General features: G+C 41.3%; 1 protein-coding gene and 1 pseudogene across 3 annotated transcripts; one reads left to right on the top strand and one right to left on the bottom strand.

The window, feature by feature from the left end:
- Positions 1-18,133: 18,133 nt before the first annotated feature.
- LOC133005095 (nuclear factor 7, ovary-like) lies at positions 18,134-24,389 on the bottom strand (annotated as a pseudogene).
- A 14,014-nt stretch (positions 24,390-38,403) lies between these two features.
- slco4a1 (solute carrier organic anion transporter family, member 4A1) lies at positions 38,404-71,695 on the top strand. Of its 3 annotated transcripts, XM_061074328.1 has the most exons (13): positions 38,404-38,489; positions 42,956-43,180; positions 53,579-54,753; positions 56,263-56,353; positions 56,551-56,672; positions 57,315-57,426; positions 58,484-58,638; positions 62,589-62,859; positions 63,180-63,342; positions 64,624-64,799; positions 67,939-68,003; positions 68,831-68,979; positions 70,337-71,695. In XM_061074328.1, the coding sequence occupies exons 3-13, from the start codon at positions 53,916-53,918 to the stop codon at positions 70,505-70,507; spliced, it is 2,313 nt and encodes a 770-aa protein (XP_060930311.1). In that variant the 5' UTR covers positions 38,404-38,489; positions 42,956-43,180; positions 53,579-53,915; the 3' UTR covers positions 70,508-71,695. The 3 variants fall into 3 exon arrangements, with proteins under 3 accessions (XP_060930311.1, XP_060930310.1, XP_060930312.1); XM_061074327.1 differs by lacking the exon at positions 42,956-43,180; XM_061074329.1 differs by lacking the exons at positions 38,404-38,489; positions 42,956-43,180 and adding an exon at positions 47,797-47,997.
- The last annotated feature ends 394 nt before the right edge of the window (positions 71,696-72,089 follow it).

Below are 72,089 nucleotides of genomic sequence, written 5' to 3'. Positions count from 1 at the left end.
CACTGTAATTCAGACTGACATATCCCCAACCCGAATGACCAGATGATAAATTGTTTGTACACAACGACCTTAATGATCCACTGATTGTCCCTCTAGCGCCACCAGCAGGCTGATATTTATGTTTTAGAATGAGCTATATTGACTATTGTAAGATGGAACCCCATGCAAATGGTGAAAACATACATTTTTCATTTATTTTTATTGGTTTGCTAGCTTTTTCAACATTACATTATAGTGGTCCAGTCTTTTCTACTATGTAGAGAAACCCACTTCTATATTTTGGTTAGTGGTGATATTTATGTCATTAGGGACCACAATCAATAAAGCTGTGAGAGTTCTGAGATCATAAATGTGTCACCTGCGTTTGAAAGGGGAGGGGCGTCAGTGGACATGACCAAAACATCTGGCTTTACCAGTTTTTCCATCACAGGAAAGTTGTATAATCCTTTACCAACCCTACCAAACACAAATTTGTCGAGTGCAGCTGGACAGATGTGGCAGCTCCAGCGTCTTCATGGGAGAGATGCAAAAAGCTACCACGGATTTCATTATATCTTTAAACATTTGTGCCACTTATTTTCTTTTTTTTTCAATGGCGACAGCAGTTGGAGCCCAAGGTTTTCCTGTGGTGTCTCATATTAGAAACATAGACTCTGACTAAAGATGGATGATGCTTCTCCTTCTTCCCATTGTACAAAGTCAAAATATGAAGCCAGAGACTGTGCAGTAGTGGCGGTGGAGTGAAACTGAGGTATTAGGCAGACCAATCACGAATCAGTCTCAACTGGCCACTTGAGACTGAAAACTTTCCCAGATTTTATTGCATCAATCTAGAAGGGCAGTCTGAGAGTGCATACCTCCGCCAAGTCAAATGCCCTATCTTGCCACGTCAAAGCAGCGTTTCCAATTAATTATCTAGACCGTGGCAGCCTGCCATATTCTAATGTGTCCTGCCACAGTTTCATAATGAGCCAAAAAATTGTTTTATGTCTCATTACGACATAAGAGATAGCTGTGTGCAGTGCTATTTGCCATGTGCCCGCTTGCGCTATCGTCCATAACGTTTTTACCATCCACGCAGACAATCAGACCTTATACGTTTCAGCTGCAGTTGTGTGTTCTCTCTCGTCTAGAAACATGTCTTGCAAGCTTTAGTCTCTGTACTCTGTTGCACATGAGAGCTACATTCGTGTGCATGCACAAGCCACCCAGCAGAGACAGTTAAACAAAATACGTAGATCCACCCATTTTGGATCCACACCAAAATTGAAGGGGCTCTTTCCCGACCTGCATCCTTCCCATAATTCCACCAAGTTATGGGGTTATCCGTCCATAAGTTTTTGCGTTCATTGGACGTGTTCATACTTTTGATATATGTCCTTAATATTTCATACACAAACATTCTCTGGGTACATCCATGTGGAGACACAATATTACTGAAGTTTAAACCAGTGTCTACTACAGTCAGGACTCAGTGTTAACATGAGCGGAGCGATACGCAGACATCATCTGACACCATCGATCCATAACCAACTGTTCACTCTTATGATGATGCAGATGGTCCACAAGGTTGTGTTGAATAGTCTATGATCATTTCAGCTGGCTGTTGAACAGTTATTTTTTTTCCAAACCAAAATCAGCTCCAAGTTCTGAACATTGTCTACCCACCAATATCAAACATTCTGTGTAAGTCCAATTCTCTCCTGTCCATCATCACAGCTTGTTTGAAGTCTATGTCCACATTGACTGGTCATCAGACCTACGATAATTGTACGGACCTACGGAATACTGTAAAAACCCTGTCAGTCAATTTACCTTTCCTGTCTGTATGCCTGCCATTCGCGGTATGCATGCATTGAGTGTGATAGGCTCCTAGACCAGTCACAATCTCATCTTTAATCTTATTTTAAAAATATGTTTTATTTATCTTGGAGTTCACTTATGGTTTTAAGAAAGAACTCTGACTTCACTGTCAGAACCTTCTGTTTTTAAAATTGGGCTGAAAGCGATTTAATCTGTCTTATTCTCACTGTGATCTTACCTGATGATATATTAATATAAAATGTATAGAATGATATTGTACTGTGTACGGTAATAATAGCCAGTCAAGTGTCTCGTTAAACTTAATTTCTGAAACTTTACATCAGGAACCAAAACAGGTCACAGGCTCATTGCTGGCTGCTGGGTCCCTGGATGTCAGGAAAACCAATATATTTTAATGAGCCTGAGACCTGGGGCCAGACAATAATTTTCTTATTTGGGTCACAGTCTGAAGAGTTGAATAACCTCCGCTATAAAATACATGGTATTTAATGGTTTACTTACAGCATACAGTCTCCACTTATCACCTTGTGGAAAAAGCAGTGGGGGGTGAGTATGGGGTTGAATTTTACAAATCGGGGGTCACGCCGTGTTAAGAGGCCAGAGGAGATATGGTCGGTGATGAGTGTGGTCTATTTAAAGGCCCTCATGGTTGGACACTATCTTTAATTCCTGGACCACCAGTTGGGCTGTTATCTGCAGTGCACACCAGAGGGTGACTACAGGTCACACACACACACACAAAGCCAGTCCAGAGTCCATAAGCTATATACGAACATGGCATTGGTGAGTTACCTTGTTTGATCATGTGAGTGAGTTTCCTCCAGGGTTACTACAGGGTCGTCTTTCCTACCTCTGGCTGATCAGCCTGTGGCCACTTTGCCATAAGCCGAAAGCAAAGAAAAACTGGTGTCTTTAGACAAACTATTATAATGTACATATAATGGATGTCCCTGCCCCTTTTTCTTTAACAAGGTCATTAACAATTGTGATTTGACATATGATGCAGTGCCGTCAACCAATTCAAATTCTGTCTGTTGTTTATTGTGTCTCTGTGTTTGGTGCCACACATCACAGAAAACCGGATGTTTTCTATATATCACATGATTTGCAGAGTGCACTCTGAAGCAATAACAGTAAAATCCTCCGCATGTCTTTGAAGGACAACCATTGTCTTGACATCATCACTGTGTACTGTTAAAGCTGTGCGCTAACAAGGTACCAACGAGCCTGCATATATATGTCCGTGTGTGTGTCTCTTTGTGATGACAGGGTAATGAACCAGAGAAGACAGAGTAGTCTGAGGGAAAAAATGAGTGGCTCATTTCTAATCTTGGAAACACTTAAAGAGTCAGACTATTTGGCTCTGGTCCACATCACTGCCTCATCAGTCCCACTCTCTCTATTTGGTTTGTGTAAATTTGAGAAAAAGGTGCTTCATAATGTTCCCCCTCACCTCTTCATCACACTCAGTGCCATAGGTTGTCAGTTTATTACTCAAGACAACCACCACTAACCAAGTGAAGTCCATACTATGAGAGCATGTTAAGTACAAAAGGAGTCAAGAGCGATGGGTTTACACACAAGCGCACACATACACACACTTGTACTTCTACCTTAGTGAGACACTCACTACATTGGCATAATGCATCTCCTAGCTAGCCCCTTACCCTACCTTAATGCTTTGTTTAAACAAGGCTTTTAGTCTGTATGTAAGTCAACCAGAAGTGTATTATGGCAACCACTGTGATCTGCGATTTGTTATAAAACTTCTCCCTACTGGTATTTTTTAAGTCCAGAATTTATTTGATGTACCTTGTGAAAAATAAAAGGAATTTATCCTACAAACTAATTAGCTACAGGTATTTCTTTCAATTCATCGGTTTGACATTATTGATAGTGAAACTGCTAAAAAAAACAACTATTAAAGTAAAATGAAAGTGAGTGGGTTTATTATAATATTCATAAAAATGTATGTTTTTGTTCATCAATAGATTTGGGCAATTGATAATTATATGATCAACATCAGCAATATGATTTAACCAGCAATGCTAAAGCAATGTTTTTTGTTACTGCAGGTGCATATTTTAAAAAACTGAGCGATGAAATACAGATAGAATAACATTTCTATCAGTAAACAAAGAGTATTTCCATACATTGAACACCAGGGGCCTGATTCTGTACATGAAACAGAATTACGAATTTATAAAAGAGGCTGTCCCACAGTGTGAGGCAGAGTGCCAGTCCATAGTCATAGCACGGCTGTTATGATGATACCATTACTGGTGTCATGTCTGAATGCCTTGTGAATACAGCACAGTTATTGGGGGTCCCATCTGTTTTGTTTACTACCATAGAAGAGAAATTAATCTCAGGTTTATGTCTGATGGCATCTTTCCACCAGCTCCAATGAAAGCTATGTTAGCTAGCCAAGAAGCTTATAAACAGAGGTCTCCCACCATGCTTCATAGCTGAAGGTCTGTCGAAGTATTGATGCAAACGCTACTCAAAAGAAATGAATTGCACATTGTAAAGAGAACTTATTAAATCTATATGTTGTAACTCATAGATTTTCTCGTCTCTTATCTTTATGGGATCATATTTGACTATATAATCTCTAAAGTGATTGGTCTTGGCCACACCTTCATCTTCTTATATACCGAGCATATCTTATTTTTTGATGAATGGATTTTACATATAAAGTATAGTATTAAATTAGAAGATTCCTGCTCAAACTCAGTGAAGACAAAGGCGTTGTACTAGACCATTGTGTTGGAAGACGACCCCTCAGCCACAGCCGCCCCTATTGTTGTTGGGTAAAACTTTAAATGTATTCGTCAATCTATGTTCCAACTCTCACCTGGTCATGAGTTTTCGGTAGTGAGTAAAACTAATGCTGTTGTGGATACATGTGAGAAAAATTAGCTTCCTCTATAGGGTCTATGGGCTCAACTTTAAAGATAAGGAATTTCGGACATCTGGACGGAGCTAGGACTCTCCCTGCTCCTTCCCATTAGAGGGAGTCAGTTAAAGTGGTTCGGGAAAAATCCCTTGCTGGAACTCGCTGAAGGGATTGTTTATAAAATCTGGCTGAGGAATGCCCCAGGAGGCGCTGGAAAGCGGTGCTAGGGAGAGGGAGACTGGAAGACCCTGCTTAGCCTGAAAATATATCCGGAAAGATGGATGGATTAATAAATTAATACACATGGAACCTCTGGTCTTTTTTAGAGGTAAAAGGCCACATGCCCTGCGTCGGAATGATGCAAGAAACTACATTGGTGCGGGTGTTTTGTTGAGAGTACTGCTCAGAAACACGATACTGGAACATGGAGGAACAGGCTTACATACTGCAAGCATTAAGTACCTTGTCAGATTACATCAAATTGCTCTGCTATGACATACGACAGTGTAATTTGCCTCAAACTTTAGCATCACAGCTGGGTTTAGAAAGGTGGGTCTCTTCTATGTGTAACTATACAAAGCATCATTGTATAAACGAAAATGAAAAGTCAAAATATATGAAAGCTTGAAAAAAAAAATCAAGATATTATATATAGGAATGGACACAAGATAAGCTTAAAACTGAAACTCTGCTTTTGCATCAGATATAGCTATCTCACATTACAGTACGAGTTATCTTTGACTGCTCACAATTGGCCAACACTTTTTTTGCAATTATAAGAGCAGACCCTAAGAGTGACATTGCAGAAAAAGCGAGCAGGCAAAGGATTAAATATATCATCAAACTCATCACAGAAGCGCACAAAGTGGGGTCAGAGGTAGTGAGCATATTCAGAAAAACTTCCATTGCACCATTATCACTTTCAATAGGCAAGAAAAACTTTGAGGGAAGGCAGAGGGTTGGCTGTTTAAACATTCATTATCCCCACTGTAGTTAGCGCCCTGCCTAAAGTAAAAGCTGCAATTCAATTTCACAGTAAAAACCCACTGAGAGAATCTATGACAACAATATGTGAGATTAAAATATCTGTGTTGACAGCTGAGCACTGTATTTAATTACAGGTACAGCAGCGGGATGGGCCCTACGCAGTGAGCTGAAAGCCTGACTGCATCGGACGTAGCAGAAGCTGTATATTATGGGAAGCAAGTGATGCTGAGGGAGACAGCGTCAAAGTCTTTTTTAGATGCTGCAACCTGCAAGAGTGGCTACATTCTGTAATTGAGTGCAATTACAGGGTAAACTGAGAGGGGGTGACTGTACATAATACAGAACATACAGTACATCTGGGCCGGCTCCTGCACAGAAGCTATTGCACGGGAATCACTGTCATCCAAAGTAGCCTATATATATATCAAATGATGATGAGGAGGAGGACGGGAGGAGGAACCGTCATGGAAGGACAAGCCCCAGCACGGCATGTACCACCAAAAAATAGAGGAAGTGGCTGTTATTTAGAGATCCTACCAGTGGCTGGAAAAAGGCTGGTCTGACAGACAGCACAGAGGCACTAATCATGGCAGCACAAGAACAGGCCTTAAGCACAAGCTCCATAGAGGCTAGCATCTACCACAGCAGATAAGACCCAATGTGTAGGCTGTGTAAGATGCCCCTGAGACAGTCCAGCACATAGTAAGTAGCAGGGTATAAGATGCAGGCTGGGACTGTACACTGAGAGGAATTACCAAGTGACTCGGATAGTGTACAGGAACATTTGTGCCGAGCATGGATTAGAGGTGCCCAAATCCCGATGGGACATACGATACCACCAAAGGTGGTTGAGAAGATCCTGTGGGACTTTGGCTAAAACTTCCAGACTGACAAACAGCTGCTGGCAAACCAACCAACTAACATCCTGGTGGTGGACAAAGAAAAGAAACTGGCATTAGTGATAAATGTGGCAATACCAGTGGACAGTAACAGGAGTAATCAGGTAAAAGGGGAATGAGAATATTAAGAAGTACCAAAGACTGAAGGAACAGCTAGAACAGATGTGAAAGGTAAAATGCAATGTGTTCCTGTGGTAGTAGGAGCATTAGGGGTTGTAACCACCAAATTGGGAGAGTAGCTCCAGAAGAAGAAGCTTGTGAACGACATATCATATTCTTTAATATTTATGTTCTCCATGCCTAAAAATTCTAGAATATTGTAAACCAAATTAGAATAAAAAGAAAAACAATATTATTAATTAGAATGACTAACTCTTGATTACAACACTCAACTCATTCCTCTTCATATTTTCATAAATAAAAGTATAAATCAGAATTTTAAGAACCTGCTGGTAAAAGATAACCTTAACCCACACAAAGACAACAATCACAATCTTATATAGTTTGAATCATATATAAGGATATTTGTGAGAGAATATTAATGTATTTATAACTTTTGCAATGAAGCAGCAATAACTGGTGTATACATATTTAAGGACTGATCTAGAGTACAATTTAATGATATGTGATTACACACATGAACAAAGCTTTACATTAAGCTCTAAACTGTTTATTAATATACATTCAAAAATGAAGCAATGCTGATGTGGAAAATTGGGTCTGGATGTTGACTTTGTGAATGAAAATGTTGAATGTGCACCCTCAAACTCTCAGCAGCTAAAACTCTTACTACATTAAATGTTATAATGCAATAACTATTGTGAACTGTGCAATAATTACAATGAACTGTGGAATAACTACTGTGGCCAGTACAATCTGCTGACTATATCACTTCATTTAAAAAAAATAATGTGTATATATATAGCATCAACTGCGACTGCAGATGAAAATTAGTCTAAGAAACTAACTCTGGTACATTTATATGAACCATTGTGCTGATATCAATTAATTTACACTGTCCCTTTTAAACACAGAAATTAAAAAAATAAAAAGGTTTGGTTGTATTTAACTGTGTGATACAAGTGTACAAGGTCTTATTTTTCAATTAAAAGTATTATTTTTATGCACTAACCAGGATTAGTTTCATTGTATTTTGTACAATGAAAGAAATAAAAGCTTCCTATACTATTCTACTTCGGTTTAATAGACACTTCGTTGGACATCAAATTCACAATGTGAACTGACATGTGAGCTGAAGACTGAGGCCTTTATTGTCAGAAATCAATAACAAAATTATAATAATAGTAAAGGATGACACAACATTTTCGTCAACTTTAAATAACCCAAAGATATATAATGGATGCAAAATAAGCATTTCAAAATAGTTCAATTACAGATGTGTCTAATGTATCCAGCATATGGCCGATATAAGTAAAAAGCCTAACTAAACCAAATATGAGGCAAAATGTCATGCAGGGTTCAATCAATCAAAACATGAAAGATGCAGAATGGGTCTAGTTTTCACTCATGACTGAAGATAACAACAATTCCATTCTTGGAGTTCACTGTTGTTTTGTATTAATGAATAAATAATTGACTAAATTTTTACTTTAAGCATATGTGAGCTATATAACCCCTAGCTGTATGTATTTATGAGAACATTTCAGATGATTGATGATATAATTCACAGTAAATGTTTGCTAATAAAGGTTCTATTATGAATAAACTAAATAAATTAATAGATGCCATGTTATAACCATAATAATAAGCATTTATTATTATTCATAAAATTAGTGAGTAAATTTACAGAGGTAGTGTTAGATTTAAATTTATAGACAAACTGTTATATGGATTTAGTTGAGGGTGACTTATTTTGAGGTACGTAGTTTCATTTTATGCCACTTAATAGTATTCAAAGAAGATGAGATAAGATCAAATAAAATAAGACAAGATAATATGGGAAGATACTTCATTCATTCCCTGAACAAAATGTTAGCAGCCTCTCCAGTAGCTCATACATAAAACAATAAACCAACAAATAAAGTGTTACAAATAACTATTCTGATGCAGTTTACACTGACTGAGAATATAGAACTCAACAGCACTTGAGATTAAGAATATCCTTCTCTCTCTCTCTCTCTCTCTCTCTCTCTCTCTCTCTCTCTCTCTCTCTCTCTCTCTCTCTCTCTCTCTCTCTCTCTCTCTCTCTCTCTCTCTCTCTCTCTCTCTCTCTCTCTCTCTCTCTCTCTCTCTCTCTCTCTCTCTCTCTCTCTCTCTCTCTCTCTCTCTCTCTCTGTCTCTCTGTCTCTCTGTCTCTCTCCCCCCTCTCTCCTCATCTATCTCTCTGTCTCTCATACATAGCATGATGGGAATACAAAAAAAGCACAGGTAGTTAAAATCTGACACCGGCATAAATGAATATGAAGGGATGAAATAGGATTAGCCTCTTTGCTATTGATTAGCTGGCCGTGTAATAATTAAAGCAGGCTGAGCCGCAGGGCTACTGCAGTGTATGTATAAGTGTGAGAATGTGATGAATGCCGTGGTCCCCAAACTCAAGATTGTTCCACTCAGCACAATTACAACCACCTCTCCTCCTCCTGCCAGCTTGACTACAGAGCAACCACCGCATGGTCATGCAAGACAGGGTTTACTGTGGCTCTGTGTGTGTGTGTGTGTGTGTGTGTGTGTGTGTGTGTGTGTGTGTGTGTGTGTGTGTGTGTGTGTGTGTGTGTGTGTGTGTGTGTGTGTGTGTGTGTGTGTGTGTGTGTGTGTGTGTGTGTGCCTGCGTGTGTGTTGCAGGGAGTTTAAAACCAGTGAATGAGAAGATTTTGAAAAAGTCAGGACATGTTGGCCGTTCAGCTTGAGGTTAGAAAGGTTCGGTTAAGGCTAAGGGTTGGGGTTATGCACACAAGTACCTCACAAGTACAAGTGTGTGTATGTGTGTGTGTGTGTGTTGAGTGTTTGTGTTGAACATACACCACTAGGCAGTTAGTCCTCTATCTCCCTGCAGTGTAATCTCTTGATTTGTAGGATTGACCCCTCCTAATTCAATGGAGGAGAATCGCTGTGACAGCAACACTGAATGGATTTTCAATGCACTGCACCTGCTCTAATAAGTTTAAGGATAACCTCCTCCTTCCTGCCACACTCACAGGGGCCGACACAGGGGGGAGGGACAGATCACACAGGCAGATATTGTACAAACTGAATGAAGCCATTGGACTGTACAAACCGATTTTATTCTTCTATCTTCTTACCTCTCCCAGTCTCTGTAAACGTGTCTCTTCTCTCTGGTGGCTCAGATCAATGTCCACTCTAAAGCCTCTCTGTCAGTGGACTCATCCCAGAATGTCTCCATTAGGATTCTGTTGCCAGATCTCACACTGGCCAACAATAAAGCCTGTTACGCCTCTGATCTGTCCGTCTGAAACTTGGATTACATTTTTTATCAAGAAAGATGGCCGACTCTCATATCCACACTTAGAATGAGTGAGTATTTTTAACATGGTTGTCAGACCAGAGTCGCTGACAGTGGCTGAGGCTAAGGTGACTCGGAGCTTAGGCGACTTTGTGACCCCGTGGAGCATGTGTCGTGTGACTGACCGTCTGGTGGTGCAGTGTCTGCCGAGGCTGCCGGAGGTCAGGAGGAGTCCCAGCTCTACAGAGAGACCGGGGGAGGTCAGAGGAGGTGAAGGAGAAGTGAAGGAGAGTGGAGAGCGGCGGGGTTAATGAGCGAGGTGAGTGCTGATGAGGCCACATGTAGAGACAACACAAACTGAATTATAGGTGCCGTCAGTTCTGGAAAGTGACTGAATACATTTACTCACATTTTTTTTGGTATCTCTACTCCTCTACATTTATCTGACAACTTCAGTTAAAAATAACTTTTACTACAGTTTAAGACTTAAAAATATAAAATGACTTGTATTGTATACATGAATTGAAACTGTACAATGATCAGAAAGCCAAATACAATAAGCACAGCTCATTGGATTGCATTTTTATACTACCTTAAATTTAATTAATCTTTTAATTTGGATGAATTTATATTCAAATGTGTTTTCATCTGGTTTTATACATTGTTTCTGATATATGTTGTTGTATACGTTTGGTATCATTACTGACGTTGCAATCTAAAAGGTATTCATGCAAATATTCCAGTACTTTCATTACTTACCTCCTTTCTGTATTTTTCCATCACTTTTCTGACCGTTGATTGTCTCCTGGTGCTGCAACATGCTGTATGGAGCACAAGGTACTTTGCTATTTGCTCTTTTGTCCTATTCCAGTTGTATAAGCACAAAAAACGAAATCACTGAATAAAAACAATTTGAGTAAGATACACAACAGCATGGTAGTTTTACAGTGTGTGACTGTTCAACATTTTATATCAAATCAGAAATAGGCAGCAGCAAATCGTAAATGTCACATTTAAAGGCCTGACTCTATTTTGTTACTTCATGTTTTCTGAAGCCATAACCGGCTCAGGCAATTGTATTCAACTCCCTCCTCCACTTACATTTCTGCTGTGGTATAGCAGTTATCTGTCACCAAGATCAATGTAAAAGCAATAATACTTACCCCCGGTTAACGGTCAAGAAGTGTGCGTGGCAGTGATACAAACAGTCCGCTCAAATACAGGCTGGATATCCGCTGTCTCCTGTGAGTAATAACCTTTTAATTACAAAGACAGGGGGAAATCATTGGGAGTTTTCAGCAGGACGCCTAATATCTCATACTGGGAGTGACGGACTGTGGAGAAGGCAGTACAGAGATCAGAGTGGGCCCTCTAGTGCTCAACATGGAGAAGTACCTGAACCTTGGTGGCGTTCCTTCAAGTGCTGGACAGTTAAAGTGAAGAATGCCAAGACATCAAATGCAATCAGGACCAAGAGGAGAAGTCATCCTGTAAAGTCGATCTTCCTTCGTCTGTGTTGCCTCTAAAAATATGGCTCCTCTCATTCAATACTCTGAAGCCTTTCCCTCTGCTCCGCTGTACCAACAGAAAGCTCCCACTGTCCTATAAAGCAGGACCTGGGATGGATTCATGCTGCGATATTCATCAGGCCTAAATAGAATTATTTGTGGGGCATTACATCACTCAACTGTAAGCAATACTTCACTTTTACATGGCACATTATCCACACCATGTAATGCACATGAGTGCCTGCGTCTCATAAAGAAATATTGTAAAGTTTCCCCTGGCCTCCCCATTTCCTCTTTATACAGAGAGAGCAATAACCCGAGTGGACGTCCAACTGTTACAATAAAGCTGGAGCAGTGACAAGAGCTGTGTTTGATCCACAACTGTGATGACAGATTATTAGAACGTGTGTGTGTGTATATGTGTGTGTGTGTGTGTGTGTTTGTGTGTGTGTGTGTGTGTGTGTGTATATATATTAATTCCAAGGGGAAGTTCTATATTCACAATCTTTCTTTAGGAAAAATATTGACGAGTAGTAAAAGAAAGAGAAATCTTGTGAGTGTTATAGGAAAAATTTGATAGAGTCCAACTTGAAGGAGGTATTTGTACAAAGGAGATATTTGTAAGTTACTAAATGGGCAGGCCTCTATTCCAGAACTGTGAACTATTAAGAATTATGAAACATTATGAACATTTTAATACGACTTGGACTATATGGAGTTCCTATATCATGCAAGAACCTGAAATAATTATATTTTGAAAAGGTAACAATAATCCTACTCTGTTCCTGTACACATGCTGAGTGTTATTATAAGGAAACGTGATGGGTAGTAGCACTTTTTATTACCACTACATCTCTCTATTATGGCCCTAGGGCCGGGGGGTTGGTTTGTTTTGTAGAGTTGCTCTCCACTCCCCTGTGCTGCAGGCACTGCCTCTGCTCAAGTGGAGCAGAGGCAGTACACACAGTGGCCTCCACTCATTCATCAGCAGGTGTACAAAAGTGTTGAGAGACAGCCCAGCCAGTGAGCCACTGTGTTGGCAGCGTGTGAGCTACGTGTGGCTATTGCTCCGGGTGGAAGGCTTTATTGAGGCAATGTCGACACTTACTTTGACCAACCACCACAAGGTGGAACTGATACTAAGAGTTCACCACAACCGTAATTGGTTATTCACTTTGATTCAATTTAATTTGAATAACACCAAATCACAACATATATTATCTTAAGGCACTCTACAAGTAAAAAAAATAAAATTTTATGAAGAAATCTCCAGAACCAGACTATATGTCAGCAGCCATCTGCCTCGAGCGGTTTGGGTGAATAGGGTAAAAATGGAGCAGAGAGGAGAGGTGGGTGAAAAAGGGGGCAGAGAAGGACCAGGAACAGTTAAGCTCTGTCAGACCGGTTGTTATAATGAACACAAAGATATATTTTGCATATGTAGGAAGAAGGAGTTTTGTGATTGCACATCCTTACCCTGTCTATGTGTAGTCACATTTAGACACACTTGATGGTGTTGTTTTCATTAGGGGTAATGACAGAGCTGGAGGTAAAGCCTGCCCTGTACCTGAGGTTGTGAATGTTCCTATTTTTTTGTTGTGAGCCTGATGACATACGACAGAGCTTGAGAGGATTCCCAGCTTTTGAGTTGGCCTGTACTTGTGTACCATTGAGCTGTCCATCCAACCAACCTGAGAATGTATCAGACTGTTACTACTCCCGATGTGATTCTGCCACTGACCCATGATACACGTCTCTAAGCTACAGAGAACCTCTCACCTGCAGCCCCTCTGTGTCCCAATCCAGCTGCCTGTGCCCCTTGGAACATGTTACTGCAGACTGTGTGGGACTTTTACTCTTTTCCAGGTGGAGGGTACTACTTTAAGCAACTTGCCCTTCTTCTTTGATAAAACGTATAAGCTGGCTGATTTTGTCTATTGTTTAGATTTGTTTAAACCAATGTCTTCAGTAGTGTCTAATGATTTGATTTCTTAAGGTTAGATTTGGTTGAATAATAATTTTTGCACATTCTTCCTATTTTCCTGGAGCACTTTATTGCCCCCCTCATTCCCTGGTGTCATCACAAATAATATAACCCTATGAGGTTAATGAAGTGGAGTAAAAAGTCAAATAGAGATGTATCACTGTAGCTAAATAGGAGCTTGAAGTGGAATGAAAGGGAAATTGGAAAGTTGAAGTAACTAATTGGGCATTTTTGGGAAAACAACTAAGTAAAATCATAGAAAAACTTCAATACAGTATTAATTATTTGACCCCGCTACTGCAATTCATAGGTCACTAATGCACTTATGAATGTACATGTATTTACCTTTTAGCTTTCAGTATATGCTACTTTCAGATATCGGATACAGAATTGGACGGCCTTATAAAATGTTATGCATCTTCACATAGACAACATTAAGGAACAATATCCAATAATGAAATAATACAAATATTAACAATTAACAAGTTTTAGGTGTAATGAATCATTTTTTAGAGCATATCATTTCCACTTTTACTTCAGTAAATACTTCCTCAAGCATTTGTTTCATCTCTACAAGCCCGTGTTATGTGTGTTTGACTTTGACTGTCTTTTTCAGTCGTGTGTGTGCCGGTGTGTGTGGAGGCCGCTGCCTCATAGTCATCTGCCTCTTTTGTCTGACCTTCATCATCCCTTGTAGGTCCCGGGCCCTTACATCTCCATCTCCTCCGTTTGTTAGGCTGGTGTCGGGGTGGAAGTCGACAGATCGCCGCAGCACCGCCCGACATGAAAAGCCCTCTCATTAATTCTGCAGAAAAAGACTTGATTACTGAGCTCCGGACCTCTTACTGCTGAGAACAGCCTTTCCCCACATGCATTGATTTCTCCGGCCCGTTCATCCCTCGCTCCTGCCCTCTCTCTGTTCAGGCCAGCTCAGCACACACACTCCTCCTCACTGAATCATCTGAATATCATAATACAGCCCATGATGAATGCTTACTAGACAGCAGCTCTGCACTTTGATTAATGAAGATACTGCGCTGGTTCACACCAGTAGACCTGGCACCTCACAGCTCAAACCGCAGACACCTATTCAGTTGGTATTAATCATGGTTAACCAGGCAGCAGTATCTTATAGTACAAATGAAGTGGCTTAGTCTGGACTTTGAGGTACAATGAGACACACACACACAAGCACATGCACATGCACACACTAGCTGTATATCCTCATAAATTCACATAGCAGTGAGAGCACATAATACACAAAATGAAAGGTGAGCTTTAAAAAACGGTTTAATTACACTTTACACCAGCAGCCTGCTCTCACCTTGGTGGATGGTCACTATCTATGCTCTTCTTTTGTGGTGTATTTCTCCTGACTTTGCAGCTCCATGCATTTATTCATCTTTATTGCATTCATATTTTATGGCTGCTTAACGGTTAGTATTATATTTATGAAAAAATAAACATGCATTTACATTCACCAGAACCCCCCACAGTCTCAGAGGAGAAAGCTCTGCAACCGTCCAAAGCCCTGGACACACCAATGTTACCCACCGTGAAATCCTGCGACAAACTCAATTCACTCCAGTGGAATGGCTGTGATAAGAGGATCCTGCCAAAGGAGGAGAATTTATCCACATGAGTTGTAAGCGTAAAGCTCAACTTTGGGAGACAAGCATAAGACTCTTGTGCAGACCAACTTAATTATGGAAGATTTTGGTTTTTTTACTCATTGTGTGTGTTTTTGTCCCATATTATTGTCTCTATAAATGGTATTACTCTTTGTAAAGTCATAAAAACATTTAAATGAGGGCGAACCAATGATTTGATAATACACATAGAAATAATACCCATAAATAACAATACTGACAAAGAAACCTCAGATAGAGTCACATGTGAGGGATCCTTCTCCCAGGACAGTCTGTGAATGTAAAGATGCTTTCAGATATGCACTGTACTCCTGAGATGCTCCGGACTCTCTTTCGATTTTCTCCTGCCAGCCTCTCTGTAAAAACATTTCCGAATGAGCCAATATGAGAAAACAGCAGGAGATCCTCTGTGATTCACCACGAGTGAGTGGGTTTTTTTGTGATGTTAACATGAAAACGTAATTTTTTTTATATATAAACAAATATCTCAGGATGAAAAAGTGGTGTCGAAGATGTCAAGAAAGCTTTGGTGATAATAGCCGACACGAGGGTCGATATGTTGTAAATGAAAACATGTGATCTCTCTAGTGCGGACATCCTCTGGAGTTCATGTCTGAAAATGGTGTTAGAGAAGCAATTTATGAATGTATGTGTTTGAATGGTTTAATGTGACTCAGTGTGAAATCGCTTTGAGTCATGAAGATTAGAAAAGTGTTTCATAAATGCTGTTAGGATTCACATCCACAGTCGGACTCAAAGTGCAGAGGCAGAGACTGAGGCTCAGGGATTAAAGGAACAATAGGAAAATGGGCAGTACAAAAAGTACGAAATTAACTATCAAACCAGGTAACAGGGGGAAAGAGTCGTGGATTCCAGAGGGAAAGCAGGAATAGTGTGGCTGAGCATGACAGAAGACTGAGAACGTAGACGATCAGACAGACAACTGAGGTTAATAAATCAGGCGGGAAAGCATAGAAAAAACAAGACTCTGCATAAACAAGCTGAGTTTGCCAAAGCTTAAATACCATGAGGTATGAAGCCAACACTCTGTCGGGTAGTGGTGATCAAACCGGTCCTTGTATGCGGAAACAGTTGAGTGTGTGATGACTCATGAATTAGAGACATGTGTACTTGCATAGCATACTGGTAGGAGGTGCACACACAGCCAGCAGCACACACTGGACAGACCACAGAGTAGCACCAAGGCAAGCACACACACAGACACACAGACACACAGATACACACACACACACACACACACACACACACACACACACACACACACACACACACACACACACACACACACACACACACACACAAAGATACACACACACAACCACACACACACCAGCCAAAGAACCAGGAAGTAAACACAGAATAAAGCTGCCAGAAGATGTCTTTCATTTTTTATCCCCACATTTATTTCTTGCCACAACTAAATAGGCAAAGACAAGTACGAGAATTCTGATCGGTGCCTGACTCGCACGTCGGTGTGATTTGTGCTTTTTCAAATCACTGTAGTCACTCGGTCACCAATATTTTCATTTATATAAAAACAATTCTAGGTTCCTAGGAGTAAAGTGTAATGTGTCATAGTGCCTCAGAACAACCTTAATTCGATAAATACAAAAATAAACTAGTCATTTAGTCAGTTTACTCTGATAGGAATTTATTAAGATAAAGTACAAGAGGTCAAGGAAAAATTGGCTTTCATTGAATAAATAGTCTTAATATGACCCTTGGCTGGAGCTACAACCAGAGGATTATAGGTGAAAGCTTGATTGAATGCAATGTCTGTATTACAAGGTGTAAAAGCAACATTATGCAGCACTAAATCAAAATTAAGAGGTCTAACAATTATTGATTAAACATAATCACAGGGGAAACCCTAATGGAATAACAGTAAAAAGGTCAATTGGAAATAAAAATGAAAAAGGTCAGAATAGGCAACATCTCGAAATCACTTCATGTGAACCTCAGAAACAGAAGGATTTGTATTATAATGATTCTATTATTAAATCTGACATTACAGAATCATTCCCTGAGAAAGCCTTGATAGAACATAAATCTAATAAAACATATTTTAATTCATACAAATGTTAACATTTTCCTCCACTGTACGTGGATGTGCTTACAGGCTGAGCAGTTTGTGGGCAGAGTTGACTACTGCTGCCCCCTGCCTGCTGTCTGGAGTACCCACCAGCCCACCACAGAGTCCTTTTAAATTGTTAGAAAACTTAACAGCTGTTAATAGTTTTCTATTGTTGTTTAATTATCTGCACTACACAAATTCATAAAACATCTCCTACAATGTCTTTTCTGTGGAATACATCAACTTCAAGCTAAGTAGCTTCACACATTGAAACTTAAGCCTCTTCAGTACGACAGTAAACTCGCCCTACCACAGATGATGTAGTCATACAACATGGTTCAAAACTAATTTCTAATTCAGAAATAAAGATTCATTTAACTTGTATTCATAACTTTACAGAACATCATATACCACTGAAAGTAATTAAGATTCTCACTTTGATCTCACTCAAGTACATGAGATAGAAATGTTCCTCCTCTGGCTCCACCTCCAGCTTGTAATGCAACCTGGAAGAATCCAGTGCTCCCATTTCTGAACCACCAATCAGAGCCAGGAGGAGTGTCTGACTGAGTGTCAATCATCACTCATGCACAACAGCAGTCAGTGGTGGGCCGACAGAGTCAAAGTAGCAAATGGAAACAGTGAAACATCCGTCAAGTTTTCATAGTTTCTTCTGTAGTTAGCAACTATAATACCCCCTATTGGTTCTTGGAAATATTGTTGTAATTTACTGCAATATTACGGCTAGTTTCTTTTTGTTTGTTTTTTTGTTTACTTGGGAATTTGCTAGAGAATATCATACAACATTTTCCAACTGATACAATTTATCCTGACTGTGTTTTCCAAAGATTTCCGGTTGCCAACATTTCAGTACCAGCACACCGTCATGGGGTTCGGATCTGGTGTTCTGTATCGGATGTTAAAATGTGCTGACAGTGGCAAGGACATGACTTTACAGCTCAAAGTGTAAATATGTGACATGTTGTCTGCATTGTAGAAGGTGAGCTTCTTGGATGAGCAGTCTAGGTAAATCCCAATCTTCCGAGGTCTGCCTGTAAACGATAGCTCTGTGATAACATTCAGACAACTGGCGGAATATTTTCGGCCATCGCATTTTAGGAAATTATCTTTTATCCCTAGTTCCCAATAATGTCTGTGCCCAACATCTATCTCCCAGTAATACTGCCCTGAGGAGAACTCATTGACACTGGATGCATGGTTTGTTATTGCACACAAAGGACGAGTCAGGGTTTGGGCAAATTCTCTAATGGAGCCAAATGAAGGAGCAGTCGTGTTTTGGCCCTTCGCTCTGATGGTGTAAAAAGAAGAGGGAGTCTTGGGTTGATAAAGCCGGTTGATCGAGTCATGATCAAAGATAGGACTTGACTGTGTTGGTGTGCTTTTAGGAGTACAAATCAAACTTCGCCTATCATCAGATATGGTTATATCTGTGCTGTTTGTTTTGAGTGACAGAAGTTCCGCTCGGGGCTGAACGACCTGAAGCATCTCCTTCCACATGAAGAACTGTAGGTGACTTTCATACGGCCCCAAAGAGAGAGAGGTATTAACCACTTGTAACTCACTGGCTCTTGGTCTGAATAAATGTTCCAGAGTCACCATGCTGTTATTCTCAGTCCAGCTCTTTAAGAACCTCTCAGAGTCTGTGATTTCCAGAACAGATGCTGCCAATGCCTCCAGCACTCTGCTCTCAGACATAACAGTTTCAATGGTATTTAATGTGTCACTCATTTCCTCCAGATCATTTTCCTCTTTGTGTTTCAGGTCATTTTTTATCTCATCTTCTCTCCTTCTCAGAAAATGGTGCATCTCCCTAAACTGTCTGCTGATCTGGGTCCTCAGCTGCTGAGCCTTGTCGACAGTGTTTGCCATCCCCTGCATCTGTGTGTTGGCCAGCCTCTCGGTAGCATTGATATCATCAGCAATGCGTTGCCCAAATTTCTCCAACTTCTTCCTCAGAAGTGCAGCTGCTTCTTTGACTGGTGTAAACTTGTGCCCTTTGTGCTTCTCCCCAACACAGCATATGGTACAAACTAAGTGCTGATCAGTGACGCAGAACATTTTCAGCTTTTCTTTGTGTTCAGGGCACAACTCCGTCGCCTTTGAAAATAAAAAAAATCTATTAATACAGCAGCAGAGAGATGATGAAACTAGAGCCGACCGTTATCGATTTCTCGGGGTCAATGCTGATATTGGTACGTACGAAATTTAGGATACTGATATATCTGTCACTGAATATCTTTAAACATTATCACACAGATTTTTCTGAAAAGGCATAGTTTCCACACTGGTGCTTATCAACTAAAATAGACACTGATGTCAATGAAAGTCTTACATTGGCCAACCAATTCATTGTTGGAGCTCTCGATGGAACATTACAATTTTTCAAAAAATGTAAACACATGTTTGACCCATTCACAGACAGCTGTCTCACTCTCAGCAGAGACTCCAGTCTTCAGCGGAGCTCGAAACCTCTCAACACCTTTCTGGTACAGTCTTGATAAAACAGAACAGTATAAGGCCCCATTCAAACCCGGTGTTAACATCCATCCTGATGGAGGACAGATCTAAGATCTGAACACTCAGACAACAACTTGAGGCTGTCTGGGATACATGTGACCACATTCGTTTAGCCTTGTGTGTGCTACATTGAGCTACTCAGCTTCTCAGTGTTTCCAGACACTGAATTATTTGTGGCCACAATGTCATAATTGTCTTTTATAAATGTGTAAAATCTTCATGGTAGATCTTTACACAGCTTATTGATTGAAACTCAAGGTTTAACTCTCTCTCTCTGTCTTGTTTACGCCTACATCGTTTAGAGCCAGAGTCTGGCTACTGCTCATCTTATCTGCTTCAAACTTGGAATGTGTATTGTAAATTGCTCCCCCATTAACTGCTAACCTTAATCTTTATTGAATTGAACATATTACATGTCCAAATTTCACTAGACTCAGCAGTGCACTTTGTGTGACGCTGATAAGATGACCGGTTTGCGACATATGTGTTTCACAGACAAAAAGGCAAACAGAAGTTAGTGGAATTAGTAAGTAAATTGGAAAAAGGTGTGAGGTTGATGATAAAATGCATTAAAGACATAAATACAACACATTTGCTTACTTCTTCCAGCTTTTTCTGCTTTCTCAATTCATAGCATGTGAACACATCAAAGTCAAAACAATGACTTCACACCTATAGGGAATCTGGCCCTTTGTTGAAATGCCTGGTGCAGCAAACTATTTTTAATCCAGTTAAACTAACATAACTGGATTTGGACACACCCTGTGTGCAGGTACAGGTGCACTCAGGTTTACAGATCAGGTGCTTGAAATAAAGCTTGAAATCTAAATAGATGGCAAAATAACCACTTGTGCAATTGACTGAATACTGAACATGTGATATATGGCATTAAAAGATTAAATGTTATGTATGAATGTAATGTAACAAATGCATCTGTCTGTTGTGGCAACATACAATCACAGAAAATACATTTCATCATGAAACACACCTCTGCTTTCTCGTGCGTTCTTGTTTTCATCATCTTCTTTCCTTCTTTGGCCTTTTCAGAGAGGCCTTTCAGAATGTGGCTGGTTTGAAGACATGTTCCCTCCGCTGGAATAGCTTTCCAACACTGTGGACACTGTTGGCTTTTGTTCACACTGTGATCATCTGTGATCCAGTGCCGGTAGAAAGAGTGTCCGCAGATGAGTCACTGGGTCATTGAAGGTGCTTCAGCAGATAGAGCAAGTCAAATGTTTTCGGAGTAAAGATCTGACGACGCCATGGCTGATGTGCTTCTCTCTGCTCTGAATGACTGACTGACTGGTGTGGTTTTCAACTCTCAACTTCCCAGAAAAGACACACCCACATGTCTCACTCACTTCAGTCGTCACACCAACCCTACACAGGAAGATGAGCACCCAAAAAAATACTCTAGTACTTTCTTCAGATTTACAGGTCGTCTCTACAAAGATAGAAAAATACTGCTTTTATTCACCCATTTTCTTTCCTTTGACCATTAAGTAAATTAATGTAATGTCACACTCTAGTGGTAGGGTGTTGAAAGTGCAGGGTTTTTTCTTTATTTTAGTAATGTTTGTTAAGTCACATTTGTCTTTACTGACATCACTTTCTCCAGACTCCTCAAACAGCGCTCTCTGGTGACATGCAGCTCAGCAGGGCAGTTGAGCTCACACTGAAAATACACTAACACAACTACAACACCTCATAAGACAACACTTGCATCACAACACTTACATTCTCTCAGAGCAGGAGAAACTCAATCCACAGTCTCCTAAAGTATTTATATTATCAATAACATTTATTTTCTATATGCTTGTTTTTCTTTATATGTGACTCTTAACATGATCTCATAAAGAAATCTTACCATATATCTTTCAGAAGGCTATATTTTTTTTTTACAAGAAATTCAATGTAAGGTGAACGTGTATATTCTCTCTATATATGATGTACTTAGACATACAGAGTGGACATACAGCAGTGTTAACCTCATCCACATCATGTCCCTCTTATGTCCATATGTTGTGTCTAGTGCCCTTTCCCCTGCCATTCACAATACATTCATCTAAAGTAGTGGTAGATTGTATTTATTTCAGTATATGCGAGAGTATTTGCCACAAAAAAGGTTTTATTTGCATATACATCAGTTGCAAAAAATCAATTACAATCCTTTTGGATCAACACATGAGCACAAACTTTCACTCTTCGTAACCATTTAGTTTTAGACTCAAAAAAGTGTATTTACAGCTTTCTCCACAGTGAAGCACAAACCTCCCACTAAAGGAACAATACACAGCAACATACAAGTCGTAATGTTTTTATAAATCCTGTGCAGATTACACAACATAGTATCAATTATTTTTGCTTTGTGCTTTTTCTTTACTTTTTCTTCATTATTATTGTAAGTTACAGAGTGTCTACTGTTGTACACAGCCAAACTAATGGTCTATTCTGCCAAGACATGTTAAACGACAAAGAAATTGAAAAAAAGAAAGGAGCAAATCTGAGGAAGCAGAATCCAATGTAAGAAATAATAGGGCGAAGACTAATCAACTCCCCTATCTGGTGTTTGTTGGTATTTAGATTTAGCATCTGAGACTTCATCCTCCCTCCTTAATGAAATCATCATCTCGTGCTTATCTTGAGATATCTCAACAGTTTTGAGCATATTATAATGTTAGAAATCAACACAAACAGCAAAAGGATGAGAAAGCTAAGAACCAATCTGGGAAGTTTTGCCGCAGTTTGGGAATCCACTGTTGCCCCATGATCCCAGACTTTAGAACCAGCACACTCTGGGGGGGTTATAATCTGCTCCCTGACTAAATTTGTATTCAAAATATGCTTTTGAGGGCACAAACGTACTCATAGTGTGAATATGAGTCATGGTTTCTGCATCATAGAAAGACAGCTTCTTTGATAGGCAGTCTAGGTAAATCCCAATCTTCTGTGGTTTTCCTGTCAATGTTAACTCTGTGTGTTGATCTGATGTGCCATAATTTGTTTGATCATAGCTCAAGTAATATTTTTCTAATCCTACTTTCCAATAGTCCTGTTTTCCCACCTCTAATTCCCAGTAATGCTGCCCTGAGGTGAAGTCATTGGAGCTGAATGCAGAAGCAACTCGTACTGAGGTGTCCTCGCTGCAAGGGACATTTACTTTAGAACTGGCAGGTTTGTAACAGTATAGACATAATGAAGGGCTGAATCCAAAAGATGGTTGGCAACTCGGAGCTCTGATGATTATGGGACTATACATCAAATTCCTTCCGTCATCAGACACTATTATGTTTTTAATGCCACTTTTGAGTGTTAGAAGTTCTGCTCTGGGCTGAATGACCTGAAGCATCTCCTTCCACATGAAGAACTGCAGGTGACTTTCATACGGCCCCAAAGAGAGAGAGGTATTAACCACTTGTAACTCACTGGCTCTTGGTCTGAATGAATGTTCCAGAGTCACCTCGCCTTTCTTCTCAGTCCAGCTCTTTATGAACCTCTCAGAATCTCTGATTTCCAGGACACACGCTACACTTTCCTCTAAAACTCTGCTCTCAGTAAAAGCAGTTTTCATGGTTTGTAATGTGTCACTAATTTCCTCCAGAGCATTTTCCTCTCTGTGTTTCAGGTCATTTTTGATCTCATCTTCTCTCTTCATTAGAAACTGGTGCATCTCCTTAAACTGACTGCTGATCTGGGTCGTCAGCTGCTGAGCCTTGTCTTTTTCTATCTCCTCTCTCTGTGTGTTGGCCAGCTTCTCTGTAGCATTGATATCATCAGCAATGTGTTTCACATATGCCTCCAACTTCTCCCTCAAAGGTGTGGCTGCTTCTTTTAATGGCTTGAACTTGTGTCCTTGATGCTTCTCTCCGTCACGGCATATGATACAAACTAACTGCTGATCAGTGACGCAGAACAGCTTCAGCCTTTCTTCATGTTCATGGCACAACCAGTCATCAACCTTTTAAATCAATAGTCAAATAACAAAATATCATGTTACAATACAAAGACAGAGAGCAAAATCAATGACACAAATGTGGGGCTGCAATTAGCCCATTTTTTTTCATCATAATTTCACCAAATTATTTCAGCTTATCATTTGGTTAAAATAAAATATTTTGTGAGATCTTCAAAATGCTTGTTTTGAACTACATGCCCAGTTTCATCAAATGCGATAAAGAAAAGGAGTAAATCTTCATACTTGATCAGCTCAAAACCAGGAAATGGTTAATTTAAAAAATGACTGTAAAAGTGATTAAATGATCAAAATAATCGACTAATGGTTGCATCCCATTGCAATGATAACTGATTAAAAAGGTGACAGACTTACCTCTTAGACATTTCCATCCCCTCTCCTCTGCTTGTCGACTTCTTTTTCAACCAGACTTTTCAAACTGTGATTGGTTGGAAGACATTGCTCCTTTTCTGGAATATCAACTCGACACTGTGGACACTGGCGCTGTAAACTCAGAGAATGATTAATACATTCTCTGCAGAAAGAGTGGCCACACAGGAGCACTACAGGATCAGCGAAGAATGACAGACAAATGGAACAAGTCAGATCTTCTGTGTAAGAAGCAGACGCCATGGCTCCGTTTGCTCTTCCTCTCTCTGTGTTGCCAGCTCCTCATTAAGGAAAGTAGCTATTGGCTGTCCTAAAAGTCGCTAAATGACGTCATCGCCTAATTTGCATAATTGGAATGGACGCTGTAGGAGAGAGGAATAACGTTGTGGGAGAGACAAAAAGTAAGTAAAAAACACACTAAATATGTTTAGAACTACAAAAGAGCTTTCTTCTATTGAATCTTGTTCTTTTTATTTTTTATTTTGCCATTTGAATAGTGCCATCCCTTTTCAAATGACTACAATCTTTTGTAAAGACCCACATTACATAAATCAATTTTGTCCTGTATTGTTAAATGTAAGAATATCAAATTGAATCAAAAGACTGTTATATGGGGTGGAATTGCTAGCTCTACTTCCAACCCTCCTCCTTTATCCGGGCTTGGGATCGGCAAAGTGATCCAAAAGAAACACTCTGGCAGAGTAACTTCCTTTTATTTTGTTGTTTTTATTTTATTAATTTTTTGGGGGATTTTCTTGAGTTTGGTTTAGTTTCTAACCTTATGCTCCACCTAGAGCCTACAACAACTCCCAGTAAAACATGACATTTTTTTTCCATAACTATAACATTTAAAAAAAAAAAATTGTATAGACGTTTTTAACGTGACAAAAATAACAATCTGAATGGACCAAAAAGAGACATTAGAAAAAACTGTCAATGTCAATGTGAAAAAATTATGGTAACTAGTCGGGCACTAATCCAGGTTCATTGTTTGTTTGTTTTCAGACCCCCCTTCACACACACATTCTGTGCTGGCTCACAGAAAGAGTAGGTCATCTTCATTTTGCTCTAGGCTTTCTATGGCAGGTTCAACACCTGAGGCAGCTGACTTAAATGAGTAAGCTGCTGATGTGCTAAAAAGCTGCAAAACATTATCAGGCAGCTTGTGCTCATAACAAGCCTCACCAGACAGCGTTATACCATATCGGACATACAGGATGGATTTAGGGGTCTGCAAGGACATCCGATTTCTAAGTTTGCTTTTTACTATGCTCATCTGGCTCAATAATCTCTCGACTCCAGCATTCGAGTGTGGCAAGGACAACACAGACACAGCAGCCATGGCAAGTTCCTTAAATGTGTTGATATAAGCTGCATCCCTAAACTTCCAAATCTCACTCCAGAAGCCCACTGTGTTTTTAGTTTCATTTCGCTTTCTAATATGGATGGCACGCCATTGCTGGACAATCTTTTCTGTCTCTGCAGGAGCTTGGCGATTTTTTTCTATTTCTCCCAGATTCTTATTGTGCGTAAGAGTTTCCTCTACATTGAAAACTGACATGTACTGCAATGCTTCGATGTTGTCCTGCAGTCTCACCCTCAACTCGTTAGTGAGGGAGATGGTGAAGGCTACACACCGCTTTCGTACATAGTTCTTCTCCTCAGGCGCAAGGTGGAGCTCAGCTGCCTTTGACTCAAAAAGGTTACCAAGGTACGGTTCTGGATTGATGTATCCATCAACCGGCTCTTTCAGTACATCATTATTTGCCAGTGGATTCAGCACCCTGCTACTCACAGACTTTATCAGGCCACCCAAGCTGTCAAGACGTTTTAGAGGATCTACCATCACTCCCTCAAAAGCCTTCATGGCCAACTCTACCTCACCCAGCACTGACTTCAAAAAAGTCAGATACAAGATGTTTTGAGGATCACTATAGATGGAGTATAGAACCTCATCCATGTAGCAGTGTTCACTGGACTGTGTTACTGCAAAATGCAGTTTAAGTGCCACTGGTCCAAAATGCGTGAAACCGCTGTTTCAATGGCGAGCCAACGTGTGGCACACACACAATTTAACACATCCTTGAGCTGTGGAGGCAGAATAAAAGTCCAAGTCAGGTGGGGGTCCCGGGCCTTGTTGATAAGGCCAACTGCAGTCGGGAAAAAGCTGGTCTTGTGGCGGGCGGTTTTAGTTCTGATGGCCCGCAGCCTCCTGTCGGAGGGAAGGACCTCAAAGAGTTTGTGACCCGGGTGAGAAGGATCGGCCACAATCTTACCTGCACGCCTCAGGGTCCTAGAGGCAAACAGGTCCTGTAGAGATGGCAGATTGCAGCCAATCACCAGAACGGATGATACGCTGCAGCCTGCCTTTGTCATTTGCGGTGGCAGCAGCGAACCAGATGGAGATGGAGGAGGTGAGGATGGACTCGATGATGCAGGTGTAGAAGTGCACCATCATTGATCTGGCAGGTTGAACTTCTTCAGCTGCAGCAGGAAGTACATCCTCTGTTGAGCCTTTTTGGAGAGGGAGGTCCTGGGAGATGATGGTGCCCAGGAAGCGGAAGGACTACGCAGTGGCGACTGGGGCGTCTCTCAGGGTGATGGGGGTGGGTGGGGCTGGGTTCCTTCTAAAATCAACAACCATCTCCACTGTTTTCAGAGCATTGAGCTCCAGGTTGTTCTGATCACACCAAGTCACCAGATGGTCAATCTCTCACCTGTAGGCGGACTCATCCCCACCAGAGATGAGCCCAATGAGGGTGGTGTCGTCCGCAAACTTAAGGAGTTTGACGGACTGGTGACTGGAGGTGCAGCTGGTGGTATACAAGGAGAAGAGTAGAGGGGAAAGAACACAGCCTTGAGGGGAACCGGTGCTTATGGTCCTGGAGTCGGAGACGTGCTTCCCCAGCCTCACGTGTTGCCTCCTGTCAGACAGGAAGTCTGTGATCCACCTGCAGGTGGAGTCAGGCACACTCAGCAGGGAGAGCTAATGCCATGGTTGCTTCAGCCTTTTTTTGCAGAGTCAATTGTTTTACTCATTAATGACAGTTTGCTTGGGTGGAACTGTTATAAGGCTTTGCCTTTTAAGCATGTTTTTGAGTTGTCATGTGTTTTTTTATATCACAAGGTTTGGCCTAGAAATCAGCCTTACAATACAGGCAGAATGACCGTGTATCATCTCCAATAAACGGCGTTAACCAGCCTGTGAATTCAGGGTTTGATTCCCACTCCTTTCTGTATTTTTGAGCGTACTGTTTAGACTGAGACATGATGAGCTAGCTAACTAGATGATTAGCTTATGTCAAAGAGAGGCACACACACAGTGGTCGAGGGTGAGTAAGTGACTGAGGCTGTGTGAGTCAAATGCTGTGATTTATTTGAGTGTGACAGTGAAGAAACATTGTCATAATTGTTTTTTATAAATGTGTAAAATCTTCATGGTAGATCTTTACACAGCTTATTGATGGAACCTCGAGGTTCAACTCTCTCTCTGTCTTGTTTACATCTACATCGTTTAGAGCCAGAGTCTGGCTACTGAACGAATGCAGCCACTGCACATGCAGAGGTTTTTGTGTGGGCATAACCCAATTTGAAACTGTGTTTAAGTGAGTTCAGTGCCATGTAGCTCCCATTGGTCTTATTTTCAGCAGCTTCTTCCTAACAATTTAGACCATAGCAATAACAAATACAGTTTGACTTGGGCTGCAATTTTCTGTCCAAACCTGTCCAAGCCCAAAGAAAACGAATTGAAAGCAAAGGATCAAACCCTGAGTACAGGCAGGTGCAGTGTAAACAATTTTAAAAATCATTACAATTTTTTCTCCAAACCCAGCCCAGCCTGGTAGAGTGTGAGCCCTCTAATAACAAATACAAAAAGGTGACTTCACACCTATAGGGAATTTGGCCCTCCGTTGAACTGCCTGGTGCAGAAAACTATTTTTATTCCAGTTAAACTAACATAACTGGATTTGGACACACCCTGTGTGCAGGTACAAGTGCACTAAGGTTTACAGACCAAGTGCTTGAAATAAAGCTTGAATAGATGGCAAAATAACCACTTGTGCAATTGACTGCATACTGATGAGTGATATATGGTATTAAAAGATTACATGTTATGTATAAATGTAATGTAACAATTGCATCTTTCTGTTGTGGAACCATACAAGCACAGGAAATACATTTCCTCATGAAACACACCTCTGCTTTCTCGTGCGTTCTTATTTTCATCATCTTCTTTCCTTCTTTGGCCTTTTCAGAGAGGCTTTTCAAAATGTGGGTGGTTTGAAGATATTTCCCCTCAACTGGAATAACTGTCCGACACTGTGGACACTGTTGGCCTTTGTTCACACTGTGATCATCTGTGATCCAGTGCCAGCAGAAAGAGTGTCCGCAGATGAGTCACTGGGTCAGAGAAGATGCTTCAGCAGATAGAGCAAGTCAAATGTTCGGAGTAAAGATCTGACGTCGCCATGGCTGATGTGTTTCTCTCTGCTCTGAATGACTGACTGACTGGTGTGGTTTTAATCTATCAACTTCCCAGAAAAGACACACCCACATGTCTCACTCACTTCAGTGGTCACACCAACTATACACAGGGAGTACTTTCATCAGATTTACAAATCGTCTCTACAAAGAGAGAAAAATACTGCTTTTATTCACACATCTTCTCTTACCTTGGACTATTAAGTAAATTAATGTAATGTCACACTCTAGTGGTAGGGTGTTGAAAGTGCAGGGTTTTCTTTACCGAGATCACTTTCTCCAGACTCCTCAAACAGCGCTCTCTGGTGACATGCAGCTCAGCACGGCAGTTGAGCTCACACTGAAAATACACTAACACAACTACAACACTTCATAAGACAACTTTTGCATCACCATACTTATATTCTCTCAGAGCAAGAGAAACTCAATCCACAGTCTCATAAAAGTATTTATATTATCAATAACATTTATTTTCTATATGCTTGTTTTTCTTTATATGTGACTCTTAACATGATCTCATAAAGAAATCTTATCATATGTCTTTCAGAAGGCTGTATATTTTTTTTTACAAGAAATTCAATGAAAGGTGAACGTGTATATTCTCTCTATATATGATGTACTTACAATCATCCAATGGACATACAGCAGTGTTAACCTCATCCACATCATGTCCCTCTTATGTCCATATGTTGTGTCTAGTGCCCTTTCCCCTACCATTCTCAATACATTCATCTAAAGTAGTGGTAGATTGTATTTAATTCAGTATATGCGAGAGTATTTGCCATACATCAGTTGCAAAAAATCAATTACAATCCTTTTGGCACATGAGCACAAACTTTCACTCTTCGTAACCATTTAGTTTTAGACTCAAAAAAGTGTATTTACAACTTTCTCCACATTGAAGCACAAACGAACAATACACAGTGTCAGGGACCGAGCAGGAAAGACTAGAGAGCCACAGGGTTTCTTGAAAAAAGGTTGTTTTTTAATTTGGTTTTTCTTAACAAAGTGCCAAAAAAGATAAATTTCACAAATCGTCAATTTCTTATACTAGCCTCCTGTAAATGCTGGAGACCAGGTAACAGCATCACAAAAAAGAAAAGACCCCACTCAACTGAGATGGGGGAACATATATGGTGGCGGGTCAAGCCACTCAAAATCAAAGAGGGGGATAAACTTAACATACCAACATTGAAAACAAACTACAGCCACAACATAACCCCCAGTACAAGACCATATAATATTAACTAAGGGAAAATAACTAAATATAAATATCAAACAATAATCAAGGATTTAACAACTACAAATCAAGATAATGAAATGATGTCCTTCCCCATGACAACACGACACATGGTGCAGTCCAATTAGTATGCAACCCCATTTAAGGTTGCCTGCTGCAGCTGGGCCTCCTTTTGCTGAATGGCCAGATGACTCCAGCCACAACCCCCAGGAACTGGTAACTCAAAGAAAATGTAATTAATTATCACAGAAAGAAAATATTTAATAAATAAAAGTATGTTGTATGAAATCAAATTGTGTCCAGTTATTTAATAAATGAAGGGTGGGTGCGTGTGTAAAAAGAACTAAGCAAATTAGGAAGTTACCACCATGTTACTGAGTCTCAGCATGTGTGGTTGCTGGTGCGGCCATCACATACTCCCCCTCTTCAGAAATCTCGCTCTGACAGCGAGAGAGATAGTCTGCCGTCATATTGACTCTGCCCGGGATGTGATGGACTGTGAAGCGGAAGGGTTGCATGGCCAGGTACCATCGTGTGATGCGGCTATTGGTGTCCTTCATCCTCTGCAACCACTGGAGAGCCTTGTGATCAGTCTGCAGAGTGAACTCCCTCCCCAGGAGATAGTTCCTGAATGAGTCAATAGCCCACTTCATCGCCAGGGCTTCTTTCTCTACTGTAGAGTAGCGTACCTCCCTTGGGAACAGCTTACGGCTGATGAAAGCGACGGGGTGTTGGTCTTCTGGTGGTCCCTGCAGAAGGACAGCTCCAAGGCCCCTCTCTGAAGCATCCGTTTGAAGAAAAAAATGTTTCTCAAAGTCAGGACTGTAGAGAACTGGGTTCTTACCAAGAGACAGCTGAATGTCCCGGAATTATGCTTTGGCCACCTCTGTCCACTGGACCTGGTTGGGACACCTGGATCCAGTCATATCTGTAAGTGGAGCCGCTCTGGCGGAAAAATTGGGAATGAACCTGTGATAAAAGCCGGCCATCCCCAGGAAGGATCTCAACTGCTTCCTGGTCTGAGGCAGGGGACAGGACTCAAGGGCGTGAATCTTGTGGACCTGTGGTTTGATCACCCCATTTCCAATGATGAAACCCAAATATTCAGTCTCAGGTTTGGCAAAAACACACTTTGCCGGGTTGATGGTCAGGCCTGCTATTTGGAGGCATTCCAGAATTTTCTTCAGATGCTGGAGATGCTCCTCCCAGGTAGCACTGTAGATGACAATATCGTCGAGGTAGGCACATGCATAGCCCTCACATCCACTCAGCACCCGATCCATGAGCCTTTGAAAAGTTGCAGGGGCACCATAAAGCCCAAAAGGCAAGACTGTAAACTGGAAAAGACCCCAAGGAGTCCGAAAGGCAGTCAGCTCCCTAGATGTCCTAGCAAGAGGCACTTGCCAATAGCCCTTGCACAGGTCAATGGTGGTCAGGTATTTTGCTTTGCCCAAGTGCTCAATCATGTCATCAATACGTGGTGTTGGGTATGAATCAAACTTTGACACAGAATTAAGGTATCTGAAATCAATGCAAAACCTTAATGTGCCATCCTTCTTCGGGACCAAAACTACTGGGTGGCACCACTCACTTTTTGAGCGCTCGATGACCTCCAGAGACAGCATCAGTTCCACTTCCTTCTTCAGGGACCCCAGGAGGCGCTTTGGAATCCTGTAACTCATACGTTTCACTGGAGCTTCATCTTTTAACACAATAACATGTTCAGCCATGTCCGTACGACCTGGGTTATCTTGAAATATACAAGGATTACATAAAGATTTCACCTTGTTTCGTTGATCAGGCGACAGATGGCTAAGATCCAGTTCAGTGAGGGCTGGCGAGGGGAGGTATTGCTCATCCACGTCTTCTTCCTCTTTCACAGCTCTTATCAGCAAGACCTCTGCCTTCTTCTTTGGCTTTTCAGCCCACTCCTTGAGGAGGTTCACGTGGAGCACCTTGCTGGACCGTGTTCGCCCTGTGGCTGCAAGCTGGTAGGTTGTGGGTCCAAGTTGTCTCTCTACCTCAAATGGTCCTTGCCATTTTGCCAGAAGCTTGCTGTCACTAGTTGGCAACATGACTAGAACCTTCTGACCCGGGGTAAAGGTCCGCTGCCGTGCTGTCTTATCATACCACTTCTGGTACTTCTGGGCCTCCGCCATGTGCTGCCGGGCAAGTTCAGTCATCTTTTGTAGCCTCTCTCGCATCTGGACAACATAGGAGATGATATTAACATCCGCCTCCCTCCCATGGTCTCCTTCCCAGTCCTCTCTTAGCAAGGTCAGAGGTCCCCTCACCTCATGACCATACAAAAGTTCAAATGGGGAAAACCCGGTAGAAGCCTGGGGTACTTCCCTGTATGCAAAAAGGAGGTTGGGTAGCCATTGATCCCAATCCGAGCCTGTGTCGTTGACAAACTTACGGAGCATTTGTTTAAGGGTCTGGTTGAACCGCTCAGTCAATCCATCCGTCTGTGGATGGTAAGGGGTTGTACGCACACTCTTGATACCCAGCAGTCGGTAGACCTGTTTCAACAGCGTAGACATGAAGTTAGTGCCCTGGTCAGTTAAAATCTCACGGGGGAAACCAACTCTGGAGAAGAACTGAATAAGGGACAACGCCACAGTCTTTGCTTTGACAGATTTTAGGGGAAATACCTCAGGATATTTGGTAGCATAATCTGTGATCACGAGCATGAAGCGGTTTCCAGTCTTGCTCCTTTCAAGTGGACCAACCACATCCATACCAAGACGTTCAAAGGGAATACCGATAATAGGGAGAGGCTGAAGCGGAGCTCTCAAGGGTCGTTTTCCAGATGTTTTCTGGCACTGAGGGCAAGTCCTACAAAACTGGGTAACATCTGTCTTCAAACCAGGCCAGTAAAAGTGACGTCTAATGCGAGCCAGGGTCTGCAGGACTGTTCTTAGTATTCTGCCACACGCTGACTAAGCTGGGGTCATCTTGTTGCATACGGGCTATGTTGGAAGGTACTTTGAAGCCCAGTGGCAACTCTGGAGGTACCTGATCTGATGGTGTTACAACTGTCTGTTGAAATTTGTCCTGCCTTCTTTGCTTGCGTGACTTCCGGAGCTTCTCCGGTTGGATGTCTAGGTCAGCATCATAAAATGGCAGGGCACTGAGGGTTTCAGAGGGCTCATCTACCAGCTTGGCTTGGGCTCTGGTTACTGTAACATTACAACTTTGAGATCGGTGTAACAAATCAAACAAGATCGGCAGGTCACTACCCAGCACCACTGGGAAAGGAAGATAATCTGCAACTCCAATGTTTAAAAGGTAGGTTTGTCCTTGAACTTCAATATAAATGTCAGCAGTTGGATACACCTTCTCATCCCCATGCACACAGCAGATGGGGACGCTTTCAAGAGAACCGATAACATTAGATGGTACAAACTGCCTGCGCACAAGTGTCTGATCACTGCCACTATCAATAAGGGCTCTTAGCAATTTTCCATTAATTTTGACAGTTGTGAACTTCATGGATCGGTTATTGTTATGATTAAGGTCAGATTTACAAGGTACAACACACATTTGCGTGAGTTTGGGGGGGTTCTTTGGGCACATGGGTTTTATGTGACCTTCCTGTCCGCATAGGTAACAAATTGGAACTTGGCCAACCTGTCTTGTTGGTGTATATGCTGACTGATTCTCCCTCATGGGAGCCTTACCCCTATCTGGTATCGCTCCCCGGTGGTATTGAGGGGATGTGGGCCTTCGAATGTCTTTTGTAGCCTTCCAGGTGGTGTAGCTCCATGGTTGTCCTTTCCGCCGGGCAGCCACAAACACATCGGCCAGTGAAGCAGCCTCTGCAGCTGTTGAAGGATCACGTTCCTTGACCCATACCTGAAGCTCAGGGGATAACATACGCAAATACTGCTCCATAATAATAATTTCACCAACATCTTTAATGGTTTTACCAGCTGGTTGGATCCACTTCCCATACAGCTCCTTCAGTCTCACATACAGTTCCTTGGGTGTTTCTCCAGGTTCAACCTTGGCAGAGCGGAATCTTTGTCTGTAGGTCTCAGGGTTAACCTCATATTTTCTAAAAATAGCGTCTTTTACATTTTCATAATGAAAAGCTGCATCAATGTCCATGTGTACATAGGCCCCTCTAGCCTTACCAGTTAGCAAGGGAATCAGGCGAAAAACCCAGTCAGACTTAGGCCACCTACATGCTGCGGAAACCCTTTCGAAAGTTAAAAGAAAATGTTCAATTTTATCACCGTCTGTAAGTTTTTCTAATCTGGGCTCCTTTTCTAATCGAAAAAGACCTGATGAGGAACCAGCCACAACCCCCAGGAACTGGTAACTCAAAGAAAATGTAATTAATTATCACAGAAAGAAAATATTTAATAAATAAAAGTATGTTGTATGAAATCAAAATGTGTCCAGTTATTTAATAAATGAAGGGGGGGTGCGTGTGTAAAAAGAACTAAGCAAATTAGGAAGTTACCACCATGTTACTGAGTCTCAGCATGTGTGGTTGCTGGTGCGGCCATCACACACAGCAACACACAAGTCGTAATGTTTTCATAAATCCTGTGCAGATTACACAACATAGTATCATTTACTTTTGCTTTGTGCTTTTTCTTTACTTTTTTTTAATTATTATTGTAAGTTACAGAGTGTCTACTTTTGTATACAGCCACACTAATGGTCTATCCTGCCCAAGAAATGTTAAACGACAAAGAAATTGAAAAAAAGAAAGGAGCAAAACTGAGGAAGCAGAATCCAATGTAAGAAATAATAGGGCGAAGACTAATCAACTCCCCTATCTGATGTGTTTGTTGGTATTTAGATTCAGCATCTGAGACTTCATCCTCCCTCTTTAATGAAATCATCATCTCGTGCTTATCTTGAGACATCTCAACAGTTTTGAGCATATTATAATGTTAGAAATCAACACAAACAGCAAAAGGATGAGAAAGCTAAGAACCAATCTGGGAAGTTTTGCCGCAGTTTGGGAATCCACTGTTGCCCCATGATCCCAGACTTTAGAACCAGCACACTCTGGGGGGGTTATAATCTGCTCCCTGACTAAATTTGTATTCAAAATATGCTTTTGAGGGCACAGACGTACTCATAGTGTGAATATGAGTCATGGTTTCTGCATCATAGAAAGACAGCTTCTTTGATAGGCAGTCTAGGTAAATCCCAATCTTCTGTGGTTTTCCTGTCAATTTTAACTTTGTGTGTTGATCTGATGTGCCATAATTTGTTTGATCATAGCTCAAGTAATAGTCTTCTAATCCTACTTTCCAATAGTCCTGTTTTCCCACCTCTAATTCCCAGTAATGCTGCCCTGAGGTGAAGTCATTAGAGCTGAATGCAGAAGCAACTCGTACTGAGGTGTCTTCCCTGCAAGGTTTCTGTTGGAAATATTTGCCACAATGCTGACAGTATACATAAGATGTTTGGCAACTCGGAGCTCTGATGATTATGGGACCATACATCAAATTCCTCCCGTCATCAGACACTGTTATGTTTTTAATGCCACTTTTGAGTGACAGAGGTTCCGCTCGGGGCTGAACGACCTGAAGCATCTCCTTCCACATGAAGAACTGTAGGTGACTTTCATATGGCCCTAAGGTGAGAGAGGTATTAACCACTTTTAAGTCATTGGTTCTGGATCTGAATGAATGTTCCGGGGTCACCTCTCCTTTATTCTCAGTCCAGCTCTTTATGAAACTAAAAAAATTAAAAATGCTTGTTTTGAACTATATGCCCAGTTTCATTAAGTGCGATAAGGGACAAAGAAAAATAGCAAATCCTCATACTTGATCAGCTTGAAACCAGTGTGGCGGTGTGGCTTCTCCAACAAGAAGTTTGCCGGTTCAATCCCCACTCTTCCCCACCTGCATGCCGAAGTGTCCTTGGCAAGATACTGAACCCTTAAATGGCCCCTCATAAATGTTGAGTGTACTAAAAAATGTAAGTCGCTTTGGACAAAAGCGTCAGCTAAATAACATGTAATGTAATGTAAAAAATCAGGAAATGGTTTCTTTAAAAAATTACTAGAAAGTGATTAAATGATCAAAATAATCGACTAATGGTTGCTTCCCATTGCAATGATAACTGATTAAAAAGGTGACAGACTTACCTCTTTGAGATTTCCATCCCCTCTCCTCTGCTTGTGGACTTCTTTTTCAACAAGACTTCTCAAACTGTGATTGGTTGGAAGACATTTCCCCTTTTCTGGAATATCAGCTCGACACTGTGGACACTGGCGCTGTAAACTAAGAGAACCAGTGTTGCCAACTTGGCGACTTTGTCACTAAATCCGGCGACTTTCCAAAGCCTCTTGGCGACTTTTTTTGTCAAAAGCTACTAGCGACAAATCTAGCGACTTTCTCTGGTGTTATTGGAGACTTTCTGGTGTTTTGGAGACTGACGTGAAAGCACGTATCGTTCTGCAGTTACTGTCCTCAGCATGCAGCGGGTGCCGCCGTGGGCCCCTCCGCCGTCCCAGAGCACTCACAGGCGGTCAGTCTCCCAGTAGCTGCAGGCAGAGCAGAGAGAGAGAGGAGAGCCAAGCTCCGCGTCCTCCAGACTAAAAATGTTGCCGGTCCCAAGCCCGGATAAAGGAGGAGGGTTGGACGTAGAGCCAGCAATTCCACCCCACTTAACACCCTTTTGATTAAATTTGATATTCTAACATTTAACAATATAGTACAAAATTGATTTTGTATGTGGGTCTAGACACAGCATTAAAGTCATGACGTTATTTTGAGATGTGATGGCCTATTTCAATGGCAAGATAACAAATAAAAAACAAGAATCAACAGAAGAATACGGAAGCGTATTGCATTCACTTGAAAAACAAAAGTTGGTTTTTATTTTATTTTTTATTTTATTGAGAACCTATAATTATCTCAAAAAAACATAATTTAGTTTTGTGAATGCAAGTGAATGCAATACGCTTCCGTAGAAGAAAGCTCATTTGTAGTTCTAAACATATTTAGGATATTTTTTTCTCACTTTTTGTGAGTCCTACAGCGACCATTACAATTATGCAAATTAGGCGATGACGTCATTTAGCGACTTCTAGCGACTTTTCGATCAGCCAATAGCTACTTTCCTTACTGAGGAGTTGGCAACACTGCAGAGAACATTCAATACATTCTCTGCAGAAAGAGTGGCCACACAGGAGCACTACAGGATCAGTGAAGAATGACAGACAAATGGAACAAGTCAGATCCTCTGTGTAAGAAGCAGACGCTATGGCTCCGTTTGCTCTTCCTCGCTCTGTCGAAACCAGTTTAAACCGGGACTAGCGAGTTCATACCTCTACTTCTGTTTCCTCAGAACTGCCACACCCTGTGGTGATGTCACTTTGAGCTGAGGTTCACAGAAAGATTACCACAAGATTATTTTCAGCAGCACAGAAGGCTTGACAGTTGTTTATCTGACAACAACAATACAATAATAGTGTAGTGACACAAGCTATTGTGAAGTTAAGGTATTCAGGAAATGAAGAGACACCAAAGGTAGGTAAGTGCAATGAAAAATCTTTTATCTACATAACAGGCTTTCTGATGCTCTGCTCAACAGGTATGTACAGAGGAAGGCAAAACAGAGAAGTCCTAAAGCTCAAAAGAATATGCCGGAAACCTTGGGGAGCTTTAGAGTAGACAAAGAGGATGGGGAGCACAGAATATAATTACAAATAGGAGGCAGGGATCCATGGACACAGGTAAACACACAATCACCTCATAGGGAAACAACCAAGAGACACTCAAGCCAAGTCTAATTTCAAAATAAATCAGGAAAAAATAACTGCAGATCATAACACCCTCAATTGGAAGTGTTTGGTTGGAGCTGCTTGCTGAAAGAAATCCCTACAGAAAGTAGAGTGAGCAGAGTTCATTAAAGTTATATATTAACAAAGCTGTAAACATGATGTAACAGTCTTTTTTAAAACAAAAGTCAGATCCCACATGAAAGTGTAACCCTTTCTGTAACCCTTAATGTAATAAATAATCAATTTAATTAAACAAAAAAGAGATTTGTGGTTTTAAAGACATTGTTTTCTTGCTGAGCTGCAGTGGAGGGACAGAAAAACAAAGAAGACAATAAGTAGCTTGATTTTACCTCATTTGGCATCTGGTATAAAATGTGTATGGATTGCAGCAGCATAGAGTTTTACCACATAATATTAGGTTGCAGGTGTAAATGCCTCTAAGATGCATTGAGGACGTACTGTGATCTGATCGGCCAAACCACCTACAGAGGTGGTCAGGAACGCGTTGTGACCATGTGGAACACAATGGTAAATGCACTTGCATTGCATTGTCAATTCATATAAAACAACTATGTTGACAGAACAAAAATGTATGTGACTGTTTCAAATCAGTGTATGCCCATGTCTTCTCTTCTGCCTCTGTCTGGAGCTGCAGACAGAACAGGCTGTTTTCGCCTGCCTCTTGAGCCCCTCATCTGATTGGCTGACTGCACTTTGAGTGACACATGACCAGGCCTATCGACGGTCTCATTATGGCGCATTGACTCTCTCTGGTAAACACAGCTGAAAGTCCCATTATGTTTGCAGCTATAGAAGACCAGCCACATATTTACAGTCGGTTACAACTGGATGTTTCTGAATGGTAAGTTACACCGTCCTCATGTTTGTTCAAGTTTTAGCAGGATAGTCGGCCAATGTAGGACTAACATCCAGAGTTACAGTACTGAGTTTCCCAACAGAGTTTCAATAAGGAGGTTCAATACGGAGTAATGTAGACTCTTGGGTCGGCAACCTTTTTCACAATAAGTGCCTATGTGAAATTTTCTTGTTAATAAGTGTGCCATATCAACATTATTTTTTACATAAAGTTTTATTATTGATCGACATTCATATAGCCAACAGACATGTCAATTTTTTCCATCCATATAGGCTATACATATAGAACAACACTTTGAAAAATCTGTTTCTCTCATTATGCAATAATAGGTCATTAACCCCACCAACCACACTCATATTCAGAATTTCCCCACCCCATGACAGATTGCACTGACACCATTTCAAAACACTGCTTTCAGTAACTCATTAACAAGTATTGCATTGGAATTGTCCAAAGTGGACAAAAGCAGATCAAACATAAATAACAGTACTAGGGCTATACAAGAATGTGACCTCATGAAAAACATCCACGTCTGAGTCAGAGAAAAAGAGGTGCACAAACAGCATTATATGCAAACAAATACACTGATGCCTATCAGTCAGTGTGATCCCTGACCTTGCTTTCCTTTGCTGACCCGAAGACTGTCAGTAAAGCCAGAGCAAGGTTCCGGAGACAGTTGAACTTCTCCGAAAAAGATGTCCAGCAGGTGAAGATGAAGGTTCCGTGATCTCGCACTGCTGTGGTTTCCAGCGGTTTCCGTAGCTCCTCAAACTTAGTCAACCACAGTGTTGAACTCCTCAGCACAATCAGCTGCATTTCCATGCCCTGTGTATCCAACCAGTCTATCAGAGATAAATCAAATTCATGTCCATGAAATTCCAGGCTTGATCAAGTAAGAGAACATAGGTCCATACTTCTGAAAGTCCCACAACCGTGTTGTGAACACCAGCTGGAACTCGCTCATGCATTTGCATATTTCAGCAGTACCAATGCTGTGCTGATGACATCTCCCTTACGCCGGGTTTACACCGGACGCCAAAGCGACGCGTAAGCGCAGCGCCATGCCTTAAATAACAGCTGACTCCCATCCACTCTCATGTTAATCCCTTGTGCCGGCCGCACAGGACGCTGAAGTGCAGCGCAGCGCCAAGGCTGCCTCGCGCCGTGCAGCGATCGTTTCGGCGTCGAGTCTATTTTTTGCGCTTGACGCGAGCGTATCGCTGCAGGAAACACACTGAAAAATGATTTTAAACGATATTGATGACATATTTTATATGATATAAATGATCAAATATGCATCCCATAGTTTGTATTCCCCTTCTGTTGTCCTGGAGTTTTAATTTTACCAATCACCCCCCCCCCCCACTACAGCCACACAAGCAGAAGATAAAAAGAGAGAGGGGGGGGGGGGGGGGGGAGTGTGTGTGTGTCTACGTACTCTCCCCATAGGCTTGAGTGGAGAATACGTAATTTACCCTCGACACCCGACATTGAACGAAGCAAACAGCGGAGAAGTTCTTGAAGAAGGATGACATTAAATTAATAATTGATATGGAGAAGTACAGTGAGCTGTATGATCCTCCGCACATGTTATATAAAGACAACATTAAAAAGGACAAATGCTGGGACGCTGTTGCAGTTAATGACAAATATCAGCAGTATGTGTGATCACGGAGAGGAATCGCAGGATGACCGCCGCGGAGAAAAGCGTGTTTGTTGTGACCAGCCTGGCGCCTGCGCACTAGGGATCTACGCGGCGCTTACGCGACGCTTCAGCGTCATGTGTGTTCAGCCAAGCGCCGGCGCGCCACGGCGCTGCGCTTACGCGTCGCTTTGGCGTCCGGTGTAAACCCGGCGTTATGTGTCTGAATTAGCGGAAAGTGGAGTTATGCACTTGCACATATTGCAAACTTGCCGACAAAAGCTGTCCGTGTGTCGAACCTGTCCAAAAAAATTTGCCCTGCACCTTGTAGCCGGAGATTGAGCTCGTTGAGATGTCCCATAATATCTCTGAGAAACATGAGTTTCACAACCCACTTCTCGTCCTCAAGTTCTGGGTAGTCTTGGCCCTTTTCAGCCAGGAAGGCCTTGATGGCATCAAAGCATCCGACAAACCGCTCCAAAACTTTTCTGCAGCTTAGCCAGCGAATCGCTGAGTGGAGAGGGATGTCTTTGTACGCGCAGTCTATTTCCTCGAGCAGCGACTGGAACTGTCGGTGAGTCAGTGAAGATCACTTAACTATAAAGTTAATCATTTTTACCACTGTAGCCATTACCTCATTAAGATCTAACTTTGACATCTTTGCACAGAGATTTTCTTGGTGTATTATGCAGTGGAGTTTCATGATGGGGTGACAGACTTTTTCTTCTATTAATCTGACTGCTCCCCTCTGTTTCCGACCATGGCGGGGGCGCCATCTGTTGTTACTGCAAAAATCGTACCGATGTCAAACCCTCGCTCCTCAAAATGTTCCATAAACACCCTGGCTATGTCCTCACCTTTTGTTGTTTTTGACATTGGCTTTAAGCAGTAGAGCTCCTCTCTTACAGCCAAATCACAGTATTTTGCCATGACTGCAAAGCGCGGTACGTCGTTCACGTCAACGCTCTCATCAAGTGCAATGCTAAATACCATGGCATCTTTTAACATAGCTGTTTGCTGCGCCCTGACATTTTCCGCCATTTCTTCGATGCGTTGCTCAACACTTCGAGCTGATATGGGGATGTTTCTGATTCTTGATTTGATTGTCTCTTGGTTTGGTATTCCTTCAAACAGAACCTGACCTAGAGAAGAAAGCTTCCTTTATATATTCGCCCTTGTCTGCCTGATCTTTGAAAGTGTGGGAAACTGCGAGCAGTGCCGGCTGGGAGGCTACTTCTTTTATTATTTAATGGCGATTTGCATTCAGCCTATGGTGCATCACTGCCACCTAGTGGCTGGGAGGTGTTTACATCAGTCAAGCTAAATAATACAGGCTGCGTGGCAAAACCTGTTAACATTTCTTTAATAGGAAATCGACTGCGTGCCAATGATTATGGCGCCGCGTGCCATGCCTTAGGCTGCCGACCCCTGCTTGACACCATACTGAGGACAGCGACGCGGCACGTCAGAATAAAATAAAGTGTAACTGCTGGTCTCGAACAGTAAGATTTATGGAAAAGCATGAAAACACAACAAGGTGCCATGTTCCTCTTCTGTCTTTTATGTTGCTTGTTTCTTTTTTTCTATTTTAGTTGTTTTGTTTTTCTGGATGTGTGATTGTGAGGTGGATGTTTGGATGTCAACGTGGACATCACCTGGTTTAAATGAAAAAAGGATACATTTATCAAGATACAATCTGTATCGAAATGCATTTTAATGCAGAGTGTAAACAGTTTAAGTCAGGCTGTTAAAGTCTCCTCATATTGGTTTCCAACTTCTGAACATGGATACGGTATATTTGTTGTAAACATAAAAACAACTGACAGGTTTTACACAAAATATGGAAGAAGGATGTGAAATGAGCCAGGGAAGAATCCATAAAAAAAAAATTACGAATCCAAAATCCGACGGGAATAATTAATTGATCACAATAAAAAATAAATCAGACACATTTAGGAGACTGGTATCTATGTGTGGGTAAAATTTGGTGCAGTTTGATTGTTGGCCCTTGATGGAGGAATGCGCTCTATTGAATGCCTTTCTAGTTAAATTGTTTTAGGTTTGGTCAAGCCCCAGATATTGTGATCAGTCATAGTGGTAGTTGTCAACTGCTGGGTCAGCTCCACTGCTCAGCATAATAATTGGTCCAAAGCTTATAGCACCACAGGGGTAGAACATCATTGGTCCAGAGGATTTCTGGCAGAGTTCTGTATAGGAGGTGATAAGTGCCCAGCACAAGCGGCAATTGGAGATGTTGAACAAGAGGATGATACCCATGTAGAACACCTCTCTACGTATAGCTACTTTCAGCTATAGAGAGGTGCACTGGACTCCAGGGAAACTCCTGACATTCTACTGAAGGGCTGCATGTGAGAATGCAAATGTCCAAGTGAGAGGCTCCAGACTTTCTGTGGATTGCCAGCCACTTTGTAAAAACTCTGGAGAATGTCTGAATGGGCCCATGAGAACACATGGGGGATCCTCATAGGGAATCAATGTGAGCGATTGGGTGTGTTGATGATGTTTCTTACACGTTACAGACACAAAAATAAGTAAATCTTTGGCCTCTATCAGTTCTCAGGCAGTGCACACTTATATGGGTATAGCTTTGATTAGAGTAACAATGGGAAGGGATGGGATGTATTAGTTTAATCTTTTCAAAGTGCAATCTGCTCTTGCTATTCTAGGTTACCAACCCATGTTTATCCTCAACCTCATGGCAATCCAATCCAGAAGCAATGGAACATCAATGGTATCCATAGAAAAACAATATATATTTATATATAGCTCATATAATTTTATTTTCCAGGTTTGAAACTAATAACCCCAATCCCCTTCAATGGCAACGAGGCACTGATCACCCTCCATACAGAGGAGTTTACACCGCGATCAGCGCAACGACACGCTCTCTCCATCTCAGAAGGGCGCAGACACCAGCATCATCCACTGCCCCAACACATTTCAAACCTTTCCTCCCGTACAACACGAGCAACAGAAGGCTGCGTGAGAACAGTCTCACTAATAAACATGCAAGGTAAGCCTGCTCATGTCATGTGTGATGCGGGAGGACGCGCTCCTCGCTGCGGCTGCAGCTCAGCATCAGCAGCGTGGACATCCACATGTGCAAAGCTGAAATGTTTCATCTGTAACATCTGTAACAGTCACAGAGGCGCTGCCCGTTTTTCCCCACTGATGCCTATGACACTGGTGCGGCTTAAGTGAACAAGAGGCTCGTTCATCTGCAGCATCCAGTCACATTCATCCTGGATCTTCCTCTAATCCGTTCACTACTGAGCTGAGCTGAGGCAAATCACTTATAGACGAGGGTCAGACAGTAGGCTGTATGGTATAATACCAAACAAAGCAACAGTATGTCGCCATTAATTCGGGATGGGCTTTTGTAATGGTCTTGTTCGATGCAGCTATATTTAAGTATTTTTATGCACAGACACATGGACTGATCAATCCTCATGTTTCCATGTGCTTGATCAACAGAATGTCTCTGGTCAAACTGATCGATCCATTGCTTATTTACAGCCACAGCAGGCTGCAGCGAGTCTGTCAGTGGAGGGATCCCAGAAGGGGACTGGGTTCTACCATGTCGTCATTAAGGGCTGGAACCATCTTCAATTACGTGATGGTATCCTACGTTTTTTGTTTTCCTCATCAACATTGTCTCTGTCTGCATCAGCTTCCTGGAGGATGCACAGCCAGAAACACCACATCTGTGGCTTCCTGCCACTGCTCACTTTGTTTCCTAGAAATACACAGTGCATAATGTAACAGGTCAGGCACCGACACCTGTATGTGCGTTAAACAACAGGGGAGCAGCAGTTAGATCATAACGGTTGGAGTTTTTAAAATGTTTTGAACATGACTCTTAATTTAATTGGATTTGATGGATTTAATGAAGTCTGTACATGTTTTAATACATCAAATGATCTAGTTTGGGCAATAATTTGTCCAATTTTTTCAAGGTGTGGACATTTCTTGATTCTTAGAAGCATTGTGATGCAGATGTGGACGTGGCCGACTCTTCTTCGATGCAGAGACAGAACTTAATTGATTCATGTTTTCCGTCTCGTTCATTTTTGAGCAATGGCCTGCCGCTACATAATATAACCACCACTGCTTCGGGATCAGGACAGACGCACATTTAAAGTCTGGTCGTCTGTTACAGTGTCTGAGTGTCCTCCCACCACTCTCCCGCTGACCTGCACTCACCTTACACTTGAACAGTTCTGACCGGTTTAACAGTTTACCTTGTGTTTGTTGATTAGCTTTAGCACGTATTTAAACATGTGCACAGGTAGTTAATCTGTTACAGCCAGGACATCAGGGTTAAAGTCCTGTTGTATAGAATTATCGATGATCATTTTATCATTGAATCGTAGCCCTCTTAATCGGAATCGAATCGTACAATACTTTTGTTTTTCTAGATTTAGGGTTTATAATGTGTATCAGCTGATTGTATCACACTTAAATCTAAAAATAGAATTTCATGCAGGCTCATAGACACATTAAGGAGCAATAAGGGAGGGGGATAGGCCACGCCCCCTCAAACTTTTTTTTATCTAGTCTAGTTTTGAACAGCAAGAATGCACATCTCTCCGTATCCTCTATGTATCACACCCTGCTCACTGATACTCAATGTCACACATTGTTGTCTCCAAACTTATAACACAATTTCTTCAGATCCACATAAAAAGCAATATACTCACTAAGTACAAATACTAAGGGAACAGGACTTCTCTGTCAACCAATCTTTAATTATAGAGTTGCATTAGGATGCACTTTGACTTTATTTGTCCCAACGACACACACCACAAACAGCAGTATTAACTTTGAAGGCAATACCTTGTCTTAAGCAGAATGATAAACTCTAAACTCAGTTTTTCGGCCACACCCAATGGAGATCTGCACAACAATGCAGTTTTCTGAATACAAGATATCAGAACCAATCTCATATTTAGTTTCCAGGCAAAAGTTATCACAGCCAATATATAAAAGCATTCACAAACTTCGACAAAATTTAAAGCAGCATATGATGTTACGAATCAACAAACTTAGAGCACCATCAAGTGTTACAGTTACAGTTCAGAAAAAAACCTGTTGCGTTTTTCATAATGCTCCTTGAGGCTTTTTTGTGTGTCTGAACATGATACACCTATGTATCAATTTTTCGTGAAGATCGGTCAAAGTGAACTCAGGGGCTGTGTATAGGTGGCGCTGTTGAGCCATTTTGCCACTCCCATTTCAAATTACTCCCGAATACGTAAATTTCTCCGACTTTTGAATTTACTGCAAAGTTTGGTAAGAAGTTGAGCATGTTAAAGTCCTCAAAAAGCCAATTCATTTGGCAGAGAATAATAATAATAAGAATCCTTACAGTTTCAATAGGGCCTCCCACTGCTTCGGTGCTCGGGCCCTAATTGCCTTGTTTGGAGTCGAATCTGAACGTCAGGGCTTGCGGAAATTTGGATGACACCACACAAGCAGTATGGAGGCATGTTATGGTCAGCCCTGTCTTTCCAGTGTAGAAATATGCAATTATTTGAATATAAAATCAGTTTTTCAGCCATTATAAAATGCTGTACTCCTATCCCCTTTAGTGCCCCTTCTCATTTTTTTTAAATGACTTAAGTATAAATAAAGAAATGTAGGATGAGGTAGGAGGTCCTAACCTCAGTCTCAAGCAGGATTGGTCAACTGAGCGATCCTGACAGAAGCAATTCTAGTCCTAGCGAATCTTCCCTGTTGTGTAATTAGCAACTGACGCAACGTAACTCACATTCACAGTTATTTTTAAAATCATTATCGTATCAGACTACCATGTGACATACCAGGAGCGAGAGAAAATGCTTGTGTGTATGTGTGTGCTCCTACACACCGCACACACACGCTACGAAGTACTATAACTGGATCATCACACTCCTGTGACCAATCCTGCATGAGAGTGAGGTTAGGACCGCCTTTCTCATATGGACACAGAAATACAAAAATAAATAAATTTGGAAATAAATTGAATTAAGACATATAATATTTTGTGTCCTGTTTAATTTCAAACTCGTATTTATATATGTCCTTATTCATTCATGCATATATGCTTGTATTTATTTATACATTTATTTATTTATTCATACTTAAGTCATTTTTCGTCCTCCATACTCTGGACAACAAAGGAAGAAAGCAAACCGGATCTGAAGCAAAGCAAAAAACAACAACAATATAGATGCCTCATTGTCAGAGAGGTGAGGGGTAAATGAGCAGTGCTTTCTGGTGCCTGTGAGGCTAGTTGTTGTGAGCCCTCTAAGCTGCAGCCAAGCATTAGAGCATTATTGGGTCAGTGCCTACTTTGTCCCATCTAATCAATTCCCCCAATGTTACAATGGGGCCCCGGAGGGTGACTGTAAGATGTGTGGCTCCTGTTCTAGGAGGATTGGAGTTAGCTAAATCAACAGACAGGAACTTGCCTGGGTGCTAGTATACTGGTTATGTATTTCAATAGTTACCTTGTGTGTCTTCTTGTTACATTTTGCACCAACATATGCCAGAAAGGTGTCCGATCTATTCTGTAATTTTGCATTCCTGGGTTATAGCCAGGGAATTCCCCTGAAGAGGGTTAAACAGTTATTTAAAGGTCCAGTGTGTAAGATTTATGTGAAAGGGATCTATTGAATATAAAATAATTCTAGTGATGTGTTCACTAGTTTGTTTCTTTACCCCCGAATAAGCCCTTTATATTTGGACACTATATATTTACGTTAGGGGCAGGGCCTCTCTATGGAGGCCTCCTTGTTTTTTACAGTCCTCTAAACTGAACAAACTAAGCACCTTTTAAGTCTTTATGACAACTGAAGGCTGAGGTTCAGTCTCATGTCTCAAAAGGTGAGGTGAGAGGGTTAATCAGCTGCAATGTGAAATTTTACCAATAGATTTCACTTAATTCTAACCACTGAACCTTTAAAATAACACACTAAATACGACAGTATATATATATATATGTATATTATACCTTCTTAAGGAAGGTTGCTGCCCGCATCCAAAGCATGGACTCACCTGAAAAATCTACAATGATCATCGAGAATAGGTCCCCGATAGGCGGAGAGCAGTCCAAACCGGACACTAACTCTGTTCTATACGGACCCAGACCTGTTATTATATTGTGACGGACCGATTCTATTTTAACATGGGCAGCTTTTCTCGCATTTATGGTAGTCTTATTTTAAACTGTGCATCGGTTTCTGTCTTTACAGTAGTAAATCCTGGCACCACAAGGTAGAGTTCACTTTCACTGAACAAGAGAAAGTGAGAACAAAAAGAAAAGTGTTGAAGCTATTTTGTTGTTAATATTTGGTGGGATCGTTTATATGTGTGTGTTATATATTAAGAGAAAAAAAATAACAGAGAAAACTCAAATTACATCATTTATAAATTTGTCAAAAAATTACACATTATTTGAAAGTGCCTTTTTCTAAATATTTTTATTTTGTTTTTAAATGCAAACCTTATTTTACTAGAAACTAAAAAGGAACATTTATTTTACTAAAATTGTATTACTAGAGTACCCTCCAGTTCAATGTTTAAATTAATAATAAACATTGAGTTTGTTTCAGTGTAGACCTAAGGAAGCTCAAGGGATCAAGGAAATATAGCTCATGTCCATTGGGAGGCAGTAGAGCTGCAGTATGAGGGAGCTATTCCTCAGGAAGGGGGGTGTCTCTCTACTGAGGATGCATGTGGACCTGCTGACGTTCTGCATCTGGCTGTCCTACAAGGGGCTTTCAGAGACAGGTTTAGGACATTACATGGATAACCCTCTCACCAGAGCTGTATATTTTGGGAACACAGGTAGGATGATAAACATTAAATGTTTAAATATATTAACAAGCATATGTTTTTATGGACAGTTAAATGATATTAAATCAAATGTATATATATTGAATCAAATGAATAGACTTTTTTATTTTTTCCTGAATGTTGTTGCTCATTCAATTAAATCTGATTTAATCAATTACTTTATGGAGGAAATCTCATCGAAGCATTGGTTTCACACGTTGTTGATGCACAAATGTATCTTACACTTATAAAACCTGAATTTTGATGCATTTTATTTCGACATCCATCAGTCAACATCGGCTTTAAAAGATCTTGCTCGGAGATATGGCTGTGAAGCACCAGGGAACCAGTTGCGTTACTTTTCCCACTTGCCTCTAATTTTGTTCTTGAGGACATTGGTCAGTGATGAAAGTAATACTTCAACTTCCTCTTCAACTAACAGCTCAAATTGTGATATGCTCAGTCATTTTATGGAATAAAAAGCTCAGGTAGTTTAAGACAAATGAATACACAGACTTTATTTTATGTATATATATATATATATATAATTCTGACCGAGCTCCTCCAACTCTTATATTAAACATAGATACACACATAGTAACCAATAAACAGACAATGCTGCTGCAACATCATCAGGAGTTCTAGTAAACATTGCATTATTATACGTCTCTGTGTTTGAGTAGAAATGTGGAAATTCTATCTGAAGCTTCACTTAGGAATCAAATGGAATTTTGTTATACAACAGTTTGATTTGCACAGTGTTTTACGGGTGTTAAAATGAAAGCTGTGATCTGTAGTTATGCTCGCTGGAGCAGAGAGGGTTTGTTATGATTTATTTCCCTTGTGTTGTTGGAGATCTCACAGGTTTCTTATTTAAGCTTGTGTGTTAATGTGCAACTTCTCATTTTTGTAGACTGTGTTGTATAATTCAAAAAAAGCTTGAATTGATTGAGTCCCAGTACTCTAGACAAAGCTGAATACATTCACTCAGCTCCACTGCGATGTGTGCAGAGACTAGACTGTGTGTTTATGTTGGTTTTCTTCCCCTGGCATCCACATGTGCCAAAACACAATATTAGACGGCAGCCAAGGTAACAACAGGCCACAATGTCAGTTGTTTAGATATCACACTTTGATTTGAGCACTACTTTGTTCTCAAAAAATAAAAAAAATCAGATTCATTACCTGCAGCATCAAGGTTATGCTTTCATCTGCATCTGCTTTTATGTCTATCTGTTAAAGAGGCAGTGTGGAAGATTTCTAAAGCTCTCTTTGTAAAAAGTTATATTAACTGTGTAGTGAGCCTACTATAAGAAAAGACATATACAACTAGGGCTATGTTGTAGCACTTGCGGGCCCAAGCACCCGCACGTTGAAGCCTGTTGTGGTCCGGGGAGAGAGCGAACGATGACCAAGCGCACGTCTCTGCGTTGGATGTGTTTTCCTCTCTGTGGCAAGAATAAACGCTTCACTTCCTGTAGCCACCAGTGGGCGCTGTGATTTCAAGTCATAATTTCTGTGTAGATGTCATCAGGCCGGGACTCTAGTCCTGTTTTGATGGCGTTTAATCAAACTTCGACGCCACGGTCACGCGGCCTTAAAACCATTTGAATATCTTCAGGGGGGGGCTGTTGATACACACATGTAGTTTGAGATTCCGTGTTTCACGGCGAGTTGATGAACTTTGACGCCACGCCACGGTCACACGGTGTGACGAAAAATCAATCCCTAAATCAGTTTTTAAGTCCGTATTGTTGTGATGAATTTAAATTTGAACTGATGAAAGCCGTGGGACAAGTATGTCAAAGTAAAAATGGTGAATATGTTCAAAATGGCCACTAAATTAAAAATGGCGGATTTCCTGTTTGGTCTAACATACTGATCCAAGAGACTTATTTGTTTTTTTATGAAAAGACACATGCCATAATGGATTTTTGTACATGTCGGTCAATCGTAGTGCCGGGGCTGCCCTTTAGGGGGCGCTAGTCAGTTTTTTTGTCAAGCCAATTTCTTAGAACCATATGAATATCTTCAGGGGGGGGATGTTAAAACACACATGTAGTTTGAGTGAGATGGAACCATGAACACGGAAGTTACAGTAATTTCTTGTTTCACGGCGAGTTGATGAACTTTGATGCCACGCCGTTTATATGGCGTTTGACGAAAAGTCACAGTAATCTTACATCTTCATTATTAATGCCTTGAGACCCATTTGATACAGTTTGACATGGTTGAGGTCAGTTGATGAGGAGGAATAAATCCAAGTGTAAGACATGCAAAAAACAAGACATTTCCTGTTGCCACTGGCGCTGTGATATAAAGTCATGATTTCTGTGTAGATGTCATCAGGCCGGGACTCTTGCCTTATGTGTGTAGTTTGGACCCGATTGGACCAAATATGTCTGAGGTACAGAACCTCGAGTTTTGATGGCGTTTAATCAAACTTTGACGCCACGCCACGGTCACACGGTGTGACGAAAAGTAGATTTTTTAAGTCAGTTTTTTTCTCCATCTTGTTGTGATGACACTCATCTAAATTTGAAGTTGATTTGATGAAAGCCCTGGGACAGGTACGTCAAAGCAAAAATGGCCAAAATGGCCACTAAATCCAAAATGGCGGGCTTCTTGTTGCGTTTTTCATAATGCCCCATGAGACTTTTTTTCATGATTTGTCACATAACACCTCTGGCCCGATTTTGGTGAAAATCGGTTACGTGGAAACTTAGGGGCTGGGTTCCAGGGGGCGCTGTTGAGCCATTTTGCCACGCCCATTTCCAAATACTCCACAATACGTACATTTTCACCACTTACTAATTTACTGCAAAGTTTAGAAACTTTTTGAGCATGTTAAAGCCCTCAAAAAGCCCATCCTTTTGCCGGAAAAATAATAATAATCCTTACAGATTCAATAGGGCCTCTCACCATTCGGTGCTCGGGCCCTAATAAGTCATCAAAGAAGTCAAAGTCAGATAAAACAGGATATGAGACAGAAACAAGTATACACAATGAGGTTTCACCAGGATGGAAAATTACTGAGGAGAAAGTTTCAGAATGACGCCAAAGTCTCCAGTTTTCTGTTGAACAGGTAATTTACAACATCAATATAAATGAAATCTGTTGTTTGACCTGAAATACAATGTTTGTTGGTATAGTAACATTAGCATTGTTACAGATGGATTCATATTGTTAACTATTCATGCCTAAGATCACCGTTGTAATTGTTGTGACATCCTAGATTTAATTATTTTAATTTAGTTTGTTTAGTGAACTTCCCACCACATCATGGTATCACTTATTTTCTTAACATGCTTTTACAGCTTTCTGACCCTAATACACATCAGAATTGGTCCAGATACAAGTAAGGAGAATAAAGGAAATGGTTTTTTTTGTCTTTCTAGTGGAATACAAACCCTGTAAGTGAACACTGGATACAAATTTAAAATATTATATTAATAAGAATCCCAACTGTTTTCCACAGGACCACTAATCCATGCAGCTTTTGATGTGGAATGATCCAGAGGTCACCATTTGTCCTTTATGGCAAAGCTGAATCATGGCGCTGCTCGGGCACACCAACATGTGTAAAAAAAATCTGTTTATGTATGTAATATATATTCAAAATAAATACAGCAAATCCGGTTAATGTCCTGTGGTGGCAATTTTACCATTTGGGCATTGATTTATGGAAGGAACCACATTGATGTATAGAAATATGAACAAATGGATTCCCTTACATATCAGGGTGTTGCTCAAGCAACTGATGTTATATGACTTCCTCACTCACATGGTCACCTAACAAAGACTTTGTCACTCACAGGGTCACCTAACAATGACTTTGTGACTCACAGGGTCACCTAACAATGAAGTCACATGACAGGGGATGTGAGTGGGTTGTAAAACATTGATAAGAGATCTTTGAATACAGATGTTTCACTCAAGGGGCCTGAGACAGAGTAGAAGACAGGATACTGGTCACCTATTTCTAATTGTAGGAGCCATATTAACCTTTGTTATCTTTCTTTATTAGCCATGCATGTGTGTGTGTGTGTGAGAGTGACACTGTGTCTTTAGGTGTTTTTACCCCACCTACAGGACACCTGAACTGAACCTGAGAGGCGGAGGGTGGAGCCAAAGGGAAAGGCTTAAAGAGCCAGCCAAGAGAGCATCTGGGCGTGGCTGAGGAAGGCAACACTTTTTTGACCATTTTTTGTGACGTTCAATGTGCTCTACGAGAGACTCTTTAGTTTAATGTATTTAGTTTGTTTTAAGCAAATTGTAAACCACCTTTTTTCTACAATAAATGGTCAAAGGGACCAACCGGACAAACCTCTACTCCTCATCTTTTATACATGCGTCAGGATCAAACCCAACTCAGCCACCAGTAGCAGTTAAATAGAAATATCTGCTACACTAATGATCAAAGAGGTTAATCGATAACATGTGTTCCTCTCCAGGAGGAACTTGGAAATGTATAAAAGTGCTGTGTCTCTTGTTTGTCATTGCTCATTGTATGAAATCTTTGCCATGGTTTTGTACGGTGATGCCCATCTGCAGATGCCTATCTGCAGATGTAGAATTAAACTTCCAGAAAGAACAATTGTAATGACTTGTGCTTGACTGTTGAGAAATTTCCATGACATGTCCCTTTTATTTTTTGCACTTTTCATTTCAGTGTAAACTCAATAGAACAAATATTTATGGTGGGTAATAAAAATATAGTAATAGAATAAGATCAAATATGTGTTGTATCCTTGATGATGTATATGCAGGTGTGTGTGAATGTGTCTAGGTAGACAGGTAGACTCACACATTGTCAGGATTCTGACCACAGCATTTCCTCTGACTGTCTGAAAGATGTGTCCCTTCAGTTCATAGTTCATAAGAACACTGTGGCACTCCAGCAGAAGGTGGGTCACCATGTCTGCCGCTGTCAGCCCCTGTGCTGCTCCACACTCATCTCTTCAATAAGTGTCTGAAAACAAACAGATAAGGCTTTATTCTTAGCTCTATATTGTGTTGGTTATATGATAATTTCAGTTATTAGGTGTTGTTATGTTTTTTATCCCACATATGTAAAACAATAGCAAAATATTCCTACATACGAAATACACAGGTCAAATTTGTAAAAATATTGATCTATAGACTCCTCATCTCTGGAGAGAAGACAGCTCGGTGATATCGTCCAGCAGTGCCTTCCTAGCTCTCCTCTCGCTCAGGACAGGAGGGGAGAGAGAGGAACACTCAGTTTTCTCCAATTTTACAAACTTAACCTTTAAGAAGCAGAATCATGCAAAAACTTGACATGACCTATTACCTTGGAACTTGGTGGAAGGACGCATGAGGCTGTATGGATCAGGGAAGAACTCATTCCATTTTGGTCGGGATCAGGATCAAGGGGAAATATAGGGGACTGGTATTTATGAGTGATTGCAATGTGGTGCAGATCCAAATAAGATATGGGTCCCCTGGATTTTATTGTGTGCTCTCTGAGTGCCATCCTAATTTACTAACGGAACTGCCAAAGCTTATGTGTCTTATATAAGGTGATTGGTCCATATCCCTTTAATTTTCTCTCTGTCTTTGTTCTTTTTAGGATTATGAAGTACAACTTTTCACACCTGTACAACCATGTTCAGATAAACAGAAGCACCTGAAGAGCCTTCAGAAATACTCAGCCGCACTGTGGACTCGTGGATTACACCATACCAGCAAAGAATAGATCCATAGATTCAGAGAGAAGCCCGGCAGAGTCCTGACCACCGGATATTCAGCCTGATTCAGCTGATTCAGCTTGACCTTTTTTATGTTTTTTATGTATACAATTTTTTTAATATTTTTTTTACATATTACTCTGTCTAGCCCGTTCAAAGGCCTTCCGTGTGTATCTTCCATCTTTGCCACTGGACTCTCACACTGCCTTCACAAGGGCAATGCCAATCTTGTTAAATGCCGACGCTTCCTTTAGTTCCAAGCAGGAGCTCCTGGACCAACAGGACTGCCCTTTCAGCGGGGGTCCCTCTCTGGACACCCCCAGTCCATTGGATTCCCAGACAGGCAGCCCCATAGGCTCAGGCCCCAGCAGCCCCAGAGCTGATGGTCCAATCCGGCCCGATATTTTTACTGGGGTTTCTACAGACCCCGGGCAGCTATATGGGGTGGAAGCCAAACCATATGCAGAGACTCCCATGGGATTAAAGCCTAACTCCACTGACGTGGATCAGCTGTGTGGCTGGGGGTCTCTGACACCCAAAGCTATTCAAGTTTTCAACACCTCTCGTTGGGTCCTGATTTTCCTCTGTGCTGCAAGTTTCCTCCAGGGGATGATAGTCAACGGCTTTATTAACACAGTGATCACAACAATTGAGAAGAGATTTGACATGCACAGCTACCAGTCTGGCCTCATCGCCAGCTCCTACGACATTGCTGCATGCATTTGTCTGGCCTTCGTCAGTTACTTTGGTGGGACGGGGCACAAGCCTCGCTGGCTGGGATGGGGGGTGCTGATCATGGCACTGGGTTCCCTGGTGTTTTCCCTACCTCACTTCACTACACCTCCCTACGAGGTCAGTGTGCTCGAACAAGCAGGAATGTGTTCTGCCAACCGTACCAGCCCTTGCCAGGACAAGCAGGGGGGAGGATTGTCCAATTACCGGTTTGTGTTCATGCTAAGCCAGTTTCTACACGGAGTGGGAGCTACACCTCTCTACACGTTAGGGGTCACATACCTGGATGAGAACGTCCACTCCAACTATGCACCTGTGTATATAGGTGAGTGACATGAGTAATGCATTCAGCAGAGCATGTTTCCATTGGATTGTTTATACCAAATGTTTTAAAGCATAACTAAGAAAATGAATGACTGGCCTAAATCCCTTTTCACCCCTTAGCCCTAAATCCCTTTCGTTTTGCGTGTTCACGTGTAGGGGACTGCTGTCCCAATACCTGTTGGGAAAGAGGGGGAGGGCCAAGGGGGAGGGCAGAGGGGGAGGGCAAAGGGGTAGGACTCTAAAGGCCTCGAAACAGCGATCTTTCAGACCCTCACCTTAAACGAAGGTGTACCAAGAATACCTTGAGAATCACCAGCAAACTGGGAGAGACCCACAAATGTAGTATGTTATCCATTAATAAGGATTACAAAATTACGATAATTATTGTAGTATTTTGGTTTAATATAATTTCAATGTATTATGGTCATTTAAAAAAAGCATGCTAGCAAACTTCTTTTTGCATGATAATCCCGTATTTGTACATAATGTCATGTCTGCATTAGCATAGATGTTATTTGGATATTATAGGTTCGTCACTTTAGTAACTGCAAACAGAACATCTGTTTATTTAAGATCTCAACAATGTTATTACAATGGCATCCCCGGTAAACTACGTCACGTCGTATCGACGATTACTGATTATGTGTCTGCTTTTCATAACGATTACTGATGATGTAACGGCTTCTTAAAGGGCTGTCCCAATTCGTAGGGGAGGAATTCAACGATTACCCCTTGTGACTCTGTTTCAAGTGGCAAGGCAACCCTCGAAAACAAGGGGTAGGGCCAAGGGGTGAAATGGGATTGGGCCTTGAATAAAGTTATTTTTCACTTAAATGTAGTAATCTTGTTCTTCTTTGGCTCCCGCTTTTTCCTTTGTGTACATATCTTGTGTATGTTTGTATTTTTTTTATCTGCTGCAAAATGCAGAGGATGGTTTTCTCATTTTAAAAAGAGAAATAACTATTTGAAAGAATCTGATTTTCAAATCGCAAGAGTCATTATAATTATTACTTACATATTTAACTGTTTATAAAAGCTGTTGCAAGTGAACATTTTATTTGTGACAGAAATTACAACTGTCTCAGGCAGTGTGTGCTCATAGACACAGAGGAAAAGCTGCTGACTGTCTCCTTTACCCTCACCAACACAGTGCCATTTTTTGTAGTTTTGCCATCACCTGTAATTTCTCTTTTTTACATGTCATCATGACTCATATTCACACATCAGCATTCTCTCTCAACAGCTGTAGTTCAAAACATTCCTAAGCGCTTTGCCCTGTTTGCCCATTTCAAATAGCTGCACAGTACAGTGTGACTGAAGGGAAATCTTACACCAAAACTCACAAACTGAGTTTCTCACTGCAATCCACTATTTTTTTCATGAAACATCAACTTTGTAGATACAGAGTGCAAAGACCAATGGGTCTTTCCTGTAGGACAAATAACAGGAAACAGGGAGTATGCAGTGACTGTAAGGACACACCTCTTTCTGTTGCTCTCGCTCTTTACAGGAATCTTTTACACTGCGGGCATCTTGGGTCCTGCTGCGGGCTATCTGCTGGGAGGTTACTTCCTGAATATCTACGAAGAGATCCATCTATTGTGAGTCTGCTGTTAATCGCAGATTCAAATAGAAAAGCACTAGAAGTGCTGATGAGATACAGAGTAAAATAATAAAAAATAATATAAAAAAAACTATTAAATAAATAGGTAATACATTTTTTTTAATCAACTGTTCAGGAATAAATATGTGAATAATTTATTGTGTAAATGATATTATATATATATAATAATTACAGGACTGAGATGACTCCAGAAAACCCTCTGTGGGTCGGGGCTTGGTGGATCGGCTTCCTTGCAGGAGGAGCAGCAGGTGTACTGGTAGCTTTCCCTATCCTAGGCTACCCACGTCAGCTACCAGGTACCACTCCTTTCACCCCCCATTGTACAAACACACCCACACACTCCCTTTCTCTTTCACTTTCTTACAGTGAAGTAAAGACGCATAAGAGCAGTCATATTAATGAGTTTCTCTCCTATCTTTATCTTTATAGAGTGCAGTCTTCTTATTTTGAGAGAATTATTTACTAATTTCACATTCAGATTTTGTTTACGTCTTCACTCAAACTTCAACTTTCCCTCACTTATATGCACAGATTTGCTCTGCTCCAGCTCAGAACTGTTTGTCTGCTCTCAGGTAAACTGTCTCTGGACTAAATTTCCTGTGCGTCAGTTTGAGTACTTCTCATCCCACGCTGCTTGTGCCCATTTGCCAAACTTCTACTCTCAGACATTTTTGTGAAATGACCTTAGAATTCCCCACCCAACATGATCTCATGATATGAGTGCACAGTTTCCAACAGTTTTGAGCAGGAGCAGAGCAAATTTACTCATGGGCTGGGGCTTTTTCAGGGAGAGGACAGAGTTTTCAGTAAACACCTTACAGAAACTGAACATGTTACAAAGAAGCAATGCTCCCAAAATGAAAGACCTTGTGAATAAATAAAGGAAATAAACTGTCCAGTTTCAACTTATCATTAATTTACTCTGACTCTTCCTGCAGGCGCTCAGGAGTACATGGCAATGCGGGTGTCTGAGGCCCACCAGCTTAAGGACGGAAGCAACAACACAGCATCAGACCCTCAGTTTGGCAAATCAGTCAAAGACATGCCAAGGTAGTAGACTTACCTCCATAACAAAAGGGCAGTAGAGGAGGTGTTATGGGTGTAGTGTAGATGGGTTGGAGAATCAGCCTTTTTGTGCCATTAATAATATAAAAAAATAACAGAAATAGAGCCAAAATTATAGATTTGACTGAGTTACAACTGCGATCAGATCTTAATTACTGCTCCTTCCACTGATACCACTGCTCCTCATGTCAGTAAATGCGCCAAGCTACAATAAATAACCTCCTGTGCTTTGGATAAAGCGTCAGGTCAATGAAATGTAATGTTATGTCTATTCTTCACATCAATTCAAATACCAAAGGAAACATTTGTCACCTTCTCCGTCAGGCATGTCAGTGTCAGCTTACTACAGCGTTTACTATGAGCTCAGCACCCACAGTGTGATGTCATCTCTTAAGCACTGGGGACTACAGCCCATAATCACGGCACATTGTGCAACATAATGATGATTTATCTTTGGATCTTGTGATCTATTAGAAACGTCTCATGGCTGTTGAGATTAGAGGGGACTAGTGTGGCAGAATTCTGGAGATACAAGAGGCTGGAAACAACAAAGTTATCTACGTGTATTTAATAAGGGGCTTTCTGCAGAAAGGATCAACACAGGGAGTCCCAAAGAACTCAGAGTGAAGATGCAGAACAGTCAGATACAAGGGTCTTATATACCAGGGGATAGGGCTGTCTCTCTGATTCAATCAAGACAGGTTCCATGGGTGGGGGAAGGACAGGAAACTAAACATAACAGCTGATTCACATGTGTTTCCTGAGCTGATAAGAAGAGATACACTCCTTCCTTTGGTGGGTAATCAAGTCGCCAAAGGTCTCACTGTATTGACGTCATAAACAGTTCCGACCATAAAACAGCTCAAGTCATCAAAGTCTCTTGAGAAGGCTTCAAACACTTACTGTCCAAATACAAAATACTTTTTCAACCTTGCTTAGTTAATTTTCTACTACACTAGTTTAATTAAAAAGGAAGTAAAAGTTCATTCAGTGGTGGTGCTCAGTGCTGCCTCTTACCGTCTCTCACTCTCTCCCTCCACAGATCGGTGCTGCTGCTCTTAAAGAATCCAACTTTCCTGTTTCTTTGCTTGGCTGGAGCCACTGAGGCCATCATCATCACTGGCATGTCCACCTTTAGTCCAAAGTTCTTGGAGTCTCAGCTCAGTCTCAGTGCATCAGAGGCTGCTACATTGTTTGGTAAGTGACAGATAAAGACGTAAAATCAAGTGTAAACCTTCAATCAGAGAACCTCAGACTATTGAAAACCAATCTGTCCCCTTTGAGATGTTGGCGGCATCAAACCTGTATTAGCATAATTAGCTGTTGCATTTGTTGTAAGGTTTTTGGGTTGGTTCAATCATTTATTTTTATTCCAGAAAATGATTTTGGTCACAAGTTGCTGGAGGCATTATGTTTCTAGGCTGAAGCCCGCCTAAAATGTTCTTCAGCCCCCCCAAATAATTTTTGGGATTTAAAAAAAAAAAAAATTTAATTTTTTTTTTTTTTAAATTAAACTATTGTTTTACACATGGACAAGTTATTTATAACTCTAACATGCTACATATGTGAGTGCGTTTCTGCTTTGTATGTTTTCTCCCACTTAAAGGGCACCTATTATGAAAATGCCACTTTTGTAGTGCTTCTACACGTTATTTTGGGTATCTGGCATGTCTACCGTCCCAAAAACTCTGGAAAAAAACAACCCCCGCGATTTGTTGTGTTTCAACTATGTCAGAAGCTATGTGCGAGAGTGCGTCCAATGGGATTATTGGTCTGATGTACGTCACACGCCCAAAACCCACTCCCCCATAGATCTATCCCACCAATAGATGGAACCACCAAAGATTTAAGAACCACCCACTTTATTCCATGGTGTCCGGCCAGCCGCCATTGCATTCTTGCAAGCCTTAGAAACACCTGGATAAGCAAACTAGCAGCATGAAACCACTGAGAGGCTCAGGGCTGGGCTGCACAAATTCTCACAAAGCTGTTCATGTGACTCCAGCTTCAGAAGACAGAGCTAACCAGCCAGGGAGCTGGGTGAAAGGCGGAGGAAACAGAGCCTGCGGTTGGGGTGAGTTACCTGCCACAGCTCCCTCCTCAGCCCGGGATCGCACGGGGGCTGCTGGCTCCATGTCAGCTGCTCGCTTCTGGTGGATGTGTTTGTTTACGCCGGGGAGCTCCGCCGGCCGGAGTTCCGACCGGACCTCCGCTCCGCGCTCCGGCTCGCACTAGCTGCCTCCACTAGCTGCCTCGCACCACCGTAGCCCGGAGCCATCGCGTAGCCCGGAGCCCGGCGCAACCACCGGAGCCCGGCAGCCACCACCGGAGCCCGGAGCCCGGCAGCGCGAACCCGGAGCCGGGAGACACCGCGAGCTGTTGGTGTTTTTTCCAGGTAGGAGCTGCGGAGCTTCGGAGCTGTGTTGATGCTCGGGACTATGTGCCTCTGTTACCTCAGCTGGCTGTGACTTGTTGGTGTCAGTGTGTGTTTACGGGTAGCAGCAGCAGCTAACGCTGGCTTCTGTGTGTGTGTTTTGCCCCGGTAGAAGCAGCATGAATAAATAGAAACAGCTGTTTGTCGGGATCTAACGCTAGTCCGGGGACGTCCCGGTGTTGGGGACCGTGTCTCTGCCGCTGTGGCCACTTAGATGCTTTACGTGTATCAGCAGGGAGCTAACGGTAGCTAGCTGCTAGTTTGTGTTTAGAGCTCCAGCACTTTCTGGAATGGTTGCTTGTGAACGTATTTACAGCAGTATTGCATGTGGCCCCCCACCCGGGAAGCATCGGACTGGGAGGTGGGGGGAGAGATCCCAGGGTCCGGAGTGGAGGAGCAATGCTCTCGGAGTCTTGCTTGTGTGTGTGTGTGTGTGTGTGTGGCGTCCCGAGCATGCAGCACGTTTACATAGAAAACAATGCACTCGGAGGCTAACCCGACTCGTAGCTTCTGTGTGTGTCTGTCTTTGTTAGAAACTAGCACCGGAACGTGTTCAAGGAACCCCCCCCCCCGGTCTCCGGTTGCATTGTACCGGTGCCGGGGGCTCGCTCAGCGCCCGGGTGGCGAAGCGGAGGAGGAGGAGGGGGGGGGAGAGAGCTGTGCATTATAACTTTTGTGGCTCTTACAGATTTGCTCCACGCACCCCGACCGGTGCCGGTCACCAGCAGCTCGTTGCCGCCTCCGTCGCTTGCTTTATAATAGACTCATACCCGGGGTTTTAAGTGCATTTTGCCGCAAAAGTTGCAGCAGTGTTAGCTTCCAAAGCTAGCCCCCACATCCCTTTGCCTGTGTGTGTGTGTGTGTCTGTGTGTGTGCGTGTGTCTGTGTCTATCTGTGTGTGTGTCTGTGTGTGTGCGTGTGTCTGTGTATATATGCCCTGTATGAATAAATATACACATACAATTAAATACTGTATACACACATATCTAATGCATGTATTTAAATAAATGTACATCCTTATCAGAAGGTGTTGTAGTTTTAAAATTGTAGCTTCAATGAAGAAACACAACAAACAAATACAGAAATATATGTGTAGGACAGTGACTTAAAATTATTTTAACAACCTTAAATATGCTAAGGAGAGATTTAAGACGTGAAAGTGGATGTGTGTGTGTGTGTGTGATTGACAGGGGGGGCGGGGTGGTGAGAGGGGGGCGGGGCGAGGAGACTCAAAACAGGTCAATCTGAAGAGGGCTGTTTTAGACAGGGTAAAATGGCTGCTGTTTTAAATGATTCTTGTGGTATTTTGACCAAAAAATGTTACAGACATTTCATTAAGACCCCAAGGAACCATATCAACTTGTGGTAAAATGGGCATAATAGGTCTCCTTTAAAATTACAATCCAACAGGCTCTCATCATACTTAACAATAAAAGACAGGGCACTAGGACCTTGGGGAGTCTGCATTGCTGCTGCACTGGCTTTCTCACTCTGCCAAGTAACGTCTCTCATCAAGACAGCAGGATTACAGCCAAGGAGTTTAGCTCGATGCACAGAGTGAACTTGTAAGTACAGGTAGTTACAGAATGTGGCTATCTGTAGTTGTTAACGATTGTTACCTGCTTAAATTTAGGTTGACTTGAGGCAAAGGGAAATATTGTAATGAGCTATGTTAACACTAAGCTAGCTAGCTAGCTATTTTGTTAGAAAATGTCTCCAGTGAGCAAGAGTGTGAACGAGCAAATTTGAAATGTAAGAAATAACTATCGACAGCTCTCTATTCTTTGCATTAATATCTATCTCTAGTATTTTAAAACAATAATATCAGTGCCTATAGAATGTTTTTGTGTATAATCAGTTAATGCTAGTGAAAACTAAATGTCATAGTGTCCCTCATAACGCTATTGTACCGGTATATCATCCAATTCATTGACCAGATGGATATTAGAAGATATCACACTCTTTCTGATTGAACCAATCTATGAACTGTCTGAAACAATGGATATCCGCAGCCCCAAATGAGCCCAAAAAAATTTGGCAAATATTCAGCATCCTTAGGGGCTAAGCCCCCCCTTTCTTTCAATCCTAGAAACGCCCCTGTTTCTATTAAATACCTTGATGGAATTTCTTCAAATTTGGTTGAACCGTTTAGTGGGTTTGTTCATTGATGATGACATTTTAGATCTTGGTGGTTAATAGTCAAAGTCACTTTGGCTCAAAACATCTTAGGAGCTCCTCAAGCTAATTTCCTCAAATTGGGTAAAAACTTTCACTTTGACTCCAAATCTTGTACAGATGTACTCTTCCAATCAAGGCTTAATTGATTTGATTTTGGTTGGAGAAGGGTCAAGTTCAGGATGGGCATACAAAACGTGTTTTTGTCCTCTTGGAATATCACGTCTGCCTTCAGGGAATTTCTTTAACATTTATATCAGTTGTGACTTGGACTCAGAGATGAACTGAACAGATTTCAAAGTCAAGGTCATGATGACCTCATATGATTCTTAAATGTTTTATGTAGAGTGAAACTGCACTGGCAGGGTGGTAACTGTAGTTCCTATACAACATGTGCTGGATCCATTGAATCCCATTATTATGAAATTCATTTTTTTTTTACTTCAAGTTTTTCGTAATTCTTAATTCTTCATATTCTGACCTATGAGTGAGACAGTAGCCTGACAGCGTGGGTCTTTATTCTCTTTCCAATCTCCAGGATACATGGTGGTACCAGCAGGAGGTGGTGGCACCTTCCTGGGCGGCTACATCGTGAAAAGGCTGAAGCTGCGTTGTAGAGGTATCATTCACTTCTGTATTATGTGCACAGTGACCAGCCTGCTCACCGTCTTCGTCTTTCTCATCCACTGCCCAAACGTGCCGATGGCTGGTGTCACTGCACCGTACCATTTTGGTCTCATGGAGCAACACCAACTGGACCAGTACGAACACCTGTATGACAAACCCAGCAACCTGCACCATAGGAACAGGTGAACAGTGTTTATTTACGTAAATCCTTTAACCCAATTGATGTAAAGAGTAATCATAGGTTTCATTTAATTTACCAAGATGTCCTGATGTAGTTTAACTCATTCCCACTTTTACACTAGTGACTTCAGAAGATATTTATTATCACAGAGCAAAAATGAGAAATCATTCACAAGCAAATTCATACCGACTAATGACTTGTTTGCCCTCTCTACCTGTTTGTATTGTCTGTGTGTTTGCATCTGTCTCTCTCATGCTTATTCTGTTTTGATCCCTTCTTCACCCTTGTCACTTCTGTCTGTCCTTCCCTTCATGTCTGAAGCTCTTCTACCGAGGAGGACCTGACGGTGGGCTGTAATGCAGACTGTGGCTGTGTCAGAGAGCTGTATGACCCTGTGTGTGGGGCAGACGGTGTGATGTATTACTCCCCTTGCCACGCTGGCTGCAGCTCCATCAACCACACCCAACACTCCACTGGCAGACAGGTACAGTACTCACAGTGCTCTTGTCATTTTACTTCTGAGGATCTAAGACAGTTTGGGCAACTTCAAACAGCCAACAAGGGAAAATATAAAGTTGTATATCGTTGTTGTTTTTGCAGTTGTTAATGGACAGTGACACTTCGACAAATTGGGGACACCTTGGCATAGCAGTGTCCCAGTTTTGCTCATATTCAGGATGACGCTCCTAACAATTATAAATCACCAGGGGCCTCATTTATACCTTTTAACCAATGCGTACAAACATTTTAGAGACAGAAAAGTGGTGATGCAGACGTGAGGAGGTGAATTGAAGAAGATTATTGATCCACTTCATCATTAACATCGAAACCAACGGTGTTAGTTGTGCTCCTGCTACATAACTGCTCCATAAGAATCTACAATATAAAACAACTAAAGTAAATTATAGTAAAATAGCAAAAAATAACAGTTACAGAACCAATTGATTAATAGTTGTTTTAATAACATATTCTATAACACTGTGCCTGTATCACGAGTGTGACTGTAGTTTTCATATATTATATAAACTTCCATTTCCAAATTAGGACATAGATAACAGCATTAGCAACGCGCTACCACTTAGCGCGTCAGTGCTGTGGCCACTAAAAACTCTGTCTTTCTTCACCTTCCTTCACAATAACGCTTTACTTCTTCTTCTCATCGCTTGATGCCATGATTCAATATAAAAGGCGATATGGTCAGTAGAATAACTTAATAATCATGAGATGATTTGCATTGGCAATTTATGATTGATTGTGAGTGTGTAGAGGATGGACTTTGAGGCAGATCCACATACACATGTTGCCAGGTGGAGTGTGATTTATAAAAGGAAAATTGCCTTCAATATATTTTTGCATACGCCCATTTTGGGCTTTTGTGCGAACTTAGACTTTAAGTATGAATCTTAAGCAATGTTTTATAAATGAGGCCCCTGATGATTATTGACATCATTGTGTGTATTATTCTTACACTGCAGTGCGACACTGTGCCACACAGTAAGTGGTGAACAAAATATTCAGTACGTTTACTTAAGTACTCTGCATATGTACAATACATAATATTATAATGATATTAATATATATTATCTACAAATACGAGTGCAGCATCCAATTGCCCAGTTGCATCAATTAGACCAATGATTTCACATCTTGTTAAATAACATATTCTGTCAGCAACCCGTAAAAAACTTCACTACTAAACAAGAAGCTTTCAGCCACTGTTTAGAGGAGGTGCCTGTATATCTGCTCATGGTGTGTGTGTTTTCAGGTGTATTCTGGATGTAGCTGTGTGGTGGGGAACGCGTCCTGGGGCAAGGCAGGCTCTGCTCTGGCAGGGAAGTGTGGCAGCTCCTGCCACTACATGCCGGTTCTCCTGTCCTTCATTTTCCTCATTATCTTCTTTACGTTCCTCTGTAGCATCCCAGCGCTCACCGCAACACTCAGGTAGTTGGCCATTTTGAAATAATTAAAAAAGACGGTGTCTGAGGTGTCAATTCTGGTTGTAGCCTGCATAGTAAGATTAATTAAAAAATTACCTCTCTTTCAGGGAATTTTTGTTATTACTCATTAAAACCAATTTTAATAATGTTGAAGAAGATTGCTCATGATCACACTGAGGCTGAATTGCAGTGGAAAGGTTTGTTAATTCCAGAAAGAACTTCATCTCTTATACTCCTTGATAACAATATTGCTGACCTGTGCAGACGTGTATTGACTTTCCCGAGTGCACGCTACATTTCCAGTCTCACTTAGTGTGTACGTGTATAATCTCTCTGTCGAGCCAATTGTGTGTGCACTTTTCCAAGTGTCTTGTGTTGACAGGGCTAACTGGGAGTTTATCCCGTACTGCAGCCAAGTTTGCACTTTGGCAATGGGTCCTACCCTTTAGTTTGTTTCTCCCATTTTTCAGACATTTTTTTATTGTCTGTTTTCTTTGATGGATATCTTATTTCCGGGACAACTAATGGTGTACCCATATTGTCGCAGTATTCATGAATTTAGATGATCATTTTTTGGATAATTTGACAATTACAGCTTTTATTAATTTGAGCAAGTCTTGTGATTTAAATATTTTGACTACAGGCTGTTTTAGATTTAAACCCAGGTTACTGTGGGTTAATGTGATTTCACAATGCACTGATGAATTACAATTTCGATCTTTTTCCTTAGTTGTGCACACAAGGTTTAACAACACAAACAACACAGGATGATACAAAGCAAGGGCAGTACTATGTTTTTCTATCTTTTATAATAAAAAACTCTTATAGCACTATATCTTGGGCATATAGTGTGTATCATTTAATTGTTTTACACTTTAATACAACTGCAGCTCCTTGTCTTGTTCTGACCAGCAATGCATACTCTGTCTCAGCAATGCACCACGCCCTGTTACCGGCTCTCAATGTCACACAGTGCAATCTCCCCCAAACTTATAATACAACCTCTTCAAATTCACTTGAAAGGGCGCTATACTCACAAAATACAAATATAAAATGAACACAACTGCCCTGTCAATCGACCTTTAATATAAAGCTTGCAGCCAACACTGACTTTATGAGTCCCAATGACACAGACCACAAACAGCAGTCTCAACCTGGAATCCAACACTTTCACAGTCCCAGGCAGAACAATGCAAAATTAATGCATTCCTCAGCCACACCCAATGGTGATCTGCTCAACAAAACAGTGCTCCAAACAAAAGATATCAAAACCAATACACGCAATCACAAACTTTGTCAACATTTAAAGCAGAATTTGATGTTACAAATCAACAAACTCAGCATCAAGTGTTACAGTTCAGCAAAAACTCTTGAACAAACCACAGTGCACAGAAAATGACAAAATCCAGCAATTTCAAATGTTTGTATAACCGGAAGGACATTCAAACACCAGTATATTATTTTCGTCATGACAATTTTGATTGTAATTTTAAAACATTTAACATATATTAAATGTTTTCAGTTGTGATTATACTGATTATAGTGGTTATAATTTTCATTTACTGTTTTTAATATTATGAACTGCTTATTGAAACTAAAAACCTTTGACCAGTCACAGCACGCTACTATTGATAATGGGGAGGGAGTGATTATTCAACATTGACCACCTGTGCACAATCCAACTCGTCTCCCTGGCACTGTTGCCAAAGCCACATCCCCCCTCTCTCCCTCCTGCAGCCAACGCTGAGCAATGTCGGCCCCTATCAGTACAGATGCAGTCAGGCTTTATCTCACTCAAAAGTGACTTGGCTTCCGGGCTGGAAACAGGGGCACTTTTTCACTCATGTGCTTATAATCTTATGTCAACCCAAGCTTGAATTTGGTATTGCCCTCTTGGCATAAACTTAAACTCATTAAGTCTACCTAACTCTACTTACAAACTTTATCAGGTCAGATTCACTTTACAGGACACAAAGGAGACTCCCCTCTTTTTTTATTTTTTTGTAGTGCCTCTTGCCCCTCTTGGGAAACATTTTTTGTGGGTGGACCCCCCTGCAAGCCTCTCTCAGTTATCAATCAATTTAATATCATGTATCTTTTTATTAAACTAAATATGATGGTTATTTTCTGGATAGTGTTAGATGCTGCTCACTGCTCCTGGGTCTAGGTGTGACTGTGAGTCTAACATGTTTTGCCGGCCGCCTTACAGTCTTGACCCAGCCCAAGACGCAGACTCTCTGCCATTTGTGGGTGCATGTCAGCACACGTCAACACACATCAGCAATACTTTTATCATGGAGTATAAGAGATGTAGTCCTCACTGGAGTAAAGTGACCTTTCCACTGCAATTCAGCCTTGAACTTGCATGAAATGGCACCAACCAAAGCTAGCGGGTCATCTCACCAGCGAGTGGTCAGCCTCACGTATCACTACAAACCACATCCAGACACAGCTCCTGGAGAAGACAGTGACAGAACAGGCGAATATTCGCAGGTTGTGTTTACTCGCGTTACTGCATGGGGAATGACACAGATCAAAGCTTGAGATCAAGTTTGCCAAAGGAAGCAAATGTTTTATTTGCACAGATTGGAACTGAATGGGAGGAAGATTCCCCACTGCTACATTTGCATGGGTGTGACCGTCCCCTTACTCACACTAGTAGCACGAGTAAACACAAATGTTTCTGCGGCCAAGCAGCTAAAGTATGTACCCGTATCTGGGATATTTGGGCTTCATTAAGTACAGTGGGAGGAAGTGGACACGTATCGTTCATCTTTATTTACAGTCTTGAGCTTGATCCACAGACACTGATTATATCTCCAGATTTACGTAACATAATGATGATGGAACACTGAGGGATTTCCTGCCAAATGGGAGGCCTGGGTTTAATCTCAGGGCAATGCCGCCCTTTATTTATGCAGGATAAAAAATACCTCGCTGTAAATAAAGGCTATCAAGGAGTGGTGAGAGATGGGTAAAACAGTTGATCTCGTATAACAACATTTCATGAGTGACCTAGTGTCTGTTGTAGTAAGAGGCAGGGAGACTTAGGGTGTTACTGTCAGGACAAAGTGTCAAACTGTATTGTAATGGAGTCTGAAGTACAGTGTGCTTACATGTCTGACCAACACTGTGCTGTGTAGGTGTGTACCAGACAGCCAGAGATCCTTTGCACTTGGCATCCAGTGGATTCTTATGCGTGTATTTGGTAAGTAAACTTGTGAGGGTTGAGTTAAATTTACAGGCAAAGTGCTAAAAGGAGACATATGATGGTTTTTCAGTTTTCAGAGTCAAAAAGGCTTAAAGAGGTTTGAGCCTGAAACCAGATCAACCAACAACGAAATAAATCCTGACCATAAAAGATTTGCTTTTAGAAAGATATATTAGAAAATGGAAGCATGTTTGAAATAAAAACTCATGAATTTCACAGTTTTTCCGTGAAATCAAAGAGACATTGCTAATACAGCCATGGATTGGTAGTATAGTACTTCTGATGTAAATAATACAACACAAAATGCAGTTGATGAAATCATACATACATACTTGGGTCTCCTACAGAAGAATATAACATTGCTTCATTATCTTGAAGATTGTAGTAAGTTTATCTTGGATGGTTAGGTTATTATGGCTGATACTCAAAATCTCTACTCAGAAAGCGAATGGGATTTTGACTTCCCGAACCACGCTGTTGAGCTCTGTGGGTTTGAAAAGGTCTGCAAATTCCGCCGAATTGTGATGTAACTTGATTTCAAAATAACCCCACATTGACATACACTGTCCCGTCTCCTAACAATGCCAAGTTCAGCGAGAGTGGAGGCCGACATTTCCCAAAACTGCTGAAAGGGGTGGACCAATCACACCACAGTGGGACAGCTTGCCAATCACAGCAGACTGAGCTTTATCATAAGGGGGGCATTAAAGAGACAGTAGTAACCCATATGAAAGCCATGAACCTGAAAATGAGCATAACATGCCTCTTTTAACCTACTTCACACTTGTGCAAAGATTACCCAAACTATGTTTCTCTCTTCACAGGGAGTATTCCAGGACCCATAGCATTTGGCTCAGTGATTGACATCTCCTGCTTACTGTGGCAGGATCAGTGCGGTGAGCGGGGCTCCTGCTACATCTATCAGAACTCAGCCATGAGCCTGTACATACTGGGAGCTGGTATTGGCTGTAAGGTAATGCTTTATTGCCTCTGCCAAGGAGGTTATGTTTTAATGGCTGTTTGTTACGCGAAAAACTACAGAATTACGCAAAAACGACTAAAATGATTTTCTTGAAATTTTGTGGATGGGTGTTGCATGACCCAAGTAAAAACTCAAAACATTTTTGGAGCAGATCCAGATCCTTGGACTTTAACTTTAACTTTAACATGGTAAGATAGGACCTGGGCGGAGCTATGAACTCTCAGAGCAATTGTCTGCATCATGTACTGTGGCCGCTTATTCAGTCCTAGTAAATTGATTTTGGATATTTGAAAATGGTTAGATAATATGTAACTTTTCTGCGTTCTCGGCACAGAATGTATTCCCAGAGTTGTGTACTTACATTTTCCTAAATGTTTCCAGCAATTTTTTCAAATCTTGAAAAACCCATGATGTCTGTCTGTAGCATCGGAATGGACATCTTATCCAGGTTTAAGCCAGATTTTAAACGTGACACTGCAAAAAAATTCTGCTGACAGATGATTGAGTAGAGACTCACTTTAAAAACTAACTTTTCAGGCTGTTCCCCATCGGGATTTTCTGAGACAACTCCTGGCTGCTAAACAGTTGATTGTCCCCTATGTCCATTTTTGCATCAAAAACTTGAGGCAATGTTTTTGACTCATTTCTTAAAAAAGAAAGAGCAGAACGCTCTGTCGGCTAAACTGGGTTTGTAAAAAACGTTAGACTCTAACTCTGTTAAAAAAGATGCACTATGAACAGATTTGGAAAAAGTAGTTGTGTCTTGCCTCTGGCTTCAGACAGATATACTTTTCTATCCTCTCATCTCACTCTCAAAAAAGGGGATCGATGTTTTCCATAAATTAATCCGAGCATCAGTTTATGTGCTTAAATCAGAGGTCTTCATCCGGGGACGGCGACCCCTAGGGGTCTGCGGAAGTACTGCAGGGGGGGGGGGTCGCAAATTTTTTGGTTGATTAGACAATTTTTTAATTTATTATTTCAACCGATATTTTTTCAAGAATTTAAATGTCTGTAAATACACATTAACATGAATCCAACATTTTGTAGTGAACGGATAAATGGAGGCAGAAGACGTTATCCTTCAGTCAGCAATGCACACATTCAGCGACACACAGGAGCTCTCTCAAGCTGGGCACCGATTCACTCACAGCATGAGACTGCACAATAACAGTGTAGCTATGTTTTTACATGGCACTAGGCCCAGTTTAATATAAAATACAATTTTATACAATATATATAGTAGGTCTGAAAAACATTGAAGACCCCTGGCTTAAATCGTTAAAGGCCATTGTGTTTCTGTGTATTTTATCTCCTCACAAATATCATCTGTCACTGTCTTTGTCAGGTTTTGGGGACAATCGTCTTTGTGTTAGCCAGCGTCCTGTACAAGGCTCCTACTGAGTCGCCTCAAAGCAGCTGTGAGAGCACCTACCACAGAGCAGCAGACACGAGCGAGCAGCCAATCAAAGACCTGCCTGAAGACGCGGTCATCGTCAACCTGCACACCAGGTTATGATGTTGGACGAGCCTTAACCACTGAGTTGCAATTGTGTGTGCTTTTGTTGGTCTGTGTATTCATACTTTTATCTTTGTGAGGAATGATTTGACCATAGGAACTTACAGGACATTTTAGGGAAGTGAGGATGTTTTGGATGATTGTCAAAGCATTGGGTTGTTTGACGGTTAAGACTTGGTTTTAGATGTAGAATTAGAGTAAGTGTCAGGATTGGGGTTAGGAATTTAGTTGTGATGGTTAAGGGTAGGCCAAGGGCTAGAGACTTTCTGATGTGAATGCATGTCCTCACAAGGACATAAGTGTTAGTGTGTTGCTACATAAGCACACAACGACATTTTGCCAATGTAGCCTTTGTTTGTGTGTGTGTGTGTGTGTGTGTGTGTGTGTGTGTGTTTGTGTGTGTGTTTGTGTGTTGGTGCTGCTTAATGCAAAGTGTGTGGATGTGTGTGTCAGCGGTCATGGGGTGCTTCATTTACACCAATAGCCTTTTCTCAGCCATAATGACACTAACCCCAACATGCACACACATGTAATCACACAAATGGACAAAAAACAGACACACAAACCACAAACAGCTTCAGAATGTGTTTGTGCTAACACAGACACACAAACACACACTCACACACCTTAACCATCACAACTTAATGCCTAAATCACTACCATATCCTAAACCTGATCCAAATTCAAACTCTCACCCTAAAACCAAGTCTAAACGTTTACACACCCCATTGAAAGTAGGTCAGAGAGTGAGGACCAGACAAAATGTCAGGTTCTAGGCTCAAAATGTTCGTCAAAAAGATATCTGTACACACGGACAGCTTTATGCAGCTAACTTGACTTGCATTGAATTAAATTCATTCGTTAGCCCTAACCAAAACCTTAACCAGGACATGTGAAAAGGTTTTGCCTTTTTGTCCCTATGAGGTCTACTGTTCCCGTTTATGTTGGTGAGTGATTATACACACAGAGACGCTACTTCAATGATTTCCAACAGGCCTCTTCCTTGGAACAAAAGTCTGCTGTGACTGCATGTGTGTGCATGTGTGTGTATCTGACTGTTCGGAGCAGTGCCACACAATTTGTCATGTCCTAGGAAGCATTTCCACACACACACACTCACCGGCCACTTTATTAGGCACACCTGTTCAATTGCTTGTTCATAAAATAAATAAAATGGGGGGGGGGGGGGCAGCTACTCAACTAACAATTGAGTAGCATTTTAATGACACTTACTTATAGCACTTTTTTAGTTTTGCTTTATTTTTGAAGAAGTTGCACTTTCTTGATTCTTGTTGTTCTGGGTTTGTACCCTCGGGGTTGAATGCACTTATAGTAAGTCGCTTTGGATAAAAGCGTCAGCTAAATGAAATGTAATGTTATGTAATGGATAAAAGGGGATTTAGGAGACTTTGAATGTGGCATCGTTGTTGGTGCGAGACAGGCTTGGCACACAGATAAAGCCATGGTCTACTATATATTGTGCCAGACCCACAGGCAAGTTATAAGGAAGCCAAATAATTTTCCTATTATTTCCTATTTAAAGCCAAGAGTATCTAAAGACAGTTATTCGAATAATGTGAAC

The sequence above is a fragment of the Limanda limanda genome, chromosome 7 (assembly GCF_963576545.1).
Source record: "Limanda limanda chromosome 7, fLimLim1.1, whole genome shotgun sequence".
Lineage (NCBI taxonomy): Eukaryota > Metazoa > Chordata > Actinopteri > Pleuronectiformes > Pleuronectidae > Limanda > Limanda limanda.
Note: the sequence above shows the minus strand (reverse complement) of the source record. Positions and strands in the feature narration are given on the sequence as shown.

Coding starts and splice junctions, on each gene's coding strand:
- slco4a1 (XM_061074327.1), top strand. CDS start 53,916: ATGCCAATCTTGTTAAATGCCGACGCTTCCTTTAGTTCCAAGCAGGAG. Junction 58,639..62,588: donor AGAGGCTGCTACATTGTTTG/GTAAGTGACAGA, acceptor TCCAATCTCCAG/GATACATGGTGGTACCAGCA. Junction 64,800..67,938: donor GCGCTCACCGCAACACTCAG/GTAGTTGGCCAT, acceptor TGTGCTGTGTAG/GTGTGTACCAGACAGCCAGA.